At 42.2% G+C, this 72,089-nt stretch overlaps 2 protein-coding genes across 2 annotated transcripts; both read left to right on the forward strand.

The window, feature by feature from the left end:
- The first annotated feature begins 11,921 nt into the window (after positions 1 to 11,921).
- Positions 11,922 to 22,008, forward strand: LOC121436253 (C-type lectin domain family 4 member A-like). Its single transcript, XM_041636033.1, has 6 exons — positions 11,922 to 12,210; positions 13,274 to 13,390; positions 15,617 to 15,718; positions 18,410 to 18,561; positions 19,825 to 19,937; positions 21,867 to 22,008. Exons 1-6 carry the CDS (start codon positions 11,922 to 11,924, stop codon positions 22,006 to 22,008), a joined length of 915 nt encoding a protein of 304 aa, XP_041491967.1.
- A 19,216-nt stretch (positions 22,009 to 41,224) lies between these two features.
- LOC121440723 (C-type lectin domain family 4 member A-like) lies at positions 41,225 to 49,274 on the forward strand. Its single transcript, XM_041641548.1, has 6 exons — positions 41,225 to 41,306; positions 42,198 to 42,314; positions 45,224 to 45,325; positions 46,174 to 46,325; positions 47,562 to 47,674; positions 48,838 to 49,274. Exons 1-6 carry the CDS (start codon positions 41,225 to 41,227, stop codon positions 48,983 to 48,985), a joined length of 714 nt encoding a protein of 237 aa, XP_041497482.1. The 3' UTR covers positions 48,986 to 49,274.
- The last annotated feature ends 22,815 nt before the right edge of the window (positions 49,275 to 72,089 follow it).

Raw genomic sequence — 72,089 nt, forward strand, 5'->3', positions numbered from 1 at the left:
AAACACAGTAAAACACAGCTCAGGACCCGCCATCTGCAAAGCCTGCGGCTCTGGCCTCTCCACACTTAGCAGATGGGTCCAAAGGATCTCACAATGACTGCAGGTTGCATTACCCAGCCACTGAGTACTTAATTAGCAGACACTGCATTCCCTAACCATTAACTTTCATGATTTGCTTTAAAAAATTCCTCAATATTGATTTTATCCTATGGCATATTAAACATACTGATTTCAAATTGTAAATCTGAAAAGAAAACTCCACATATTTGCTCCATGCAATTTCTATTTCTTTGTATATATTACATATATACATATATATGTAAGAAATATATGTCTATATATTTACATAATATCTCTTCATGTTGTGTTAACTATAAACTATTGCCCAAAGGGTTTGATGGCCTGTTAATCTTTCATCTCCCAGTTACTTCTACTCCCCAGTGGAGGATTCCAGTATCCTTCAGTAACCTAAATCCATTTTACAAGCTTAGATGATTCAAGTTGAGTTGCTGGATCTGGGACTGCTCATCTACTTCTGCTTGGCTATTATGTCAACCTTAGGGCAAATGACAGCAATTATTGAAGTTACTTGTGATTAAAACGACTGCTCTTTTCTTTAAATACTTCTTTCAATTATTTACAGAATAATTAGAAATGAGATTCTTTTCGGGGGTGTCAAAACTTGCTCATACTCCTTATTTTAAACTAAAAATTTAAAAGACTATTTGCAATGTTTGTTTTAAAACATTCATGAAAGAACATCCATCAGAGAACTCAGAGCTTACATTAGAACTTGAAATTGTCCTGTGGCCCCTGTGACTTAGGCATATCATCTTCATAGATTTTTGCCTTTCACACCATAGCTACGGTTTTCCAGCCCTCTGATGAGGTCAAAGAAGGACAATGAAAGTTACACAGAAAAACTGTTCTTCTTCCTGTAATGTCATGTCTGTGTGTTGGACACCACTCCTCATATGAACCACCAGGACAAATCTGGCTGCAAAGTCCTGCAGAGGGATCATGCGTTGAGAACTTGGTTTTACATCTAGCTCCCTGGAAAGACTAAAAGATTTTCTGTTCACCCACACACCTGACGTGGATCTACCCATGGTTCGACCCATTTTCCGAGCTTTCCATTTCTCCTTACCACTTTGTTCTCTTTGATATTATATTTTATTCAGGGCTGTTCTTCTGTTGGACTTTGTTCTACCACCCCATCACTCTTTATCCAGATGCGTCAGCATAAATACAGAGACACAGGACAGAAGGATGGAAGGAAGCAGACAGTGGGGTACAGGGTTGCCAGTGGGTAGAGCAGACCGCACAGCAGAGCTCACAAAGTTGAGGAAAAGCAAAGGAATCTTAAGCTGCTTCACTGGTGCAGATGAGGGAATGTTTTCTCTCTCTGCAGGATCAGATGGTTCAGCCCTTCAGCGTCCATCTCTTCCTCCCTGAGGAAGGAACGGGAACACACAGTGATGTGATATAACCACTTCCTCTCTTCTGCTCGATGACTAAATCGCCCATGTACTCAAACCAGTCGTGGCTGAAATCTTCTGATCTTTGAAACGCTGCTACTTAAAGTCTAGTTCAAAACTTTAAGGGACTGGAGAGCTGGCTCAGAGGTTAAGAGCACTGGCTGGTCTTCCAGAGGTCCTAAGTTCAATTCCCAGCAACCACATGGTGGTTCACAACCATCGATAATGAGAAATGGTTCCCTCTTCTGGCCTGCAGGCACACATGCAGGCAGAACACAGTATTCATGATAAATAAATCTTTAGCTCCTTCATGTCATGTATGCAACCTGAGTTTATGCATCTGTCTCAAATCTAAGGATCACAAATGAGAAACCTATGCTACATTTCATGGTGAGATTGGTTTAATCCACTTAATATAATTATCTCCACTAGCATACATTTTCCTGCAAATGCCATAACTTTGTCTTCTTTATGGCTGAAAAATTCCATTGTACACAGATGCACATTTTCTTTATCCATCCTTCTGTTGTTGGTTCTATAGCTTAGCTATTGTGGACAATGCTCCAGAATTTTATGGTAAGACCCTATTGCTGCTGACCACACATTTGAGTCATAGGACATGAAAAAATCAAGTTGGTATTGACCTAGAAGCCTCGTCCTTACTGTTTAGCTTTCACAGTGCTGGAAGGTGCTGTGCACGCTACTGGACAAGGAAAGTCATCATCAGTCTTATCCCGCTGTGACCCCTGGGAGCTGCAATTGTGACTGTCCTCACCAGACATGCTCACTGGTGCAATAGTGACTGCAGCATCATGGCAGCAATTAATAACTTTCTGATTAGATTTAAGTTTTTTAAAAATATTTATTTATTTATTATGTATACAATATTCTTTCTATGTGTATGCCTGCAGGCCAGAAGAGGGACACCAGACCTCATTACAGATGGTTGTGAGCTACCATGTGGTTGCTGGGAATTGAACTCAGGACCTTTGGAAGAGCAGGCAATGCTCTTAACTGCTGAGCCATCTCTCCAGCCCCTAGATTTAAGTTTTGTTCCTAAGATGAAACACATACTTGACACCATTATTGGGCTAAGAACCTATAGTTAGACAGATCATAGGCCAAGGAGAGAATCTATTACTACTGCTTAGCTAAATGGACATTGTATACTGTGTCTTAAAGGTCTATTGTTGAATCCATAGATCAGTGTGTCTCACAACCCTCCTTTGAGAAGTTTCAACTTGCTGTAGATGATGATTAACATAGGACTCCTAACGGGTCAAGGTGTAGAGAATAAGCAGAATGCTCACTCCTAAGTGGAACATTTGTACAACAACTCTGTTTCCCATAAAGCTCACGGAACATTATGGAAGCAGAAGTAGAAAGTTTAAAAGCCAAATGTGATGGATGACTGGAAGGGAACTGTGTCTTTTGGATACAGCAGGGCACCTGAATATATGGACTCACAGTGGTTGTTAGAGAATGCACAAGCCTAAGTCATACCAAATCCTATCATGGGAAAAGCCCTGCTTGTAGATTGTTTCCAGGTTCTGGTTATTACAAATAATGCTGCTATGAACATAGTTGAACAAGTGTCCTTGTAGTATGATTGAGCATCCTTTGTGTATATGTCTAAGATTCTTCCAGGAATTGTTATGTTTACTTTATTTTGAGTGGTGTAAGTTGGAATTTCAAAAATGTTTAACTGTTTATTTCCCTTATGACTAAATATTTTGAGCACACTTTTAGGTATCTATTGTCCATCTTTATTTCTTCCTTTGAGAACTCTCCATTCAGTTCATGAATCCTGTTGGGAAAGATTCCCCTCCCCCATCCTGAGAGCCTTCTCTTCACGCTGCTAATTGTTTCTTTTGCTGCTTATGCCACATTTTTGAGGATGTTGTCAGAGATCCTTTAACAGGGTAATGTTAAGTGATGGGAAGTGGTCCATGCAATTGGTCAATAGTGTTTGCATAATTCTCTGTGGAAGGAGTAAACTTAATGCTCTTGACATATTTTTCTGTAGGATCTACAATGTAAGTAGTCTTTCTACCTAATTTATAGATTGTGCAAGTGACTGCCACTGACCATTATTATATGAATGGCTTCTTAATGACCACTATATTATTTATTCACGTGTGTGTGTGTGTGTGTGTGTGTGCATGCGTGTGATGGATAAGGAAGTGAGAGCAGCAGAAGAGCATCCAGGAGGTAGTTCTCTCTTACTTTGGGAGATCTAGGGATTGAACTCAAGTGGTCAGGCTTGATAGCAAACACCTATAACTGCCTAGCCATATCTCTAACTCTGACCTCCACATTAAATGAGGAGTGTATTGCATGCTCAACTACTCTGTGGTCTTGGCTCCAGAGTGAGGAATGCATGGAAGGATCCAAGCAGAATTAATCAGCCTTATGCCAACCCCAAGCACAAATAAAATGTGATTGGGAAATAAATGTTTGATATTGTAAGTCAGTTAGGTACTGGGATTGTTGATGACATGGGATAGTTCATGCACAATGTGATTTCTTTCCCCAGAGAGATAAAGGTATCTTTAGAATTCAATTTTTGTATAAGGATTTTGAATGATAGAGACACTATGGTAAGTGATTATAGTTGGGAGGGTCTGTGTGCATGACTTACTGGGTCCCTGAACCACAGATGGAGAACTACTAATTCTGTTGTTCTTCTTCTGTCCTTTAAAAATACTATTTTTTTTTTCAGCTCGGAGAGAGCATCCATGCCTCAGCAAGGCCAGGATGTGCTGGGTGACAGTGTTAGCACCTTGGCGGGCCTGGCCATGCTGGCAGATAGCATCAGCATCAAGGAGGGCCCAAGCTGCACTGGGAGACAGAGTCAGCACCATGGTAGACCTCAGCAACAGCAGTGGCCTCCAGAAACTATCCTACCACCAGAGCCTCAGCCTTAGCTCAGCAGGAACCTAGAGGAGCAACTATTGGAACTGCACTGAGAGGAGTGACCATCTAAGCTTTGGGCCTATATACACCTGGAGGAATGATAGCCAGAGGCTCAACCCTGCCAGTACCTGAAAGAATTTTCAGGGGAGTCACTGCCCCCAACTAAACCTATTGGAGAAAGAGGGACCCCCAAAGCACAGGCTCCACTTAAACCCATTGGACAAGAGATGGGTAGACATCAGGGTAAGAATATACTTAAAAACACAAAGAATAACACAGCACTACCAGAAACTAGTGGATCTACAGCAACAAGACCTGAACATCCCAACGCAGATGAAGCAGAAGAAAATGTCATTAAAAATAACCTTGTGAAGATGATTGAGGTCCTTAAAGAGGAAATGAAAAATTCCCTTAAAGAAATGGAAGAAGGCATCACAATCCCTGACTTCAAACTCTACTACAGAGCTACAGTACTGAAAACAGCCTGGTATTGGCATAAGAACAGACAGCAGGACCAATGGAACCGAATAGAAGACCCAGATATCAATCTACACATCTTCAAACGCCTGATCTTTGATAAAGAAGCAAAAATATCAAATGGAAAAAAGAAAGCATATTTAACAAGAGGTGCTGGCATAACTGGATGTAGAAGAATGAAAATACACCCATATCTATTACCATGCACAAAACTCAAGTCCAAATGCATCAAAGACCTCAACACTGAACCTTAGAGAAAAGAAAGTGGGAAGTACACTTGAATGCATTGGTACAGGGATCCACTTCCTAAACATAACCCCAGCAGCACAGACACTGAGAAAAACAATTAATAAATGGGACCTCCTGAAACTGAAAAATCAAAGGACGTGGTCAAAAAGACAAAATGACAGCCTACAGAATGGGAAAAGATCTTCACCAACCCCACATCAGACAGAGTTTTGATCTCCAAAATATACAAAGAACTCAAGAAATTGGTGACCAAAAGAACACATAATCCAATAAAAAATGGAGTAAAGACCTAAACAGAGAACTCTCAATAGAGGAATCTAAAATGGCTGAAAGACACTTAAGGAAATGTTCAACATCCTTAGCCATCAGAGATATGCAAATCAAAACAACTCTGAGATTCCATCTTACACCTGTAAGAATGGCCAAAATAAAAAACACTGATGACAACTCATGTTGGAGAGGTTGTGGGGAAAAGGGAACACTTCTGCATCATTGGTGGGAATGCAAGCTGGTACAACCCCTTTAGATGTCAGTGTGGCAATTTCTCAGAAAATTAGGAAATAACCTTCCTCAACACCCAGTAATACCACTTTTGGGTATATACTCAAAGGATGCTCAATCATGCCAAAAAGACATGTGCTCAACTATGTTCATAGCAGCTTTGTTTGTCATTGCCAGAACCTGGAAACAACCTAAATGCTACTCGACCAAAGAATGGATAAGGAAAATGTGGTACATTTACACAATGGAGTACTAAACAGCAGAAAAAATGCCATCTTTGAATTTTTCAGGCAAATGGATGGAGCTAGAAAACATCATTTTTAGTGAGGTAACCCAGATACAGAAAGACAATTATCACATGTACTCACTTATAGGTGGTTTTTAAACATAAAGCAAAGAAAGCCAGCCTACAAACCACAATTTCAGAGAACTTAGACAACAATGCAGCCACTAAGAGAGACTTACATAGATCTAATCTATATGGGAAGTAGAAAGTAGACAAAGACAAGATCTCCTGAGTAAATTGGGGGCATGGAGACCTTGAGGGAGGATTGAAGAGGGAGGGGAGTGTCAGGAAGGGGAGCAGAGAAAAATGTAGAGCTCAATAAATATCAATAAAAAATAAATGGAAGAAAAGATAAACAAAAAACTGGAAAAAATCAACAAATTTTGTAAATATAACCAAGAAAAAGCAATTAAACAGATGAAAGAGAAGGTTAAAGACTTAAAAAGTGAAATAGAGGATACAAAGAAAACACGATCCGAGGAAACTATGGAAATGGAAAATCTGAGTAAAGATCATGAACTACAGATACAAACATATACAACAGAACTTAAGAGATGGAAGAGTGAATCTTTTTTTTTTTTTTTTTTTTTTGTTTTTTGAGACAGGGTTTCTCTGTGGCTTTGGAGCTCGTCCTGGAACTAGCTCTGTAGACCAGGCTGGTCTCGAACTCACAGAGATCCGCCTGCCTCTGCCTCCCGAGTGCTGGGATTAAAGGCGTGCGCCACCATCGCCTGGCGGAAGAGTGAATCTTAGTCATTGAAGATACGATAGAGGAAATAGATTCATCGGTCAAAGAAAATTCTAAATCCAACAAATTCTTAATACAAAATATCCAGGAAATCTGGGAAACAATGAAAAGACCAAAATTAAGAATAATAGGGATAGAAGGAAAAGTCCAGTTTAAAGGTAAAGAAAATATATTCAACAAAATCATAGAAGAAACATTTCCCAACCTAAAGAAGGACATACATATAAGAGCACAAGAAGTTTACAGAACACCAAATGGACTGGACAGATTAGATACAAAAACAGAATACACCCTTCTGCTGGATACAAGAAACACACCTCAACTACAAAGACCATACTTCAGAGTATAGGGTTGGGAAAGCCTTACTTCAGAGTATAGGGTTGGGAAAAGATTTTCCAATCAAATGGACCCAAGAAACTAGCTGGTTATCCTAATATGTAACAAATGGACCCAAGAAACTAGCTGGTTATCCTAATATGTAACAAAGTAGACTTCAAAGTAAAATTAGTCAAAAGAGATGAATAAGATCATTTCATATTTGTCATAGGAAAAGTCCATCAAGATGAAGTCTCAATTCTGAACATCTATGCCCCGAAACAGGGGCTCTCCCAAAACAAGGGATTCCCCAATTGTAAAAGAAATCTTGCTAAAGCTTAAATCCCACATCACACCCAATACACTAATAGTTGTAGACGTCAATACCTCACTCTTACCACTGACAGAAACTTTACAGAGAAATAAAGAAACTAACAGATATTAAGCCACAAATACGCCTAATAGACATATATAGAACATTTCACCTAAGCACAAAAGAATATTCCTTTCTCAGCACCCCATGGAACCTTCTCAAAAATTAACCACATACTCAGTAACAAAGCAAACCTCAACAGATTAAAAAAAATGAAATAACCCCCTGCATCTTATTGGATCACCATGGTTTAAAATTTGAATTTAACAGTAACACTAATTGCAGAAAGCCTACATACTTATGGAAATTGCACAGTGCTCAATTGACCCACCCCTTTTTCAAGGAAGAAATAAAGAAATAAATTAAAGACTCAAAAAATATTGGCAAACAAAATCCTAGAATGCATTAGAAAAATCATCTACCATGACCTAGTAGACTTCATCCCAGAAATGCAGGGATAGTTCAATGTATGAAATTCCATTAATGTAATCCACAATATAAACAAACTGAAAGAAAAAAAAAACACACGATCATCTCATTAGATGCTGTAAAAGCCTTTGATAAAATCCAACACCCCTTCATGATAAAGGTCTTGGAGAGATCAGCAATACAAGGAATACACCTAAACATAATAAAGGCAATATACAGCAAGCCAACAGTCAACATCAAACTAAATGGAGAGAAACTCACAGCGATCCCACTGAAATCAGCAACAAGACAAGGCTGCCCACTAACTCCATATCTATTCAATATAGTACTTGAGATTCTACAGCAAAAAGATAACAAAAGGAGATCAAGGGGATAAAAATTGGAAAAGAAGAAGTCAAACTTTTGCTACTTACTGATGATATGCTATTATATATAAATAACCCCCAAATTATACCAAGGAACTCCTACAGTTGATAAACACCTTCAGTAATGTAGCTAGATACAAGATTAATTAAAAAAAAATCAGTAGCCCACCTATATACAAATAATAAGTAGGCTGCAATGAAGTCAGAGAAACATCATAATTTACAGCACTCTCAACCACTGAGTCATCTCTCCAGCCCCTTTATTAAAAGAGCATTCCGCCGGGCGGTGGTGGCGCACGCCTTTAATCCCAGCACTCGGGAGGCAGAGGCAGGCGGATCTCTGTGAGTTCGAGACCAGCCTGGTCTACAAGAGCTAGTTCCAGGACAGGCTCCAAAACCACAGAGAAACCCTGTCTCGAAAAACAAAAAAAAAAAACCAAAAAAAAAAAAAAAAAATAAAAGAGCATTCCTTTTTATTTTTTGAGAAAGAGTTTTCTGTGAAACAATTCTGGCTGTCCTGGAACTCTCTTTGTAGACCAGGCTGGCCTTGAATTCACCAAGATCCGCCTGTCTCTGCCTTCCAATTGCTGGGATTAAAGGCATGTGCCACCACCTGGCATTTTTTTTTATCCACAAGTAACATAAAATATGTTGGCATAACTCTAATTGAACAAATGAAAAACATGATGACAAAAAAGTCTTTGAAGAAAGAAATTGAAGAAGACATCACAAGACGGAAAGATCTCCAATGCTTTTGGGTAGGTTGAATTAACATAGTAAAAATGGAAATCTTACCAAAAGCAATCTGAAAATTCAATGCAATCCTCATCAAAATCCCAACACAATTCTTCTCAGACCTTGAAAAAGAACAATACTCAACTTCATATGGAAATACAAAAAGCCCAGGATAGTCAAAACAACCCTGTATAATAAAGGAACTTCTGGAGGCATCACCATACATGAATTCAAACTACAATAGAACTACAGTAATGAAAACAGCTTGGTATTGGCATAAAACAGACAGGTGGACTAATGGAAAAGAATTGAAGATCATGATGTTAATCCACACACTTATGGACACCTGATTTTTGACAAAGAAGCTAAAAGTATACAATGGAAAAAAGAAAGTATCTTCATCAAATGATGCTGGGATAACTGGATGTTGACATGTAAAAGAATGCAAATAGATCTGTATCTATTCTCATGTATAAAACTCAAGTCCAAATGGCTCCAAGACCTCAACATAAAACCAACCACACTGAACCTCAAAGAAGAGAACGTGGGAAGTACCCTTTAACACATGGTCACAGGAGACCACTTCCTAAATAGAACCCCAGTAGCACAGACACTGAGAGCAACAGTTAATAAATGGGACCTCCTGAAACTGAGAGGCTTCCGTAAAGCAAAGGACACAGCCAACAAGATAAAACGATAGCCTACAGAATGGGAAAAAAATCTTTAACAACCCCACATCTGACAGAGGACTGATCTCCAAAATATACAAAGAACTCATAAAACTAGACTTCAAAAGATCAAATTATCCAATAAAAAATTGGGGTGCAGATCTAATCAGAGAACTTTCAACAGAGGAATCTCAAAAGGCTGAAAGACACGTAAGGAAATGCCATCCGAGAAATGGAGATCAAAACAACTCTGAGATTCCATCTTACCCCTGACAGAATGGCCAAGATCAAAACGCTGATGACTACTTCTGCGTAAAGGGAACACTTCTCCATTTGCCAAGGGGAGTGCAGACTTGTGCAGTCACTTGGAAATCAGTAAAGTGATGTCTGAAAATTGGGAATCAATCTACCTCAAGACCCAGAAATACCACTTCTGGCATACACCCTAAGGATAAACACTAACACTACAAGGACATTTGGTCAACTATTTTCATAGTAGCATTAGTCGTAATAACCGGAACCTGGAAATACCCTAGATGCCCCTCATCTGAAGAATGGAAAAAGAAAAGGTGCTACATTTACACAATAGAGTACTACTCAGTGGTAAAAAACAAGGACATCTTCAAATTTTCAGACAAATGAACAGAACAAGAAAAAGCCATCCTGAGTGAGGTAACCCAGGCCCAGAAAGATAAATACAATATACACTCATTCATAAGCAGATATTAGACACGAAGCAAAAGATAAACAGCCTACATGCTACCACCCCAGAGAACTTCGGTAACAAAGAGGACTCTAAGAGAAACATACATGGATCCACCTAGGAAGGGAAGAAAAGACAAGATCTACTAAGTAAATTAGGAGCATGCAAGGCTGGGGAAAGGTGGAAGGGGAGAGGAAAGGAGGGAAGGGGAGTGGGGAAAAAGTATACCACAATCCTATTTATACAATTAAAATGAAAAGGATTTTAAATATACTATTTTCCCTTTCCTTACTAAACAATTCAATTTTGAGCAAAGTGTTACACAGGGCAAAGCAGGGTAGGTGTCTATAGTAGGGTCATGTGTGGGGAACCAATGATCTCCCCATGCAGAGGGCTGGCTGGCTTCATGGCAGAATTGAAACAGTGAGGGGGACATGTGTCTTGACCAGAGAGTGAGTCCACAAGCAGCAGCCTGATGTGAGACCTCAAGTCTGAGAGCTGACGAGGGCAGCCATGTCCGAGAGTGGGCAGCCATGTCCGAGAGTGGGCAGCCATGTCCGAGAGTGGGCAGGTTCAGAGAGTCTGAGCTCAAGCAGGATGAGAAGTCGTCCATGCTTGAGGCCACTTCTCACCAGATATCAGAACCCTAAATGAATGAGCAGAGGGTCCTCCAGGACAGCCTGGTGTGACCCATCAGTATAGCACAAATAAGAAAAAACCTAGAGACAGATACTGGGGTTAAAGCTGAAGATCAGAAAAGCAAAGTGACCAAGTACCGGCTCTTACCTCGTCTCAGACCGAAATGGACGATCCTACCTACAGGAATCCTCAGATGAGCCTGAGCCTGCATTGAGCTCCTGCCTTATTGTTCTCTCTAGTGCTGGGATTAAAGGCACGTCCTCCCCAATGCAGGGATCAAAGGTGTGCTGGAATCTTTTAGAGTGATTCCCTTTCAATGGCCTTGAGTCCTGAGTATAAAGGTGTGCACTACCACTGCTTGGCCTCTAGGGCTAACTAGTGTGGCTGCTTTGCACTTTGATCTTCAGGCAAGCGTTAGTTATTAAAACACGAATAATATACCACTATACATCAGCACTTGGAAGAGGTGAAAATGGACCCCACTGCACTGTGTTGGCTCTAGGTCAGGCTGGGATCTGGGTACTCAGCAGGCCAAGGGAATGAGGGTAAAATCAGGAACCAGGCAAGGTACAGAGTGTGGGAGTGGAAAACACAAGGTGGAACTCAGTGACTTTCAGGAAAAAGAGGAAATCCTTGCTGGGTGTGGAGGAACTGGGCTGTCACAGCCCAGGCAGGGGAAAGGAAGTATTCTTGCATTATACAGAGCTATTGTGGGTTCCAGAGACTGAGCAGGGTGAAGACACTGTCCCCATAAGGTGGGACAGTCTAGGGTGCATTCAAGGTCCCTTTGGGTTGAAGAATGTTTCTGTCCATGGGGCCGACTTGAATGTGATGTTAAAGCCCCAGGGAAGCCAAGGGGCAGCTCTTCAGGAATCAGGAGTAGGAATCTCAGTGCAAGATGAGACATGGAGACTTTATTGTAGAGGTTAGCTCAGACTGAGAGTCAGAACCTCAACACCATGAGGAGCTTGACTTCTCCAATGGCCTGGTTCCTCTTTTCCATTCCTTCCTGTTCCCCCCACCCCAACTTGGTATCGTTATGATTGCACGATGGTCCTCGGTGCATTCTCCACCTGCGATTCTCCCTTTGCAGGTCAGGGGACTGGACATCTTGCTGCATGCTCAGGGCAGCTTCTGTTACTGCCTCTCATCCCTACTTGGAATCGGGATAATTTGCTGCCGCCTTTGTTTCTTGTTCAAGGCCTATTTTACAGAAGGGGGACACTCATCTTCTGAGGGCAGGGGAAGATTTTCAGAAAACAATTATATTAACATGAACCTCAAAAATAACTTTGACTCCTCAGACATCAATGTAGACTCTCCTCCAGGTAAGACGTCCTTTCTGTTGTTCCTAGTTAGTGATGAAGGACGAAGACAGATGATCTTAGTTTCTCACCGTGCCTGTGGGTCACTGGAGTCACAACCAAGTGTGCTGCCTATAGGGAGATGTGAAAGGTTGTGGGATTATACAATGGGAAAGAGAAGGTGTTGGTTTTTACGATCTAGAGAAAATCACACCACCCATTTTATTGTGTATTTTCTACATATAAATACACATAAATATGTGTAACCAGTTGCTTCAACAGTTGATGCATGGTCTACTGATTTCCCCTCTGTTAGTAACATGTCAGTCTGTTGGCATCTAAGTCCTGAGCAGCTTCTTTCACTCATCTCCCTCTAGTGATGGGGACAGAGCTCAGGACCTCACGCACGCTTGGAATGTATTGCTACTCTTTTAGAAGTGGTGACCAAAAAGATGCTGAGTTTGTCATAAAATGTGAGGGACACCAAGACTTTTTGACTTTCGCACACTTTGAAGTATGAAGCAAGCTGGAAGACTTTAAACGTATATAATGTAAAATCATGCAATCTCTATGAAACTGATAAAGAAGACATGATGGTATTGAAAATGTTCATTCAGATGCGCTGTAGCAAGTCTGTGATCACAAACTCAGGAGGCTGAGACAGGGGTTGCCATGAGATTGTGACCAGCTTGGGCTACATAATGAGTTCAAGGTCAGCCTGGGGTACATACTAAGACCCAGTCTCAAAAGAAAACAAAGAAATCATAACAGAAAAAACTGATGTCAAAGAAAATGCTAGTCACAAATCAGTATTTAAGATGCTCCAATTGTATACACCATAGATTTATATGTAAAATCTTTAAACTTTTTGGACAGATACATGCCAAAATACTGACCACAATCATTCTCAATGTCAGGAATGAGTGATTTTGTAGGCATTGTAATATTTTTATAATTAACATGACTATTTTCTATTTTCATCTTCCTATTATTTCAAACATCGTGTTATTTGTGTTTATCCTGCATAAAAACAGAAGAAGATAAAATAGATACAGAATTCAGGACATGAATTTGGTTTGTGTTTCAGCTCCTCAAAACAAGATCACGTCTCTTAAAGGTAGTCATAGATTCGCCAAGATCATCTTCACCTCGTTCATAATATTTTTTCTGCTGTTGAAAATCTTACTCTCCATTGTTCTGCTCAGTAAGTACACCTGTAGTACAAGTAGCAATGAGAAGGAAGGGGACCCATTAGCCAGAAGGTTACCCAGAAACCTGAGACAGGAACCCCTGGGGAGATGGACGACATTGGGAATTTCTCTGTTTCAGAATAACTCTTCTGCAAAAGTCATTTCTTCTTAGTAGAAAAGCAAGCGTGTGTTTTTGGTGTCATAGAGTGAAATCCCAGGGCATCAGTGTTAGACTCCAGTACTGAGTATAAACCTGTTTTCTCAGCAGCATTTATAAGACAGCCCCTTCAGATGCATAGATACTTACATTTTGGATTGATCAGGGTGATGAGAAGAGATGACAGAGCTACTCCAGGGATAGAGCTCCAGGGGATTTCCTTCTAATCATTCATTTTTTCCAAGACTGTGTGAGACCTGAAATCTAATTAAGAAAAATAGTGAATTTCTCAGCAGATTGCCTTTCAAATTTATAAAAATTAAAAATCATAAACTATATTTTAATGTAGGTATTATATACATCCATTCAATAATTAGTACCGTCCATTTCCTATATACTGGGCAGCATGTCAGAGTCCAGAAAGAGCAGCCCCAGTCTCAGGAAACGTAGAGAATAGTCATGTGAAGCAGCGCTTAAAAGCTCGCATGGGAAATGCTGTGCAGGTGAGAAGTGAACCCAGGAGGCTAAGGAAAGCTTGCAGCAGATGATGCCTGGACCTGTGTGCCAGCAATGCCAGAGACATGGAGGAGCGTGGGAAATACGGGCAAGTATAGGGTGCATTACTGTACCGTGTAGTGCTGCATGGAGAACTGAGCACGGAACTGTAGGGCAGACAAAACTGGACTCAGATCATAAAGTCGTACAGACCATATTTCACGGATATCCCTTCCAAATGTTATTTTATTTAGTATCTGTGGCTGAACCCTTAGCCAACTTAAAATTTACTAGGTTAGTTGAGCTATTTATTTAATTCTTCCTTGGTGGCATCACCAAGCCTGCTCTCTCTTGGGAGATTCCCGTGGTCCGAGGTGAACTTACTCATCCTCATGGAGTCATGCATCAGTTCAACTCAGCTTCCCGTGACAACCTCAGACTTGCAGGACAGATGGTGGCAGTAAGCCAAGATTAACATAGAGTGCATACACATTTGTTCTTGTGTATCTTAGTGGCCAAAGAAAATCTTAAAGGCAGCTCGGACAACGTGATGTAGAAATAGACCCAGTTCATTGATGAGGGAACTGAAAAGACATAGTCCAAGTGGATATTCATATCAGGAAGATTTGCAGTGTGCCAAGTCATGGAGACTGACTGAAGAATCTGCAGCAGAACATGATAAAATTAAAACTGTCTTAGAGACACGTGCTCTTACTGAGGTGTGAAAATGAAGGGAGGGAGAAATTAGGAAGCTAATTCAGAATCCATTTGGGCAAACACAGTTTTGTAAATTTGCAGAAATGAAAGCCAGAATCTAGGGACTCAAGGAACAAGTGGAAGATGAGGAAGGGAAAAAAGAAAATTGAATTTCTAGCACTTAGGTGACTTAGTTTTAAGTTAGGAACACCATGGAAGTGTGGGGACAGTGAGAAGTGTCGAGGGAGCATAAAGAAAAGAAGAGGATGAAGACAAAGTCCTTCTGATCAGTGTCGGGTTCTATAACTTCCGTGCTAGGGAAACCTGGAACTGCTTGGAATTAGATCATTTCTCCCTCCCCTTTCCTGGGCTATGCACATATTACATAGGATTTATCACCTGAGATGTAGTCTGTAGTGTGCCCTCCATTAAATGTTGGAGAGACCCCAGGGTCATGGATCTGTCCCTTCCCGCTCTTCCTGGAGATATTTGAGGTCATAAATCAGTAGGAGCAGGGTTACCCTGACTGGGGAGTGAGGGAAAATTGTCTTTTATTGTGGTAAGGTCTCATGTGGGCCAGGCTAACCATTAGCTAACTAAACCAACCAACCAACCAACCAACTAACTAAACTAAGTAGTTAGGCAGTCAACTAAACCAACTTGTATAGTTAAGTATGACCTGAAACTTCTCTTCCTCATTCTAATTCCCAAGTTCTAGGGCCACAGCCACCACACTCCATGGTGATGGGGAATCTTTCCCAGGCAGCCTCTAACTACTCAGGTAATTGGACATTTATAGGTTTTGTTTCTACAAAGAAGGGAAGAAGGTAAAATCAGAGAGTCTAGTCTTAGCACTACCAGAAAAGTGAATGGTTTTTATTCTGTTTTACAGTTTTGTTTAAAAAATATTCTCAGCTTCTTGAAGAAAAAGCAATCATAAAAGAACTGAACTTTACAGGATTGGAGTGTACGAAAAGGCATTCACTCTTGAAAGGTAAAAGCTAACGTGCCTAGAATCAGCATTTCCAACAAGATTCTCGGGTAGATCCATCAGCAATGGGCACTGTGGGGACACATCATACAGCACACTCAGTACCAGCTGCCTGGGGAGTCCTTTTTAGAGGTCTCCAGTCAGGCATGATTGGGCCATGTGGACCCCCTAGTGTCAATGAAGAAGGATTTCAGGGAGGAAGAGCCAATGCCAGGCTGAGTTGAATTTCATCAGGCACAGAAAGGATGAAGCAGATCTGATAGTGTGAATGTGAGCATCTCCAGGGAGTCATCTCAAGTGTGTGTTTAAGATTTTATTTTTAATGTGAAATATGTTTACGTGCATTTGTCTGTGTGTGGGCTTATGTATGTGAGGCAGTGCCTGCAGAGGGCAGATGAGGGTGTTGGATCCCGGGAGCTGGAGTTATTTGTGTTTGTGAGTCACAGGTCGTAGTTCCTGGGAACTGAACTCCAGTTCTCTGTGAGAGTAGTACACTTTTTATCTTTTATTTAATTGATTTTACTTTTGTCTGCTCCCCCCTTCCTTCTACCTCCTCTTCTACCCTTGCTCTCCCCGCACTCCCAAGTTACTCAGGAGATCTTTTCTTTTTCTACTTCCCATTTAGATTAGATCCATGTATGTCTTCTCTTAGAGTCCTCATTGTTGTCTAGGTTCTCTGGGAAGAGCAGTACACTTTTAACCACTGAGTCATTTCTGTAGTTCCTCAAGTGTTTTCTTAAGTGTGTGTGCACAGGCGTGTGCCTGTGTGCCTATGGGTAAATGTGTGTGTGTGTGTGTGTGTGTGAGATGATCTTGTTGCTTTCTCAGTTATAGTGTTTACAAAGAAGTTTATTCAAGATTTTAATAGGGATTAAGCTGGAAGGTGGACTCATGAAGGTGGATTGCTTAGGTTTAAGGAAGGGAGGGGAATGTTTAGGCTATTCTTCACTTTGGCTCTGAGTAAGCAAAGTGTCTCCACTGTCTTTGACATCTGTAAGTGAGATATCTTTGCAATATACCACCTGGTCCTAAGTAGGCACTGTTTCTTTTTGGTCTTTGACAAGATATGTTTTGGAAAAGATAATTTGACCTTGTCTGGGTTCCTGCCTTTCCTTCCGTCTGTCTCTTCACCCTGCTGTATCCTTTGTTGTACAGAAGCAGGGCAACTGCTGTCCTATGCAGGGAGCCTTTGCCCAAGCCTACATCTTGAGATGTCTTAATAATTTTTATCTGTAACCATTGCAGGGTTCCAGGCCTCACAGTGAGGTGTTTAGTCCATTTAGACTCTACTTTAGAGTCGTTTTTATTCAGAATGGCTATAGATCTAGCTGCATTCCTCTGCACATTGATGCCTAGTTTTCCCAGCACAGTTTGTTGAAGAGCCCAGTGATGTAGGAGTGTCATATATCAATATGTTGATTTCATTGGTTAATTAATAAAGAAACTGCTTGGCCGGATAGGTTAGAACATAGGTGGGTGGAGTAAACAGAACAGAATGCTGGGAAGAAGGGAAGTTAGGCAGATGCCATGCCTCTCCTCTCCAGGCACATGCCTTAGCTCTCCTCTCCGAGATGGATACAGGTTAAGAATATTCCCGGTAAGACACACACCACCTCGTGGTGCTATACTCATTAGAAATGGGTTAATCAAGATATGAGAGTTAGCCAGAAGAGACTAGATATAATGGGCCAGGCAGTGTTTAAATGAATACGGTTTATGTGTTGTTATTTCGGTTCATAAGCTAGCCAGGCAGCCGAGAGCCTAGTGGCAGGATGCAGCCCACAACTCTCACTACAGAATGGCGCCCAGACGTGGATAACTGAATCCACAGAAAGCCTGAGAAAGCTTGGGAAAGAATAGAGTAAAGCATATTTTCTTGGTAGCAGCAATTTCTCGGGTCTGCTCTGCTTGCTAGAGGCAAGCAAGCGCTCTCATCTAAGACAGGCTTCCCGACTCAGCTTTAGCTGCAAAACCCTGCAGCTCTTAAGAGGTCCTGCCACGAAACACTTAAATGGTGTTGATAAAAGCCGACTGAATGCTTGTTTGTTTTCAGCAGTAGCAGGAAAAAAACTTGAGTTGTTTTAAAATGCCGGCATTTATAAGAGGGCACGCCCAAGTAGGTGGATAACTTAAAAGCTACTAGATGTAGGAATTCTTACAGCAAAAGCTGCATGAACTTTGCAAATCCCTATGCTGTCCCATGGACTACTGGTCTTGCCAGTAGTGAGAATCCATTTCCACAGGTGCCTTGCCCTGCAGAAACCTGTTAGACAGGTAGCCATATGCTGATCTGAGTCTATACTGCTCTCAACAGTCTGCTAACTCTGAAATTTTGCTGCCTTGGTTAATGATATATATTGTTTTTCTATATAAATATGTATATATTTATGTAATATGAGAACTTTCTGACTCTTGATATGATAAGTTCTAATGTTTGGAGACCCGGACTGTTTGGAAATACGTCTTCACTGTTAGAGTGTGTTTTACACTGTTACCCTAACAGAACCTAAGTAGGACAAAGGGGCCCTGACTTTAGTGTCTATGGATAGAGACTGGAGTTACTTGGCACCGAAGGGTGAGGGGTTCCTGATGTATCTGGAGATGTAGGAAGTCCCAGTTTCCATGTGGTCTCCACATACAGCAGATGTTAAATGACTTTATGATATTGTACTTTCATCTCCTTCCTCCCCATAGACAAGGTCTGGAGCTGTTGCCCAAAGGACTGGGAGCCATTTAATTCCCACTGCTACTTCATTCCCACTGACTCGGCATCTTGGAGCAAGAGTGAGGAGAAGTGCTCCAGCATGGGTGCTCATCTGATGGTGGTCCGCAGCCGGGAAGAACAGGTGCATGCTGGGAGTGAGTGGGGCCTGGGCCCAGCCTGCTGTCTGCCCTTTTTACTAAGAGGAAGTTTTGTTGACATGGGTGTTGGTGCTGTGGCAGAAGGCTTTCCATCAGGTAGCTGGAAAAGGTTGCTTCGGCCTTAGCATTCTATACCTTGCTCCTGATTCAGTGAACTAAACCACCCACAGGTGTAGTAAAGAGAGAGGGTCTGCTTTTGGTCTCGGCAGCCCTGTTAGGTTACACACAAAATATTCACACAGAAATTGTATTAATTAAATTACTGCCTGGCCCATTAGCTCTAGCCTCTTATTGGCTAACTCTCACATCTTGATTAACCCATTTCTAATAATCTGTGTATCACCATGTGACTGTTGGCTTACCAGCAAGATTCTAACCTACATCGGTCTCAGGCCGGAGATTCATGGCGTCTCCCACACTGCCCTTCTTCCCAGCATTCTGTTCTGTCTACTCTGCCTACCTAAAAGCTGCTCTATTCAAAAGGCCAAGGCAGTTTCTTTATTCAACCAATGAAAGCAACACATAAACAGAAGAACCTCCTACACCACACAGGAACCTTGGCAACAGAAATGCAGTGCCTGAGGGTGGAGGGAAGGATGGAATGTTTCTGTTTGAAAGACCAGTCTGTGATTTCAGCACTCTAAGGCTTCCTGTAGTACCAGCTGCCTAACAGAGGAGGGCGCAGAGCTGACTAGGGAAAGGGGATCCAATCAGGAGAGTCAGAGTCAACCTTCAGAAATGAAATATCTGCAGTTATGAATGGAGAATGATTAAATCTGTAAAATCCTCTCATGCACAACCTTCAAGAATGGTGTTGGGGAAGAAAAGAGCAGCGTAATTCTGAGATGAGAATTCATGATCACGTAGAAGGATTATTTCCAATGTCTATAAAATCAGGCCTGTGAGTGATGACTTTGTGTCCTGGTCAGCGGGGGAAGTGGCACTCCCAGGAGTGGGAGCTTTTCCAGTCCTTGACCCACTTTGTCTTCTCATCTCTGTGTGACCAGAAAAAGTTCACAGCGTACCTCTAAAATGTGTAATTACTGTGTATTAATCCAAAAATTGAAAAGTATTTGAGGGCCTAGAGAGATCAACTAGGATTTGATGATTGTGTATTTGCATATATGCATCATATTGAATCTATAATTTTGTGTAGTTGGAATAATTTTTAAAAGATCTTATAAAAATTCTGTAACAGAAAAAGAAGCCCTCAATTTGGGCTCAATGCTCTCTTTCTTTCCTCTTAGGATTTCATCACTAAGATCCTGAACCGTAACACTGCTTATTTTATCGGGCTTTCAGATCCAGGTCATCGTCAGTGGCAATGGGTTGATCAGACGCCGTACAATGAAAGTGCCACGTGAGTCCAGAGTTACCCAGAGGAGTCCTGGGTCCTGTGCCATGAGAAGGCTTTAGGGTGTTCCAGCTGTTGGTTATGAACCAAAACAGCTCAGCCCTGGTGTGAGTGCTGGGGATGGAGTTACTTTTATCCCTGTTTAATCATCGCAGGAGTCCTGTGAGACACCTGTTGTTGACACTCCCAGGAGAGATGAGGAATTGAGTGAGAAGAGTGTAGGATGATAGGTACCCAGGGTGCCCAACCAGGTGCTTACAGATAGGGGGGTTTGTTGTGCTTTCAGCCACTCATCTATTTTCTTTTTTTTTAAAAAAATATTTATTTACTTATTATGTGTACAACATTCCTTCCATGTGTGCCTGCAAGCCAGAAGGGGGCACCAGGTCTCATTATAGATGCCTGTGAGCGACCATGTGGTTGCTGGGAATTGACCTCAGGACCTCTGGAAGCGCAGTCAGTGCTCTTAACCACTGAGCCATCTCTCCAGCCACGACTCATCTATTTTCTTAAAAATGGGTTTTGTTAGCCGGGCGGTGGTGGCGCACGCCTTTAATCCCAGCACTCGGGAGGCAGAGGCAGGCGGATCTCTGTGAGTTCGAGGCCAGCCTGGTCTACAAGAGCTAGTTCCAGGACAGGAACCAAAAGCTACGGAGAAACCCTGTCTCGAAAAAAATCCCCCCAAAAAAGTGGGTTTTGTTTTTATTTTTATTTGTGTGTATAAATGTGTCTCTCTGTGAATATGCACCATGTGTATGTGGTTGTCTATGGAACTCATAAGAGGGTGTTGAATCCCCTCCAGTTAGGGCCACAGGAGGTATTACCATGCCAATATGAGTGTTGGGAACAGAACTCTCATGTGTTCTAGAAAAGTAGCAAGCATTCTTAATGTCTGTGCTCTCTTTCCAGTTTTCATTAATATAGGAGGAGACTGTTTGTTGGTTCCTGGCTGCTCAACCCTGAAATAATCACACAGAAATTGTATTAATTAAAACACTGCTTGGCCCATTAGCTCTAGCTTCTTATTGGTTAACACTTATATCTTAATTTAACCAGTTTCTAGTAATCTCTGTATTGCCATATGGCTGTGGCTTACTGGGTAAAGTTTCCATCATCTGTCTCCAGCGGGGCTACATGGCATCTCTCTGACTCTGCCTCCTTTCTCCCAGCATTCAGATTAGTTTTCCTCCACCTACCTAAGTTCTGCCCTATCAACAGGCCACGGCAGTTTTCTTTATTCATTAATGGTAATCATAGCACACAGACAGGAATCCCACATCACATTTATATCTTTATAATAAAAATTAATGTCAATATCATAACTGATTATTCCTCATGTATCAAAAGCCCTCAATTTGATATTGTTATGTATCATATTTACAATTTATGTAAAACTCTAATATATTAGTATATTCCCATATTCTATCATATTTCTCTGTGAGAAATAGGTAGTGATGTTATTGTCATTGTCAGATTTCAGAGAAGAAAAGTAGGAATCCAGGATTTTAAATTATTTCTTTTGGTTGACAGAAATAAATAGATTATCTAGATATTTTAATTAGCTCTTCAGTTTCTCATTAAAACTGATGTAAAATGACAAAATAATTTTATTAAAACAGGAGAATAAGGAGAGACCCTTTCAGCACATAAATAGGCACATGGAATGATAGTCTCTGGCTGGATACCAAGACCTAGGGATGAAGAGCCTTGGGATGTGTGCTGGGAGAACAGTTAAGTAACAAGCTGAGAGAATATTAAATGTGGCGGCCCTGTTTTCCAGGAAAAGGTCAGATATGGGTGGTGGAGAATGGTTGATTTGTCCATACTAGAATCTGATTTCCACAGATTCCAACCTCATCCCCAGGCTTGCTTACTCTTGCTTTCTCTTTTCCAGCATTACTGTGGAAACACCTGATGCTCTTTCCTCCCTTGCAGGTTCTGGCACCCAGGTGAGCCCAACAATAACCACGAACAATGTGCTGTGATAAATATTTGGCATAATAATTGGGGCTGGAATGACATCCCTTGCAGTACTAAACAGAAATCAGTTTGTCAGATGATGAAAATATACTTATAAATCAAGAATTCTTCATGGACATGGGGCTGCATTTTTATCCACCATTACAAAGACACTTGGAAAGTTCTTATGTGGAAGAGATGTCCACAGAATTTTAGGTAGGCAGCCAACAGTTATACATATGATAATACTGGTCCACATATATACTTATTTATTGATTTATTCACTCATTACTCTTATATAATGAGAATATCTTATATGCCAGAGACTATACAGGATCCCCTTTGTGCATATGTGGAATCACATCAGCTTCTCTGTCTATTCTTAGATTCCTAGAGTCTTATTTGATAACAGAATTGCATGATGTGGTCCCTCTACCCATCCCTCTCTCTATTGGACTCCTCTGACTTTGGATTTATTGATGTATAATTGACAAATAAATCATGTATATTTACATTACACTCTCTTGAGTTTACATGAAAATGCATTAGGCAATGACTACCACAATCAGGTTAACAACACCCTCTGTTACCTAACACAGGTGCCTGGTGTGTGTGTGTGTGTGTGTGTGTGTGTGTGTGTGTATGTGTGTGTGTGTGTGTGTGGTGTTAGGACATTTAAGATCTTCTTAAGCAAGTTCAGACAGACAGGGTGACATTGTTACCTATTGTCACTTTGATCCCCAGTGCTTACTCATATTTCCTCTGGTAGTTTGTGCCCTTCCAACAGCATTTTTATGTCTTCCAATACCTGCACTACCAAGATTTTGGACCCAATGGCTACTGTGTGGGATACTATGACTGGTCTGAGGCTGATGAGGGCCTCTAACGGGTGGCTGATTGCTGTTGTCCGTAGGACCGAACAGCGACAAGTACAGCTCACAGGTTTCTAGGCTAACCCATGGGAGTATCCCAGTGAGAAAAGCCGATTTGCAATATTGGGGATGCTTCTCTTCTGAATAGTCGCTGTCATTTCTGTAAAACCCTTGTGAAACCATCGCATTTCCCCCTTCATTCTGAAAGAGTCAGCAGTGCACTAATTGAGCATAAGTGTTTTCTGTCCTGCTAACTGGATGACTTTTCCCCACACTGTGGGACCCTGGTGTGAAAGTATTCACTCAAAGAAACCTTTGTTCTCGTATTCAAATCAACATAAAGCAAGCCTCCCTACAGTTAATCTTTATGGCAGAATGTTCAGCAAGAAGAGGAGCCTTGCAAATAGACCACAAAAGAACCTCAAAAGATAGGCACTTAGTAGGAGAGACAGCATGTCTTCCCTTACTGATAAGCAGGACCAGGTGGCCCTGAATTCTCTAACAGCTGACTCAGGAGAGCGCAAGCCTACTGGTCTTTGCTCTACCCTAACAAGCTATTAATATTTTGTACTTACCTTCACCTAGGTTTCATTCAACACAAAATCTTAGTCTAGGAAATCAACTGTTTGTGCCTTTGCCCTGAGAGATACAGGAAAAAAGCTTGAACCACTAAACCAGCCCCAGAGAAGGGAATTTTTTCACACCAGGGCATCAGGGCCACTGAGTGCACCACTTAGCCTGGGGCTGGAAGTGGCAGTTTCTGATATTTACATAGGAGTAGCTTTTCACTTTGACCTAGTACAAAGAACTTCCTTTCCATTCAGCTAGCAAAAATTCCCATGCAAATCAAGCACCAGACCTTTCCTCAGTGGCGCCCCTTGGTTGTCATGGTTACCACAGCCTTGTGTTCCCAGGGAACCAAGGGAAATCGTGCAGGGGTGCAGCAGCAGTGCTGTCTTCCTTCCCTCTTTTTCTGCACTTACCAATTACAAACATCTTGCTTCATTAACCACACAAATGTAGTTAACATGCAAACTCCCTTTTCCCCTCTTAGAGATGGCTCAGTGGTGAAGAGCACTGGCTGCTCTTCCAGAGGACCCAGGTTCAATTTCCAACACCCACATGGCAGCTCACAATTGTCTGTAACTCCAGTTCCAGGGGCTCTGACAATCTCACACCAATGCACATAAAATAAAAGTTAAATAAATCACAAAAATTATTTAAATTATTAAAAAAAGAAAAAAAAAACCATAGCCCTTACCTTTCTTCACCCCCTTTGAATAAGTCCAGGCACTTCACAGTCTTGCCTCATCTGAGACCTGAACAAGCCAAGGGGTGCCTGCTTTGTCACCAGATTCTGATTTTTGGCCCTGTGAAATGCGTGCCTGTATCCTTGTTACTGCCTAAAGAATGATTAACTGTGTCTGTGTGGGTATATAAACTGGAAACTTTGTGGGATAGAATGGACATTGAACAGCATCGAGGAAACGTAGCGAGAACTTTGGAAGAATAAATGGGATATGACGGAAACACTTATGTGAGCTCATGTATTCCTTTTACCCTTGGGTCCCTTTTATTCAGTTTTCATTTGCTATAGTGTTCCTTCTGGATCCTGAGAGGTTTAGGGGTCTAGCACCCCACATACATCTCCATTGCTAATCCTGAACTGTGTGGTATGAATCAACAGCAAATTTAAGAAGATGATAGCCAATCTTCTACTGGTACCTCCAGTGATTCTTGGTGTCACACCTTGGTGCCTGCTGCATTAGGGACAGCCTCTGCCCTGTGGATGGACACTGAGGAGACTCACATGTCCCATGGAAGCCCGTACGCTGCTTACCTCTTTGGAAGCCCTTTCAACTTCTTATCGTGAATATTTTGAAATAGAAGTTAACTGGATGGGATCCACAATACTCATACAACTACCATTAATATTAATGGTTGTTGACAATTTGATAATTTGATACCTATATATGTATATGTATACACATAGATGCAAATGTTACTTGAGAGAACAACATTTGAAAGTTAGCTTGATATGTAACACTTCAGGCAATATCTCAGTATTATAGATGGAAATTCCTGTTCTGACTAGTTCCACAGCTGTTCAGAATCACAGAAACACACAGAGGCTTATGTTAATTATAAACATTTTGGTGTATTTTAGTGAAGCTTATTATTAACTAGTTCTTACAACTTAAATTCTTTTTTGACGGACAAAATGCAAATTTTATTAAATAGATTTAGTATATAGAATTCTTTGCTGTTATTCACATAACAAGTTCCTTTAAAGCATCCACTATTTTTTCTCTTTTTAAAATTGATTTTATTGAGCTATACATTTTCTCTGCTCCCCCTTCCTCTTCCCTTTCCTTCTACCCTCTCCTATGATCCGCATGCTCCCAATTTACTCAGGAGATCTGGTCTTTTTCTACTTCCCATGTATATTAGATCCATGTATATCTCTCTTAGGGTCCTCATTATTGTCTAGTTTCTCTGTGATTGTGATTTGTAGGCTGGCTTTCTTTGCTTTATGTCTAAATGCCTCTTATGAGTGAATACATATAATATTTGTTTTCTGGGTCTGGGTTACCTCATTCAATATGATGTTTTCTACATCCATCCATTTTCCTGCAAATCTCAAGAAGTCATTATTTTTTTCTGTTGTGTAGTACTCCATTATGAAACATACCGTATTTTCCTTATCCATTCATCAGTCAAGGGGAATTTAGGTTGTTTCTAAATTCTGGCTATGACAAACAATGCTGTGAAGAACATAATTGAGCACATGTCCTTGTGACATGATTGAGCATCCTTTGGGTATGTACCCAAAGTGGTATTGCTTGGTCTTGAGAAAGGTTGTTTCCTGATTTTCTAAGAAATCGCCACACTGACATCCAAAAGGGCTGTATCAGCTTGCATTCCCACCAGCAATACAGAAGTGATCCCTTTACCCCACAACCTCTCCAGCATAAGTTGTCATTAGTGTTTTTGATCTTGACCATTCTTATAGGTGTAAGATGGAATCGCAGAGTTGTTTTGATTCACATTTTTCTGATGGCTAAGTGTGTTGAACATTTCCTTAAGTACCTTTCAGCCATTTTAGATTCCTCTGTTGAGAGTTCTCTGTTTAGGTCTGTACCCCATATTTTATTGGATTATTTGTTCTTTTGATGACCAATTTCTTGAGTTCTTTGTATATTCTGGAGATCAGCCCTCTGTCTGATGTGGGGTTAGTGAAGTTCTTTTCCCATTCTGTAGGCTGTCATTTTGTCTTGTTGACCATGACATTTGCTTTACAGAAGCTTCTCAGTTTCATAGAGTCCCATTTATTAATTTTTTTCTCTCAGTGTCTATGCTGCTGGGATTATATTTAGGAAGTGGTTCCCTGTGCCAATGCATTCAAGTGTACTTCCCACTTTCTCTTCTATGAGGTTCAGTCTGGTTGACTTTATGTTGAGGTCTTTGATGCATTTGGACTTGAGTTTTGTGCACGGTTATAGATTTGGGTCTATTTTTATTCTTCTACATGTTGATATCCAGTTATGCCAGCACCATTTGTTAAATATGCTTTATTTTTGCTATTTTATATTTTTTGCTTCTTTGTCAAAAATCAGGTGCTCATAGGTGTTTGGATTAATATCTGGGTCTTCAATTTGGTTCCATTGGTCCTCCTGTTTGTTTTTATGCCAATACCAAGCTGCTTTCTTTACTGTAGCTCTGTAGTAGAGTTTGAAGTCAGAAATTGTGCTGCTTCCTGAGGTTCTTTTGTTGTACAGGATTGTTTTGGCAATCTTGAGTTTTTTGCCCTTCCATATGAAGTTGAGTACTGTTTTCTTGAGGTCTTTGAAGAATTTTTACAGAATTTTGATGGACATTGCATGGAATCTGTAGATTTTTTTTTATTTAGTAAGATTGCCATTTTTACTATGTTAATTCTACCCACCTAAGAACATGGGAGGTATTTCCATTTTCTGGTGTCTTCTTCAATTTCTTTCTTCAAATATTTAAAGTTCTTGTGATACAGGTGTTCCACTTGTTTGGTTAGAGTTACTCTGAGATATTTTGTGCTATTTGTAGCTACTGTGAAGGGTAATGTGTCTCTGATTTCTTTCTCAGCCCATTTATCATCTTTGTAAAGGAGGGGTACTGATTTTTTTGAGTAATTTTGTATCCTGCTACATTACTGAAAGTGTTTATGAGTTGTAGAAGTTCCTTGGTAGAATTTTTGGGGTCACTTATGTAAACTATCATATCATCAGCAAATAATGAGAGTTTGATATCTTCTTTTCCAATATGTATTTCTTTGATCTCCTTTTGTTGTCTTATTGCTCTAGCTAGAAGTTCAAGAGCTATATTGAATAGATATATAGAGAGTGGACAGCCTTGTCTTGTTCCTGATTTCAGTGGGATTGCTGTGAGTTTCTGTCCATAAAGTTTGATATTGGCTGCTGTCTTGCTGTATATTGCCTTTATTATGTTTAGGTGTATTCCTTGTATCTATGCTTTCTCCAGGACCTTTATCATGAAGCAGTTTTGAATTCTGTCAAAGGCTTTTTCAGCACCTAATTAGATGATCATGTAGTTTTTATTTTTCAGTTTGTTTATATGGTGGTTTACATTGACAGATTCTCATATGTTGAACCATTCATGCATCTGTGGGATGAAGTTGACTTGATCATGGTGGATGATTTTTCTGATGTATTCTTGGATTCTGTTTTCAAGTATTTTATTGAGTATTTTTGCATTAATGTTTATAAGTAAGATCGGTCTGTAATCATCTTTCTTAGTGGTTTCTTCTTTATGTGGTTTGGATATGAAAGTAATTGTAATCTCATAAAAAAAAGTTTGGCAATGTTCCTTCTGTTGCTATTGTGTGGAATAATTTGAGGAGTTGGTATTAGTTCTTCTTTGAAAATCTTGTAGAATTCTGACCTGAAACCACCTGGTCCTGTCCTTTTTTTTGTTTGTTTGTTTTTTGTTTGTTTTTTTTTTTTGTTTGGGAGACTTTTGATGACTGTTTCCATTTCTTTAGCAGATAATGGTCTACTTAAATTGCTTATCTGGTCTTGATTTAATTTTGATATCCATAAAGTTGTCAGTTTCCTTTAAGTTGTCCAGTTTTGTAGAGTACAGGTTTTCGAAATATGACCTGATTATTCTCTGGATTTCCTCTGAATCTGTTGTTATGTCCCCTCTTTCATTTCTGATTTTGTTGATCTTTGAAGAAAAAAGTTGAAGAAGACACCAGAAAGTGGAAAGATCTCCCATGCTCTTGGGTAGGCAGAATTAACATAGTAAAAATGGCAATCTTACCAAAAACAATCTACAGATTCAATACAATGCCCAACAAAATCCCAGCAAAACTCTTCACAGACCTCAAAAGAATGATACTCAACTTTATATGGAAAAGCAAAAACCCAGGATAGCAAAAACAAACCTGTTCAATAAAAGAACTTCTGCAGGCATCATAATCCCTGACTTCAAACTCTACTACAGAGCTACAGTACTGAAAACAGCCTGGTATTGGCATAAGAACAGACAGCAGGACCAATGGAACCAAATCGAAGACCTGGATATTAATCCATACACCTTCAAACACCTGATTTTTGACAAAGAAGCAAAAATATTATAAATGGAAAAAATAAAGCATATTTAACAAATGGTGCTGGCATAACTGGATATCAACATGTAGAAGATTAAAAATAGACCCAAATCTATCCCAGTGCATGAAACTCAAGTCCAAATGGATCAAAGACCTCAACATAAAGACAGCCACACTGAACCTTACAGAAGAAAATGTGGGTAGTATGCTTGAACGCATTGGCACAGGAGACCACTTCCTAAATATAACTCCAGCAGCACAGACACTGAGAGAAAAAATTAATAAATGAGATCTCCTGAAACTGAAAAGCTTCTGTACAGCAAAGGACACGGTCAACAAGACAAAATGACAGCTTACAGAATGGGAAAAGATCTTCACTAACTCCACATCAGACAGAAGGCTGATCTCCAAAATATACAAAGAACTCAAGAAATTGGTCATCAAAAGAACAAATAATCCAATAAAATATGGGGTACAGACCTAAACAGAGAACTCTCAACAGAGGAATCTAAAATGGCTGAAAGACACTTAAGGAAATGTCCAACATCCTTAGTCATCAGAGAAATGCAAATCAAAATAACTCTGAGATTCCATCTTTCATCCGTAAGAATGGCCAAGATAAAAAGCACTGATGACAACTTATTCTGGAGAGGTTGTGGGGTAAAGGGAACACTTCTGTATTTCTGGTGGGAGTGCAAGCTGGTGCAGTTCCTTTGGATGTCAGTGTGGCGATTTCTCAGAAAATTAGGAAACAACCTTTTTCAAGACCCAGTAATACCATTTTGGGTATATATGCAAAGGATGCTCAATCATATCTCAAGCACATGTGCTCAACTATGTTCATAGCAGCATTGTTTGTCATAGCCAGAACCTGATTTTATTAATTTGGATATGCTCTCTCTGTCTTTTGGTTAGTTTAGATAGAGGTTTGTCTATTTCTATCAGCTCCGCTTCCCCTTTCAGCTGAGAGAGAGAGAGAGAGAGAGAGAGAGAGAGAGAGAGAGAGAGAGGAGGCATCATCCGTCCTGCTCTTAGGACATAGTTATTGGGGCACTATTAGACTCTGGAACTTTAACCCAGGCATTTCTATTGAACTTGTCTGTATTGGGTTTCATGGTCTGAGTTGATGGGGATGACTGACCAGGTCTCTCCTTCTTCTTCATGTGGTAACTTTAGTCAACCAGTTGGACCTCTTTCCACACCCGTGTACCAATTTCCCCAGGTTTCCAGAGGAACTAGCTGGTCGTTTTCAGTCTCACCATCAAGGAGGCAGCTACCGAGAGACCTGTGTTTCCTCAGCCATCCCCAAAATGTGTCTTACGGCTGTTCTAGAAAGCCATAGCCAAAAAATTTTCATTTACTAATTAAAATTGTTCTGCAAGGTCAGTCCATGCCTCTAAAACACTGGTCTCATTTCAGACTCAAGCTTCAGGTTCAGGAGTTCCCAAGGATGCCATTACTTATCATCATCTGTCTGCAGACTCCCAGGATCCAGTCACTCCTGAGTGAAGGAGGAGGGTCATCTGTCTATCTGTTGTTTCATTGCTTAATTAATAAAGAAAATTGCTTGGCCTGATAGGTCAGAACATATGTAGGCGGGGAAGACAGAACAGAATTCTGGGAGAAAGAAAGCTGAGTCAAATGGATGCTATAGCTCTCCTCTCTAAATGGATGCAGGTTAAGATCCTTCCCAGTATGCCACCACCTCGTGGTGCTACACAGATCATTAGATGGGTTAATCAAGATGTGAGAATTAGCCAGTAAGAGGCTAGAGCTAATGGGCCAAGCAATGTTTAAGAGAATACAGTTTCCATGTAATTATTTTGGGTAAAGCTAGGCGCTGGCCAGGAGCCAAGGCTGGAGGAACGCAGCCCACCGCTCCATCTACACCTGAGGAGTTAGAAGTTGCTAGGATGACCCACTGAACTCATGATTTTGCTGTATTAGAATTATAGTTTTGCTATGTAAAATGATAGAAAGCCGAACTAAAGGGACATATCAGGCAAGAGCAGGGAGGGCCCCATATAGGGAACTTCCATTGAGCCCACATATGCATCTCCTTCCCACAATTTTTATGAGTGGCAATATACAGAGGAGGCCAATCAGGGACACTGAGCTTAGCTCTGATGTTCAGAAAGTTATCAGGTTTTAGTCATTGATTAGAAGATGTGGTTCTGCCCCATCTCTGCTGTTTGTCTTTCCTCTTTGGCTTCATTGATGTATAATTGACAAATACACTTTTGTAGACTTAAGATGCCAGATGTGGTGATCTGATGTACGTATATACTAGGAACTGATTTCAGGTTAGTTAGCACATTCATTGCTGAAGACAGTGGCATTTATTTGTGTCTGTGTAATAAGAACACCTAAAGTCTTCTTAAACAAATTTACATCACACTAGAATATTATTGACTGTTATCACGATGCTCATTGGATCACCAGAACTTCTCTTTGATCTGAAATTTTCAGGTTACCATCATCACCTATTTCTCCCAACACCATCTCCTTGAAATTGCTACTGTATTTTCTTCCTGTGAGATTTACTTGTGAAGATTCCACACATCAGTGGGCTTTTATCTACACATGGCCATCACAATGTGACCTCCAGAGTTCCCCCAACTGAGCCTATCATTTTCTGACCATATCTAAAGTCAAGTTATTTTTATACAGTTTCCAGTTTCATGTGTTGTCAGATTTACAAGTTCACTTCCCAGAGATAAATTTACACAATAGTTTCGGGGGGACTTTTTTTTCCCAGACAGAGTTTCTTTGTGTCCTAGAACTCACTCTGTAGAACAGGCTGGCCTCAAACTCAGATATCTTGCTCCTGAGTGCTGGGATTAGCGGTGAGGGCCATTATTGTCTGACAACTGGGGGGAGGGGCTTTTACTTTATTTAAAGTGAAATTTCCCCATTGTTTTTACAATGTATTTTGGTAGAGGAAGTTAGAAAGTCCCCTTCTTGAGCACGTCTGACGGCACAGTAGAGCGCACTTGAACTGTAGCATTGCCCTAGGACTCAGTGCTGGACGGCTTCCCGCTACTTTGTATTTTATGTGCCTCTTTAATTTTCCTCAGAGCACCTTTAGATAAGCAGATAAGTCACAAATTAAATGAGGTCTGTGTTTACAGAGTGATACTAATTTGAGATCTACCCAGGTGAGCCCAGATCAATGAATGGACGTAATAAACACCAAGACAGCTCTTTAAGTGCAAAGGGTTTGGGTAATTCACCATCTGCCTACAACTGAAACAAGTTTTTAATTGTATTACACGCTTTGAACTAGGATTTTGCAAACAACATTCAATCACCTTCTATTTCTACAAATTTGAACAATTTCTAATGTATTAAACACCCCTTAATTTCATGATCTTCCTGTTCTGGGTCTTGAGTGCTGGGACAAGGTGCTACCTAAGTAATTTGAAACAAATGACATTTTTGTTTTGGGAATGGGAGCAGAGGTAGCAGAAGTAAAGCAATCTATGGTTTGTAATTTAAGGCACCCTTGAGCAACAGCGAATTTATTTTAATCCAGCCTTTCCCAGACAATTCCCACAATGCCAGGGGCAGGGAAGTTTCCCTATGGACAGAGAGGAGCTGTTTGTGTTCTTAGAGCCAAAGACCCAGGAGGCAGGAGGATTCTGATCACCTGAGCCCATCCTAGTAGCCAGGTCTCCTGTCACATGGAGCCCATGCTTCAGGGCAGTAGCTGTTTTTAGTGCGGGTAGCAATTGTTACATCTTGCTGAAATATTCCGAGCTTGTGTTTAGTTGCAGATGATGTCCTGTTTATCCCTGATACTTGCTAGAACAAACCCAGGGGAAAGGACAGTGGCGCTAGTGGGTGTCTTAGCTCCTAAACTGACTTCTCTGGAAAAACCTGTGGGAGGGGCTGGCTCAGGCTTTCTTTTCTGTTACCTGAGTTCTAAGAAATGCTTGTCCAGACTTACTGTCATTACTTGTGCACTGTTGTTCAAGTCGTTGAGCTGCTGTGCTTTGGGGAGGCCTCTGCAATCTAAGCGACTTTCCTTGGTAGCTAATTTACATGTTTTACAGAATAGCCAATATATCTAAGCATCCCTGTGATTATTGGGGTTCAGATATTGAAAGTTAGCTTTCTGTCTCTCCCGTGGCCTCAGCTTCAGTTGCTGCCTGAAAAGGCATCCTGCAAGCAAAAGCTTCTCAGACCAGAGACCAGCTGGGCAGCATGCACAGGGAGACGGGAAAATACTGGGCACCGCGCTGGCTCCTTTATATCTAAGGTCCCCACAGTGGTGTGGCTGCAGCAAGCTAAGCGCTCTGTACTGGCATCCCAATAGTTTTCCTGTGCAGGAATCACAGCCTCTTCCTCCAAGGACCTCTGACTGGCTTGGATCTAAGCATGGAGTCTGGATCTAGTGCCTTTCACCTGCTGCTGCTGTGCTCACAGGAAAACACAGTTCAGGACCTGGCATCTGCAAAGCCTGCGGCTCTGGCCTCTCCACACTTAGCAGATGGGTCCAAAGGATCTCACAATGACTGCAGGTTTCATTACCCAACCACTGAGTACTTAATTAACAGATACTGCCTTCTCTAACTGTCATGGTTTGCTTTAAAAATATCTCAATATTGATTTTATATTATGGCACATTAAACACACCTTATTTCAAATTGCAATTCTGAAAAAAAAATCAACTCCATATACTTTGAGCTCAATACACTTACTATTTATTTGGAAAATATATTTAATCTCTTTGCTTTGTGATTGTATTCTGTTAACCATGAACTATTGCATGAAGGGTTTGATGGCCTCTTAATCTTTTATCAGAGCCCAGTTACTTCTGCTCCCCAAGGCAGCGGAGGGTTGTAGTATCCTTCAGTCACCTAAATCCATTTTCACAAGCTTAGATGGCTCAAGTTGAGCTGTTGGATCTGGGACTGCCCATCTGCTTCTGCTTGGCCTTTATGCCTAGCCTCTAAGGATCCATTTTAACCTTGGGGCAATTAATATCAATTAATGAGGTTATTTGAGATAAAAATGATAGTTCATTTTTAACAAAGGGTTTTAAAATTTACAGAAAAATTAGACGAGAATTTTTGGAGGGGATCAAAACTAGCTCATACTGTTTATATTAAGAAACTAAAATTTTAAAAAGTACCATTTGTAACGTTTGTTTTAAAACATTTATGAAAGAATATCCATCAGAGAGCTCAGAGCTTACATTAGAACCTGAAATGGTCCTGTGCCCTGGGAGCTTAGGCATATCATCTTGATAGGTTTCAGCCTCTCACACCATAGCTACAGTTTTCCAGCCCTCTGATGAGGTCAAAGAAGGATAATAAAAGTCACATCAAACTGTATTTCCTCCTGAAATGTCATGTCAGTGTATTCTATACCACTCCTCATATGAACCAGCAGAACAAATCTGGCTGCAAAGTCCTGCAGAGGGACCATGCACAAGGACTTGGTTTTACATCTAGCTCCTAAAAGATTGTCTGTTCACCCACACACCTGACGTGGATCTACCCACGGTTCCACCCATTTCCCTAGCTTTCCATTTCTCCTTACCACTTTGTTCTCTTTGATATTATATTTTATCCAGGGCCGTCTTCTGTTGGACTTTGTTCTACCACCCCATCACTCTTTATCCAGAGGTGTCAACATAAATACAGAGACACAGGACAGAAGGATGGAAGGAAGCAGACAGTGGGTTACAGGGTTGCCAGTGGGCAGAGCAGAAGCAGACAGTGGGTTACAGGGTTGCCAGTGGGCAGAGCAGAAGCAGACAGTGGGTTACAGGGTTGCCAGTGGGCAGAGCAGACAGCACAGCAGAACTCACACAGATGAGAAAAAGTATAGGAATCTTAAGCTGCTTCACTGGTTCAGCTGAGGGAATATTTACTCTCTCTGCAGGATCAGATGGTCCAGTCCTTCAGCGTCCATCTCTTCCTCCTGAGGAAGGAACGGGAACACACAGTGATGTGATATAACCACTTCCTTTTTTCTGCTTGATGACTAAATCGCCCATGTACTCAAGCCAGCTGTGACTGAAATCTTCTGGTCTTTGAAACACTGCTACTTAAAGTCTAGTTCAAAACTTTAAGACATCTAAGACAGAAATCGAGGAAGATACCAGAAGAAGGAAAGATCTCCCCTGCTTGTGGATTAGCAGGGTTAATGTTGTACAAATGGCCAGCCTACCAAGAGCAATCTGCTGAGTCAATGGATAACTTTAAAATTTTAACAGAGTTTTCACAGGAATCTAATAAATAATCTTAACTTTCATCTAGAAACACAAAATCCTAGGATAGCCCAAACAATCTTGAACAACAATGACAAAGACAAAACAAAGAAACCTGCAGGGGACATCACAATCCAAGATTTCAAGTTATACTGCAGAGCTATAGTAATAAAACAATATAGTATCAGCATAAAAACAGAATAAAAAAGCTACCTTGGTTTTGACAAAGAGGCCAACGATACGGTTTGGAGAAAAGACAGCATCTTTAACACATGGTTCTGGTCAAACTGGATAGGTACATGTAGAAGAACAAAGCTAGGTCCTGATTGCTGATTCTGCACAAAACTCAAATCCACATGAGTCAAGAACCTTAACCTAAAACTTCATATCCTGAATCTGATAGGGCAGAAAGGATGGATCAGGCTTGACTTCAATGGCCAAGACTTTTAAAAGGAAAAGGCTATCTGAACAGAACGGCAATGTATAGACATCAATTGTAACAACAATTAATAAATGGGACCTCATGGAACTAAAGGCTTCTGTACATCAAAGGCAGCCCATGGAATGGAAAAAAAATTCTCTACCAGCTAGCTATACATCTGACAGAGTTAATATCTAGAATACACAGAAAGCTGTACAAAAAAGAAAATACCTCCTCCAAAAGGAAAGGAAATGGATAACTGAACAAAAAAGAAAGAGAAAATCTTTTAAGAGATCCTTAGCCATGCAAGTTAAAATTCTTTGAGATTTCTGTCTCACTCCAGTCAGAATGACTAATGCAGAAGAAAACAGAAGCAACAATGAAACCAAGCAGCAGCAAACGCTGGGCTGGATGTGGGAAAGGGAAGCGTTTATGCATTGCCAGTAGGAGTGCACACTGGAGCAGTGACTGTAAACATCAGTGTGGGTTCCCAGAAAGCTAAAATAATGTCTACCACGTGACCAGACTGGACCACTCCTGGGCATTTACCCAAAGGAGTCCACACCCTAATCGAGAGACACTGCTCCTCCACGCTCATTGCTGCTCTGCTCACAGGCGCCAGGAGGGGGAAGAAGCCCGGATGTCCATCAACTGATGAATGATTAGTGAAAATGCATAACTACACAAGAGATGATTATTATACTGTTAAGAAGGATGGAATTATAAAGTTTTCAGGTAAATGAGGCGAACTGGAAACAGTCATTAGAATGTTTAGAAATGAGGTAATCCAGACCCAGGAAGACAAAGGTTGCACATTTTTCTCAGTTGTGGATGTTAGCATTGAATCTTCAGATTTGTATTTTATTTGTAACAACTATAGAGGTCAGGAATGTCTAAGGGGCCAGGAGAAGGGGCTTTCAAAGGAGGAGCAACACAATGCAGTGGTATAAAGGATTAAATGGGAATAATTATACAGAAAGTGTTATATTGGGGTCAGGGAGAGGAGGCTAGGGTTAGAGAATATTATAGGATGGATAAATAATACTAAAGGTATTTTGAAAAATCATAGAAACATATTATGATATAGGATTTCTAAAATATATCTATATATACACACAAAAGAGATAAAATGAATATACCCTAAAATAGGGCAATGGTGTCCCTACTATGCAGGGTCTAACAAATAAAAGCCCAGTGCCAGGAATGCAGAATACCTCTTTTTTGGAGTTGTAGGTCCCATAGACTCTCAAACATTATAGGCTATTTTCACCATTCTTGATTACTCTTCAGAACGCTTTTGGAAGTTCTATTTTACTTTATTATTTTTCAGAACTCTCATTGTGTTATTCATTGCTCATGGTACAATTACACAGGGTATTTTCATATCCTAAATAATCCATGCTGAGCCCATTTTCCACATACTCCTTGACTTTGCCCTTTCTCCTGCCTAGGCCTCGCATCCATCCCTCTTTCCTCTGAGCCCATTTTCCACATACTCCTTGACTTTGCCCTTTCTCCTGCCTAGGCCTCGCATCCATCCCTCTTTCCTCTAAAAGATTTTACTTCTATTTTCATGCCATGTATGCAACCTGAGCTTATGCATCTGTCTCAAATCTAAGGATCACAAATGAGAAACCTACGCTATATTTCATGGTGAGATTGGTTTAATCCACTTAATATAATTATCTCCACTAGCATACATTTTCCTGCAAATGCCAAAACTTTGTCTTCTTTATGGCTGAAAAATTCCATTGTACACAGATGCACATTTTCTTTATCCATTCCTCTGTTGTTGGAAAACTAGGTTGGTTCTATAGCTTAGCTATTGTGGACAATGCTCCAGAATTTTATGGTAAGACCCTATTGCTGCTGACCACACATTTGAGTCATAGGACATGAAAAAAATCAAGTTGGTATTGACCTAGAAGCTTCGTCCCTACTGTTTAGCTTTCACAGTGCTGGAAGGTGCTGTGCACACTACTGGACAAGGAAAGTCATCATTAGTCTTATCCTGCTGCGACCCCTGGGAGCTGCAATTGTGACTGTCCTCACCAGACATGCTCACTGGTGCAATAGTGACTGCAGCATCATGGCAGCAACCAATGACTTTCTGATTAGATTTAAGTTTTGTTCCTAAGATGAAGCACATACTTGATACCATTATTGGGCTAAGAACCTATAGTTAGACAGATCATAGGCCAAGGAGAGAATCTATTACTATTGCTTAGCTAAATGGACATTGTATACTGTGTCTTAAAGACCTATTGTTGAATCCATAGATCAGTGTGTCTCACAACCCTCCTTTGAGAAGTTTCAACTTGCTGTAGATGATGATTAACATAGGACTCCTAACTGGTCAAGGTGCAGAGAATAAGCAGAATGCTCACTCCTAAGTGGAACATTTGTACAACAACTCTGTTTCCCATAAAGCTCACGGAACATTATGGAAGCGGAAGTAGAAAGTTTAAAAGCCAAATGTGATGGATGACTGGAAGGGAACTGTGTCTTTTGGATACAGCAGGGCACCTGAATATATGGACTCACAGTGGTTGTTAGAGAATGCACAAGCCCAAGTCATACCAAATCCTATCATGGGAAAAGCCCTGCTTGTAGATTGTTTCCAGATTCTGGTTATTACAAATAATGCTGCTATGAACATAGTTGAACAAGTGTTCTTGTAGTATGATTGAGCATCCTTTGTGTATATGTCTAAGATTCTTCCAGGAATTGTTATGTTTACTTTATTTTGAGTGGTGTAAGTTGGAATTTCAAAAATGTTTAACTATTTATTTCCCTATGACTAAATATTTTGAGCACACTTTTAGGTATCTATTGACCATCTGTATTTCTTCCTTTGAGAACTCTCCATTCAGTTAATGAATCCTGTTGGGAAAGATTCCCCTCCCCCATCCTGAGAGCCTTCTCTTCACCCTGCTAATTGTTTCTTTTGCTGTTTATGCCACATTTTTGAGGATGTCGTTAGCAATCCTTTATCAGGATAATGTAAAGTGGTTGGAACTGGTTCACGCAATTGGTCAAAAGTGTTTGCATAATTCTCAGTGTAAGGATTAAACTTTTATGCTCTTGACACATTTTCCTGTAGTGATGGAGGTGGGTCTTGTATTTATCTATTACTTTCATTGGTTAATTAATAAAGAAAACTGCTTGGCCCTGATAGGACAGATAATTAGGTATGTGGAGTAGACATAACAGAATGCTGGGAGAAAGAAGCCAAGTCAGGCAGTCGCCATGATTCTCCCACTCCAGACAGATGCAGTTTAAGATCTTTCCTGGTAAGCCACCTTGTGATGTTACACAGATTATTAGAAATGGGTTAGATCAATATGTAAGAGCTAGCCAATAAGAGGCTGGAACTAATGGGCCAGTCAGTGTTTAAAAAAATACAGTTTCCGTGTAATTATTTCAGGTATAAAGCTAGCCGGGCGGGCGGCCGGGTGTTAGGAAAGTAGCCCTCCACTCCTATTTCAACACTGTAGGAACTACAGTGAGCATAGTCTGTCTTTCTACCTAATTTATAGGTTTCTGCAAGTGCCTGCCTTGACTGATATTTTAACGGTAACTTTTTAATGACCACTACTTAATTCATTCATTCTTTCTTTCTTTCTCTCTCTCTCTCTCTCTCTCTCTCCTCCTTCCTTCATTTTCTTTCTTTTCCTTCCTTCCTTCCTTCCTTCCTTCCTTCCTTTTGTGTGTGTGTGTGTGTGTGTGTGTGTGTATGTGTATAGATGGTTAAGGAAGTGAGGACAACATGCAGGATGTGGATCTCTCTTACCATGTGAGGTCCAGGGATTCAACTCGGGTGATCAGGTTTCATAGCAAACACCTATACCTGCCTAGGCGTATCACTACCCCTAATGTCCAAATTAAATAGAGGAGTATATTGCAGGCTCAACTATTCTGTGGTCTTGGTTCCAGAATGAAGAATATATGGCCGGATCCAAGGAGAATTAGTCAGCCTTAGGCAGACCCTAAGCCCAAATAAAATGTAATTGATAAATAAGTGTTTGATATTGTAAGTCAGTTAGGTACTGGAATTGTTCATGACACAGCATAGTTCATGCACAATGTGATTTTTCCCCCTAGATAAATAGAGGTAACTTTAGAAATCAATTTTGTAGTTCCGTGCTCCCCTATCCACCCTTCCTTTATCCCAATTCTCCTGTTTCCCCATGTCCCCCCTCCTTCCCTTCTACCTTTTCTCTACCCATCTCCCCTTACCCCCATCCCACTCCACCCCCAAGATCCCAATTTTCTCCCCGGCAATTTGGTCTACTTCCCTTAGCCAAGAGGATAACTATCTGTTTTTCCTTGGGTTCACCTTCTTACTTAGCTTCTTTAGGTTCACCTATTGTAGACTCCGTGGCCCTTATTTATGGCTAGAAACCAATTATGAGCGAGTACATCCCATGTTCAGCAGAAGGAGGGAGAACATGAGCAAAGAAGTCGGGACCACGAGGCGTGCACCCACCCACTGAGACAGTGGAGCTGACCTACTGGGAACTCACCAAGGCCAGCTGGACTGTGACCGAAAAAGCATGGGATAAAACCGGACTCTCTGAACATGGCGAACAATGAGGGCTGATGAGACGCCAAGGATAATGGCACGGGGTTTTGATCCTACTTAATGTGCTGGCTTTGTGGGAGCCTAGCCAGTTTGGATGTTCACCTTCCTAGATATGGACGGAGGGGAGAGGACCTAGGACTTACCACAGGGCAGGGAACCCGGACTGCTCTGTGGACTGGAGAGGGAGGGGGAGAGGAGTGGGGGGAGGGGAGAGAGGAGTGGGGGGAGGGGGGAGAAGGGTGGGAGGAGGGGGAGAAGGGTGGGAGGAGGGGGAGGGAAATGGGAGGCTGGGAGGAGGTGGAAACTTGTTTTTTGTTTGTTTTTTTTTCTTTTCTCAATAAAAAAAGGAAAAAAAAGAATATGGAAAAAAAAAGAAATCAATTTTGTATAAAGAGTTTAATGAATGATAAAGTGTTTTATCTCTTAAAAATCGTATTTTAAAAATACTATTGTCTCTTAATAAATAATTCAATTTTGAGTAAAGTATTATGCAGGGCAAGGCAATGTAGATATCTATAGTAGGGTGGGGTGTGGGAAAGCAATGACCTGTTTGTGCAGAGGGCTGACTTGAGCAGAAATGGAATCTGAGCAGTGGGAGGAAATGTGTCTTGATTGGGAAGCAGCAGCCTGAGGCAAGACCTCAGTGTATGAGAGGTGAGGAGGGCAGCCATGTCCGAGAGTGGGCAGGTGCAGAGAGTCTGAGCTCAAGCAGGATGAGAAGTCATTCAGGCTTGAGGCCACTTCTTGCAGGAAGTCAGAATCCTAAATGAGTGAGCAGAGGGTCCTCAGGGACAGCCTGGTGTGACACCTCAGCACTTGGAAGAGGCAAGGGTGAACCCAGTGCACTGTGTTAGCTCCAGGTCAGGTTGGGATCTGGGTACTCAGCAGATCGAGGGGACTTTCCTCTCAGAGGGTAAACCAGGAACCAGGCAAGGTACAGATGGTGGGAGTGGAAAACACAAGTTGGGAACTCAGTGACATTTAAGAAAAAGAGAAAATCTTTGCTGGGTGTGGAGAAACTGGGTTGCCAGAGCCCAGGCATGTTAAAGGGAGTATCCATGCATAAAATAGAAGCAAGGGTTCCAGAAACTGATCAGGGTGAAGACACTGTCCCCATGCAGTGGCACAGTCTGGGTGCCTTTATGTTGAAGATTGTTTCTGTTCTTAGGGCCGACTTAAGTGTGGTGTTGAAGCCTCAGGGAGGCCAAGTGGCAGCTCTCCAGGAATCAGGAGTAGGAATCTCAGCACAAGATGAGAAATGGATGCTTTATTGTGGAGGTTAGCTCAGCCTGAGTGTCATAACTTCAACTCTGTGACAAATTTGACTTCTCCAATGGCCTGATTCCTCTTTTCCATTCCTTCCTGTTTTCTCTCCCCTCCCTGCCCAGCGTTGAGTTCTTGGTATCATGACGATTGTACAATGGTCCTGGGTGCATTCCCCGCCTGTGATTCTCCCTTTGCCAGTCAGGGGACTGGACCTCATTCTGCACGCTCAGGGCAGCTTCTGTTACTGCCTCTCATCCCTAGCTGGAATCGGGATAATTTGCTGCTACCTTTGATTCTTGTTCAGAACCTATTTTACAGAAGGGGGACACTCATCTTCTGAGGGCAGGGGAAGATTTCTTCTCAACATGTTTTCAGAAAATATTTATATTAACTCGAACTTCAAAAATAAAACTGATTCCTCAGACATCAATCCAGACTCTCCTCCAGGTAAGAAGTCCTTTTCTGCTGCTCTTAGTTAGTGATGAAGTCAAGGAGAAAGACAGATGTTTATGTGCCTCTTGGCCACTGGAGTCACAACCAACTGTGCTGCCTGTAGACAGATGTGAAAGGTTGTGGGATTGTACAGTGGAAAAGAGAAAGTGTTGTCCTTTACCATCTGGAGAAAATCACATCACCCATGTTACTGTATCTTTTCTCACATAAGTAACCTTAAATGCGTGTAACATATTTTTTCAACAGTTAAACCATGGTCTTCTGATTTTCTCTCTCTATTTGGTAACATATCACAGTCTGTTGGCATCTAAGTGTTGAACAGCTTCTTTTATTCATCTCCCTCCAAACTATATAATGAAATACTATGCAATCATTATAAAACTTATAAAGAAGACACGATTATATTAAAAATGTTTATTCAGATGTGCTAGCTGAAGCCTGTAATCTCAAACTCAGGAGCCTGAGATGGGGGTTTCTGTGAGATTGAGATCACCTTGGACTACATACTGACACCCTGTTTCAAAAATAAAACAAAATATAGGGGAAATAATGACATAATGTCAAAGAAAATATAGTCACAAATCAGATTTTCAATTGTGGAAAACATATTTATAACTAAAAGTTTTTAACTTCTTAGAAAGGTACATACCAAAATAGCGACAACAATTATTTTCAATGTCAGGAATTAGTATACACACACACACACACACACACACAACATATATAGCAATGTTTCTATGTTTCACATGATTTTTTCCTATTTGCATTTTCTGATTATTTTAAACATCATGTTATTAGTATTTATCATGGACAAAAAGAGAAGAAAAGGAGAAAGAAGAGGAAATGGGAACAGAACTCAAGACATGGATTTTGTTTGTCTTTCAGCTCCTCCAAAGAAGACCACGACTCGTGAAAGTTGCCATAGATTCTCCAGGGTGCTCTTCATCTTATTCACAATATATTTCCTGCTATTGACAATCTTATTCTCCATTTCTCTGATCAGTAAGTACGACCGTGGGACAAGTAGCAATGAGAAGGAAGGGGACCCATTAGATAGAAGGCTATGCAGAAACCTGAGACAGGAACTCTCTAAGAAGATTGATGACATTGGAAAATTTTCTCTGTTTCATAATGACTCTTCTGAAGAAGTCATTTGTTCTCACTAGAGAATCCAGTGTGTGTTAGATGGTGTCACAGAGTGGAATCCTGGGGCATCTGTGGTAGATCCCAATTCTGAGGATAAATCTGTATTTCCTCAGCAGCATTTAGAAGCCAGCCCCATCAGATGCATAGATACTTAAATTTTGGAATGGGCAGGGTGATGAGAAGAGATGACAGAGCTACTCCAGGGACAGAGCTCCAGGGGATTTCTTTCTAATAATTTGTTTTTTGTTCCAAACTATGTGAGTCCTGGAACTATTTTAGAAAATAGTGGATTTCTCTATAAATTGGCTTTCCAATTCATCAAAAATTAAAAATCATAAACTATATTTTTATGCAGGTGTTATATTAATTCATTCAATAATTAGTATCGTCCATTTCCTATATACTGGGCAGCATGTCAGAGTACAGAAAGAGCTGCAGCCCCAGTCTCAGGAAACTTAGAGAATAGTCACGTGAAGCAGCGCTTAAAAGCTTGCATGGGAAATGCTGTGCAGGTGAGAAGTGAGCCCAGGAGGCTAAGAAAAGCTTGGAGCAGATGATGCCTAGACCTGTGTGCCAGCAGTGCCAGAGACACGGGGGAGCATGGGAAATACGGGCAAATATAGGTTGCATTACTGTACCGTGTAGTGCTGCATGGAGAACTGAGCACGAGACTGTAGGGGGCAGACAAAATTGGACTCTGATGACAAAATAGTGCAGGCCATATTACACGGGTATTTCCTGTAAATGTTATTCAGTTTAGTGGCTGTGGCTGAACCCTTAGCCAGCTTAAAAATTAGTAGGTTAGTTTAGCTATTTATTTAATTTATTTAATTCTTTCTTGGTGGCATCAAGATTCCCATGGTCCGAGGTGAACTTACTCATCCTCAGGGAGTCACACATCAGTAACAGACACCCCAGCTTCCCGTGGCAACTTCAGAGTTCCAGGATGGATGGCAGCCATAAGCCAAGTTCAACATGGAGTGAACATCAATTTGCCTTTGTGTGTTTTAGTGGACAAAGAAAGTCTTAAAGGTAGCTCATATCAGGTGGTGTAGAAACAGACCCAGTTTCTTTTTCAAAAAAATTATTTATTTTTATTTTATGTGCATTTGTGTTCTTGCCATGGCTGTCAGGCCTCTGGAACTGGGATTACAGACAGCTGTGAGCTGCCATGTAGGTGCTGGAAATTGAACCTAGGTCCTCCGGAAGAACAGTCAATGCTCTTAACCGCTAAACCATCTCTCCAGCCCCAGACCCAGTTTTGCGAGTAGGGAACTGAAGAGACATAGTCCAAGTGGATATTTACAACAGGAAGATGGAAAAGTGTGTGCAGATTTGCAATGTGCCACAGTCATGAAGACCCACTGAAGAATCTGAAGCAGGACATGATAAAGTTAAAACTGACTTAGAGAAGCATGTTCTTACCGAGGTGTGAAAATGAAGGGAAGGAGAAATTAGGAAGCTAATTCAGAATCCATTCGGGCAGCACTGGGGGCTTGGTCCAAGGGTCCTGCTGATGATGCACAGGAGAGGAGATAACGTCGAGCACAGGAGGTGAAGTTCTGGTCAATATTGATAGCTGAGAATTAGGGAACGCAGAGGAGTGAGGTGTGACTCTAGTGTTCTCATTTCATAAAATCAGCAGTCAACCACTCCAACAACCCATGAAATTGCAATATCACTAAGGAAGAGAGAGAGAATTACAGATGGAACTGGGTGAATTTTCTATTGGAGGAGAGGCGGTTGCAGAAGAAAGCAGGTAGGGAAGAGCACAGGACACAGCAGCTTGCAGGGCCAGGCAAACTGGAGGGAGTCATCATCTCCCAACAGTTAAGAAGGAAGAGAAGCAGGCTAGGTCATGTGAGAAGTCCCACAGGAAGATGACTGATAAGTGTACATGAGGAACCATTAATATCTATTTCAAACACAGTTTTATAAATTAGCAGAAGTGAAAGCCAGAATCTAGAACCTCAAGGAACAAGTGGGAGATGAGGAAGAGAAAAAAGAAAATTCAACTTGTAGAAAAAAGGTGAATTAGTTTTAAGTTAGGTACACCATGAAAGGGTGGGGACACTGAGAAGTCAGAACTCACTGGGGTCGAGGGAAAGGAAAGGAAAGAACAAAAGCAATGTCCTTCTGATCAGTGTTGGGCTCTTTATAACTTCCATGCTTGGGAAACCTGGAACTGCTCGGAATTAGCTCACTTCTCCCTCCCCTTTCCTGGGCTATGCATATACTTAATAGGATTTATCACCTGAGATGTAGTCTGTAGTGTGCCCTCCATTAAATGTTGGAGAGACCCCAGGGTCATGGATCTGTCCCTTCCAGCTCTTCCTGGAGATATTTGAGGTCATAAATCAGTAGGAGCAGGGTTACACTGACTGGAGTGGGGGAAAATTGTTCTTATTTGTGGTAAGGTCTCATGTAGGCCAGGCCAGCCATGAACTAACTAACTAACCATGTAACCCAACCAATTAACTAAACAAACTAGCTAGTTAGCTAGGTAAACCAACCAATCAACTAAACCAACTTGTACAGTTAAGGATGACCTCAAACTTCTGATCTTCCTCATCCTAATTCCCAAGTGCAAGGGCCACAGCCACCACACTCCATGGTGATGGGAATCTTTCCCAGGCAGCCTCTAACTACTCAGGTAGTTGGACATTTATAGGTTTCGTTTCTACAAAGAATGAATGAAGGTAAAGGCAGAGAGTCGAGTCATAGCACTAGCAGAAAAATGAATGGTTTTTTATTCTGTTTTACAGCTTTGTTTAAAAAATATTCTCAGCTTCTTGAAGAAAAAGCAATCATAAAAGAACTGAATTATACCAGATTGGAGTGTACAAAATGGCATTCACTCTTGAAAGGTAAAAGTTTACGTGCCTAGCATCAGCATTTTCAACAAGAGTCTTGGCTAGATCCGACAGCAACGGGCACCATGGGGACACGATTTCATACTGCACACTCAGTGCCAGTTGCCAGGGGAGTCCTTTATAGAGGTCTCCAATCGGGCATATTTGAAGAAGAGTTTCAGGGAGGGAGAGCCAATGCCAGGCTGAGTTGAATTTCATCAGGCACAGAAAGGATGAAGCAGATCTGATGGTGTGAATGTGAGCATCTCCAGGGAGTCATCTCAAGTGTGTGTTTAAAATTTCATTTTTAATGTGAAATATGTTTATGTGTAAGTGTCTGGATGTGGGTTTGTGTATGTGAGTGCAGTGCCTGCAGAGGGCAGAAGAGGGTGTTGGATCCCTGAAGCTGGAGTTATATGTGATGATGAGCCGCAGGTCCTGCGTGCAGGGAAGTGAACTCCAGTCCTCTGCAAGAACAGCACACTATCTTAACTGCTGAGTCATTTCTGTAGTCCCTCAATTGTTTTTATCTCTCTCTCTCTCTCTCTCCCTTCCTCCCTCCCCCTCTCTCTCTCCCCCTCTCTCTCTCTGTGATAATCTTGTTGCTACCTCAGTTACAGTGTCTCCAAAGTGTAGTTTACCTACGGTTTGAATACAGAATTTGTTTTTCTAGTATACTAAGCTGAACAGTGGACTTATAAAGGGCACTGTCAGAGTAGACTGGGGTTCCTTGGCATCAGAGCGAGAGGGGCTCCTTGCTGCATCTGGAGAGGTAGGGAGTCCCATTTTCCATGTGGTCTCCACATACAGCAGATGTTAAATGACTTTATGACATTGTACTTACATCTCCTTCCTCCCCATAGACAAAGTCTGGAGCTGTTGCCCAAAGGACTGGGAGCCATTTAGTTCCCACTGCTACTTCATTTCCACTGACTCAGCATCTTGGAGCAAGAGTGAGGAGAAGTGCTCCAGCATGGGTGCTCATCTGATGGTGGTCCGCAGCTGGGAAGAACAGGTGCATCCTGGGAGCGAGTGGGGTCTGGGCCCAGCCTGCTGTCTGCCCTTTTTACTAAGAGGGAGTTTTTTCGACATGGGTGTTGGTGCTGTGGCAGAAGGCTTGCCATCAGGTAGCCGGAAAGGTTGCTTCAGCCTTGGCATTCTACACTTTGCTCCCGCTGCAGTGAACTAAACAATCCACAGGAACCATGGCAACAGAAATGCAGTGCCTGAGGGTGGAGGGAAGGATGGAATGTTTCTGTTTGAAAGACCAGTTTGTGATTTCAGCACTCTAAGGCCTCCTGTAGTACCAGCTGCCTAACAGAGGAGGGCGCAGAGCTGACTAGGGAAAGGGGATCCAATCAGGAGAGTCAGAGCCAACCATCAGAAATGAAATACCTGCAGTTATGAATGGGGAATGATTTAATCTGTAAAATTCTTTCATGCACAATTTTCAAGAACAGTGTTGGGGAAGAAAAGAGCAGGGTGATTCTGAGATGAGAATTCATGATCATGGAGAGGGATTATTTCCAATGTCTATAAAATCAGGCCTATGGGTGATGACTTTGTATTCTGGTCGGGGAAGATGGCACTCATGGAGGTGGGGGACTCTTTTAGTGTTCGATCCTCTTCGTCTCTTCATCTCTGTATGACCAGTGTACTTCCAAAATGTACAATTATTATGTATTAATCTGAAATTTGAAAACTACTTAAGGGCCTAGAAAGATGAACTAGGATTTGATTATTATGTATTTGCACAAGTGTATCATATTGAATCTATAATTTTGCTGATGTAGGTGTTGCTTTCTATGTGTTGCTTTCATTGGTTAATTAATAAAGAAACTGCCTTGGCCTTTGATAGGCCAGCCCTTAGGTGGGTGGAGTAGACAGAGCAGAATGCTGGGAAGAAGGGAAGTGAGGCGGTCGCCATATTTCTCCGACCTGAGACAGATGTAGGCTAGAATCCTTCCCGATAATCTGCTGCTACACAGATTATTAGAAATGGGTTAAGCAAGATGTGAGAGTTAGCCAATAAGAGGCTACAGATAACGGGCCAGGAAGTGTTTAAAAGAATACAGCTTCCGTGTAATTATTTCGGGTGAAAGCTAGCAGGGAACTGAGTGGTGGGAAGCAGCCCTCAGCTCTATCTACATTTTGCATATTTAAAATAATTTTTCAAAGATATTATAAAAATTCTATAACAGAAAAAAAGCCCTCAATCCAGGCTGAATGCTATGTCTTTCTTTCCTCTTAGGATTTCATCACTAAGATCCTGAACCGTAAAACTGCTTATTTTATCGGGCTTTCAGATCCAGGTCATCGTCAGTGGCAGTGGGTTGATCAGACGCCATACAATAAAAGTGCCACGTGAGTCTAGAGTTACCCAGAGGAGTCCTGGGTCCTGAGCTATGAGAAGACTTTAGGGTGTTCCAGCTGTTGATTATAAAACCAAAACAGCTCAGTCCTGGTGTGGGTGCTGGGGATGGAGTTACTTTTATCCCTGTTTACTCATCTCAGGAGTCCTGTGAGTCGTGTGTTGCTGACACTCCCAGGAGAGATGAGGAATTGAGTGAGAAGAGTGTAGGATGATAGGTACCCAGGGTGCCCAACCAGGTGCTTACAGATAGGGGGGGTTTATTGTGCTTTCAGTCACTCATCTATACTTGAAAAAGTCGGATCTATTTTTATTTTCATTTGTGTGTATATGTGTCTCTCTGTGAGTGTGTACCATTTGTATGTGAGTGCCCATGGAGCCCATAAGAGCGTGTTGGATCCGCTGCAGTTGAGGCACAAGTGATGACCACACCAATATAGGTTAAGGAAACATAACTCTCATGTTTCCTGGAAAAGCAGCCAGCATTGTTAATGTCTGAGCATCTCTCCAGCTTTCATTTATATCCCTATAATAAAAATTAATGTCAAGACAATAATGATTATTTCTCATAAATCTAAAGCCCCCCAATCTCATATTGTTGTGTTTCATATTTATGTAATTATGTAAAAACTCCAGTATCTTACTATGTTCCCATATTCTGTCAGATTTCTGTAGTGAGAATTAGGTAGTACGTCATTGTCATTCTCAGTTCTCAGAGAAGAAAAGTAGGAATCCAGGAAATTAAGTTACTTGCCCTAAATGACAGAAATAAGTAGATTATCTAGATATTTTAACTAGCTCTCCAGTCTCTAAAATAAAACTGATGTAAAATGAAAGAAAGCTTTATTAAAATATGAGAAAATGGAGAGACCTTCTCAATATATAAATAAGCACATGGAGTGACAGTCCCCAGGTACCAAGACCTAGGGATGAAGTAGCCTCTGGGATGTGTGCTGGGAGAACAGTTAAGTAACAAGCTGAGAGAATATTAAATGCGGTGGGCCCTGTTTTCCAGGGAAAGGTCAGATATGTGGGATTTGCCCACACCAGAATCTGATTTCCACAGATTCCAACATCATCCCCAGGCTTGCTTACTCTTGCTTTCTCTTTCCCAGCATTACTGTGGAAACACCTGATGCTCTTTCCTCCCTTGCAGGTTCTGGCAACCAGGTGAGCCCAACAATGAACAGGAACAATGTGTTGTCTTAAGTCATCCTTATACACGTTCTAGCTGGGGCTGGAATGACATCTCTTGCAGTGATAAGCAGAAGTCAGTTTGTCAGATGAAGAAAATATACTTGTGAGAAAGCAGTCTTCATGGACATGGGGCCGCATTTTTATCCAGCATTACACAGGCACCTGGAAAGATCTTCTTGTGGAATATATGTCCATAGAATTTTAGGTAGGCAGCCAACAGTTATACATATGATAATTCTGGTCCACATATATACTTATTCATTCATCCTTTACTCTATTATATAAGGAGAATTTTACATATACCAGAGACCATACAGGAATATGTGTGGAATCGCATCACTTTCTCTGTCTATTTTTAGATTCCTAATGTCTTATTTGATGATAGAATTGTATGGAGTGGTCTCTCTCTCTCTCTCTCTCTCTCTCTCTCTCTCTCTTCACCTGTCTTTGGATTTATTGATGTATAATTGATAAATAAATCATGTATATTTACATTACACTGTCTTGAGTTGATATGGAAATGCATTGGGCAATGACTACCACAATCAGGTCAACAACACCCTCTGTTACCTAACACAGTTGCCTGTTTTGTTTTTGTGTGTGTGTGTGTTTGTGTATGGTGTTAGAATACTTAAGATCTTCTTAAGCAAGTTCAGACAGACAGGGTGACATTGTACCTATTGTCACTTTGATCCCCAGTGCTTACTCATATTTTCTCTGGCAGTTTGTGTCCTTCCAACAGCATTTTCACGTTTCCCAGTACTAGGACCTTGGACCCAATGGCTAGTGTGTTGGATACTATGGGCGCTGTGAGGCTGATGAGGGCCTCTAATGGATGGTTGATCCTGGATTGGGTAAGATACATTAACATCAAGTTTAAGGAGATGATAGCCAACCTTCTACTGGTACCCTCACTGATTCTTGGTATCTCACCTTGGTGCCTGCCGTACTAGGGACAGCCTCTGCCCTGTGGATTTACATTGAGGAGACCCTCATTTCCCACGGAAGCCTGTATGTTGATTAATACTTTAGAAGCCCTTTCAACTTCTTATTATGAATATTTTGAAACAGAATTTGACTGGATGATATCATCAATACTCATATAACTACCATCTATTTTTTTAAATTTTTATTGCTTTATAAATAATACCATTCAAAATTTCCACTTCTTCCCCTCCTCTCATTTCCTTCCCACTCCCCCACTCACCCTCCTTCCTCCCCCTCTAGTTGTAAGAGAGGGCAGGGTACCATGCCCTATGGGAAGTCCGAGGCCCTCTCCCCTCCATCCAGGTCTAGGAAGGTGAGCATCCAAACAGACTAGGATCCCAAAAAGCCAGTACATGGAGTAGAGACAAATCCCAGTGCAATTACCATTGGTTTCTCAGTCTGCCCCCATTGTCAGCCACATTCAGAGAGTCCAGTTTGATCACATGCTCATTCAGTTCCAGTCCAGCTGGCTTTGGTGAGCTCCCATTAGATCAGGCACACTGTCTCAGACTACCATCTATATTAATGGTTGTTGGTATTTGGATAATTCGATATATATGTGTGTATATATGCATATATATGCACATGTTATTTGATAAAGCATTTGAGGGTTAGTTTGATATATATACTCCAGAAAATATTTCAGTATATGTCATCTGAAATTCTCATTGTACAACAAAACAATACCATTATCACTCTTGGAAAATTTAACAACTCTTTTCTCATATGATGTGTGGTATTTCCTGTGTTTCCTCAGCCATCCCCAAAATGTTTCTTATGGCTGTTCTAGTAAGCCATATCCAAAATCATCTCATTTGCTAAATAAAATTATTCTACAAGTTCAGGCCAGGCCTCTAAAACACTGTCCTCATTTCAGACTCAAGCTTCAGGGTCAGGAGTTCCCAAGGATGGCATTACTTATTGTAATCTGTCTGCAGGGCTCCAAGGTCCTGCAACTCCTGAGGAGTTATAAGTTGCTAGGATGATCCACTGAACTAAAGATTCTGCTCTATTAAGATTATGGTTTTTTTTATACAAAAAGATAGAAAGGAGAACTAATGGGAGGGACATGCAAGGCAAGATCAGGGAGGGTCCCAAATAGGGAATTTCCATTGACCCCGTGTGTGTGTGTCTCCTTCTCAGAATGTTAGTGACAATATACAAAACAGATCAACCAGAGGACACTCATCTGAGCTCTGAAATCAGCGATTTATCAGGGTTCATTATATAGGTGTAAGTGTTTGGTTGATAAATGAAGGAACTCAGCTTTCAGCACCACTTCACTGCTGGGGTGAGCATCTCGTGCCTCAAAGGCTCAACATTTTAATGACATGGTCAGGGTTTCCGAAATGGTGAGCTCCCAACATGAATCATCTTGTTACCATGAACTATGAGAGAACTGAACAGCATAAGGCTTTGTGGCCTACCGTGATAAAACAGATGCCTCAATAGCTCCAGAAATTCCCGAAAATTAGAGCAGTAACCTCCCATGACCTGGGTAAAATCCAGAGAAAGTCTTTCTTCGACAGGTCAGGAGTAAATGATATGAATGAAGATGAAAATGAACAGGAGAATGTGCCCCATCAACTTCCCAGGCTGCTTCACAACAGACTTCATGGTGTGCATGACACACACCCAATGCTAAACCCGCATGACACTAGTTCACTTCAATATCAGAGATAACTGAAGCAGAAGTTTGAAAATTTTGTCTATATGAGTGTTCCGTCCGCATGTATGCCTTTATGCCAGAATTGGGCATCAGATCCCACTATAAATGACTGTGAGCCATGAATTGAACTCAGGACCTTTGGAAGAGCTGTCAATGCTCTTATTCACTGAGCCATCTCTCCAGCAAGTTTTAGTTTTTTGTACTTGTGCTGCAAAAGCACCTCTTTCCTGCCTACGGGGCTAATGTTCCATTTTGAAGCACAATAAAAAGACATCTGAGAAAAGAGTAAAGGAATTAGGTGTAGATGCTATACCAGTCCCCAAGTGCTTACATACTCCTCTGATAATGGACTCATTCAATGCCTTTGACCCACCCCCCTCTATATACAGTATGTTTTCAACCCCAAACGGCTGGTTTGTCCAGGTGACTTTCACTGGCCCATAGGATGAGAATGAACCCGATTCTCTGAATACAGGAGACAGCCACATATTCAACTCACAGCAAGCTATGGTTCTCTATGATCTGGCTAAAAATGATGAATGTGGAAAGAAGTCAAACAGAATTACAGAGACCATGGCCAGACCCTTAGGAGAGAAAAATTTAAATACACAACTTGAATTTGGAATTGTCTGTGACTTATTCTCGGGTATATCAGATACGATAACTATGGAAATATATATATATTTTTTTTCAGAATCTATTTTTTTTAATAATTTTTTTTATTAAGAAAAGAAGAAAAAAACATAAACAAAAAACAAGTTTCCACCTCCTCCCAGCCTCCCATTTCCCTCCCCCTCCTCCCACCCTTCTCCCCCTCCTCCCACCCTTCTACCCCTCCCCCCACTCCTCTCCCCCTCCCTCTCCAGTCCACAGAGCAGTCCAGGTTCCCTGCCCTGTGGTAAGTCCTAGGTCCTCCCCCCTCCGTCCATATCTAGGAAGGTGAACATCCAAACTGGCTAGGCTTCCACAAAGCCAGCACATTAAGTAGGATCAAAACCCCGTGCGATTGTCCTTGGCGTCTCATTAGCCCTCATTGTTCGCCATGTTCAGAGAGTCCGGTTTTATCCCATGCTTTGTCGGTCACAGTCCAGCTGGCCTTGGTGAGCTCCCAGTAGATCAGCTCCACTGTCTCAGTGGGTGGGTGCACGCCTCGTGGTCCCGACTTCTTTGCTCATGTTCTCCCTCCTTCTGCTCCTCATTGGGACCTTGGGAGCTCAGTCCAGTGCTCCAGTGTGGGTCTCTGTCTCTGTCTCCATCCATCACCAGATGAATTGCTCTCGGATAGGGTCATTTCAGGTTCCCAATCCTCAGCTACCCAAGGAACTAACTGGGAACCTCATGTTGGGCACTTGGGAGCCCCTCTAGGGTCAAATCTCTTGCTCACCCTAAAGTGGTTCCCTTAACTAAGAATTGTGGTTCCGTGCTCCCCTATCCACCTTTCCTTTATCCCAATTCTCCTGATTCCCCAAATCCCCCCTCCTTCCCTTCTACCTTTTCTCTCCCCATCTCCCCTTACCCCCATCCCACCCCACCCCCAAGATCCTAATTTTCTCCCCGGCAATTGGGTCTACTTCCCTTAGCCAAGAGGATAACTATATGTTTTTCCTTGGGTTCACCTTCTTACTTAGCTTCTTTAGGTTCACCTATTGTAGACTCCGTGGCCCTAATTTATGGCTAGAAACCAATTATGAGCGAGTACATCCCAAGTTCATCTTTTTGGGTCTGGGACACCTCACTCAGGATAGTGTTTTCTATTTCCATCCATTTGCCTGCAAAATTCGAGAAGTCATTGTTTTTTACCGCAGCGTAGTACTCTAGCGTGTATATATTCCATACTTTCTTCATCCATTCTTCCATTGAAGGGCATCGAGGTTGTTTCCAGGTTCTGGCTATTACAAATAATACTGCTATGAACATAGTTGAACAAATGCTTTTGTCATATGATAGAGCATCTCTTGGGTATATTCCCAGGAGTGGTATTGCTGGGTCCAGGGGTAAGTTGATCCCGAATTTCCTGAGAAACCGAAACACTGACTTCCACAGTGGTTGCACAAGATGGCATTCCCACCAGCAATGGATGAGGGTACCCGTTCCTCCACAGCCTCTCCAGCAAAGGTTATCCTTGGTGTTTTTGACTTTAGCCATTCTGACAGGTGTAAGATGATATCTCAAAGTTGTTTTGATTTGCATTTCCCTGATTGCTAAGGAAGTTGAGCACGACTTTAAGTGTCTTTTGGCCATTTGAACTTCCTCTGCTGAGAATTCTCTGTTCAGTTCAGTGCCCCATTTTTTAATTGGGTTAATTAGCATTTTAAAGTCTAGTTTCTTGAGTTCTTTATATATTTTGGAGATCAGACCTTTGTCTGTTGTGGGGTTGGTGAAGATCTTCTCCCAATCAGTAGGTTGCCTTTGTGTCTTATTGACTATGTCCTTTGCTTTACAGAAGCTTCTCAGTTTAAGTAGGTCCCATTTATTCAATGTTGCCCTTAATGTCTGTGCTTCTGGGGTTATACATAGGAAGCGATCTCCTGTGCCCAGCTCCTGTAGGGTACTTCCCACTTTCTCTTCTATCAGGTTCAGTGTGTTCGGGCTGATATTGAGGTCTTTAATCCATTTGGACTTGAGTTTTGTGCACGGTGATAGATAAGGGTCTATTTTCATTCTTCTACAAGATGACATCCAGTTGTGCCAGCACCATTTGTTGAAGATGCTTTCTTTCTTCCATTTTATACTTTTTGCTCCTTTATCGAAAATCAGGTGTTCATAGGTTTGTGGGATAAAATCCGGGTCTTCTATACGATTCCATTGGTCGACTTCTCTGTTTTTATGCCAGTACCACACTGTTTTCATTACTGTAGCTCTGTAATAGAGTTTGAAGTCAGGGATGGTAATGCCTCCAGAAGATCCTTTATTGTATAGGATTGTTTTGGCTATCCTGGGTTTTTTGTTTTTCCATATAAAGTTGATTATTGTCCTCTCCAGATCTGTGAAGAATTTTGATGGGATCTTGATGGGGATTGCATTGAATCTATAAATAGCCTTTGGTAGAATTGCCATTTTTACTATGTTGATCCTCCCAATCCAAGAGCAAGGGAGGTCCATCCATTTTTTGGTATCCTCTTCAATTTCTTTCTTCAATGCCTTAAAGTTCTTGTCAAATAGATCTTTCACTTCCTTGGTTAGATGTACCCCAAGATATTTTATGCTGTTTTTGGCTATTGTGAATGGTGAAGCTTCTCTGATTTCCCTCTCTGCTTCCATATCCTTTGTGTATAAGAGGGCGACTGATTTTTTGGAGTTGATCTTGTATCCTGCCACATTACTAAAGCTGTTTATCAGCTGTAGGAGTTCTTTGGTGGAGTTTTTGGGGTCGCTTATGTACACTATCATATCATCTGCAAATAACGAAAGTTTAACTTCTTCCTTTCCAATTCGAATCCCCTTGATTCCATTATGTTGTCTTATTGCTATTGCTAGAACTTCAAGCACTATATTGAAGAGGTATGGGGAGAGTGGACAGCCTTGTCTTGTTCCTGAGTTAAGTGGGATGGCTTTGAGTTTCTCTCCGTTTAATTTGATGTTAGCTGTCGGCTTGCTGTATATAGCTTTTATTATATTTAGGTATGACCCTTGTATCCCTAATCTCTCCAAGACTTTTAACATAAATGGATGTTGAATTTTGTCAAATGCTTTTTCAGCATCTAATGAAATGATCATATGGTTTTTTTCTTTCAGTTTATTTATATGCTGGATTACATTGATAGATTTTCGTATGTTGAACCAGCCCTGCATCTCAGGAATGAAGCCTACTTGATCATAATGGATAATTTTTCGGATGTGTTCTTGGATTCGATTTGCCAGTATTTTGTTGAGGATTTTTGCGTCGATATTCATGAGTGAGATTGGCCTGTAGTTCTCTTTCCTGGTTGAGTCTTTGAGTGGTTTTGGTATCAGAGTAATTGTGGCTTCATAAAAGGAGTTTGGTAATGACCCTTCTGTTTCTATCTTGTGGAATACATTAAGGAGTATAGGTATTAGATCTTCTTGGAAGATCTGGTAGAATTCCGCATTGAAACCATCTGGTCCTGGGCTTTTTTTGGTAGGGAGGTTTTTGATAACCTCTTCTAATTCTTCGCGACTAACAGGTCTATTTAGATTGTTCACCAGGTCCTGATTTAACTTTGGTATATGATATTTATCTAAAAAAGTATCCATTTCCTTTACATTTTCCAATTTTGTGGCATATAGGCTTTTGTAGTAAGATCTAATGATTCTCTGAATTTCCTCTGTGTCTGTGGTTATGTCCCCCTTTTCATTTCTGATCTTATTAATTTGCAAATTCTCTCTCTGCCGTTTGATTAGCTTGGATAGTGGTTTGTCAATCTTGTTGATTTTCTCCAGGAACCAGCTTTTTGTTTCATTGATTTTTTGTATTGTTTTCTGTGTTTCTATTTTGTTGATTTCAGCCCTCATTTTGATTATTTCCAGTCTTCTACTCCTCCTAGGTGAGTCTGCTTCTTTTTTTTCTAGAGCTTTCAGGTGGGCTGTTAAGTCTCCAATGTGAGCTTTCTCTGTTTTCTTTAAGTGGGCACTTAGTGCTATGAACTTTCCTCTTAGGACTGCTTTCATAGTGTCCCATAAGTTTGAGTATGTTGTTTCTTTATTTTCATTGAATTCCAGGAAGACTTTAATTTCTTTCTTTATTTCTTCCTTAATCCAGCTATGGTTCAATAGTTGACTGTTCAGTTTCCATGACTTTGTATGCTTTCGGGGGGTAGCATTATTGTTGAATTCTAACTTTAATCCATGGTGATCTGATAAGACACAGGTGGTTACTAATATTTTTTTGTAACTGTGGATGTTTGCTTTGTTACCGACTATGTGGTCGATTTTCGAGAAGGTTCCATGAGCTGCAGAGAAGAAGGTATATTCTTTCCTATTTGGATGGAATGTTCTATAGATGTCTGTTAAGTCCATTTGATTCATTACCTCCACTAATTCTCTTATTTCTCTGTTAGGTTCCTGTCTGATTGACCTGTCCATTGGTGAGAGAGGAGTGTTGAAGTCTCCTACTATTAGTGTGTGCGGTTTGATGGCTGCCTTGAATTTTAGCAATGTTTCTTTTATGTACGTGGGTGCTTTTATATTAGGGGCATAGATGTTCAGGATTGAGACTTCATCCTGATGAACTGTTCCTGTTATGAGTATAAAATGCCCCTCTCCATCTCTTCTGATTGATTTAAGTTTAAAGTCAACTTTGTTAGAGATTAGTATGGCCACACCTGCCTGTTTCTTAGGTCCATTTGCTTGATAGGCCTTTTCCCAGCCCTTTACTCTGAGTAGGTGCCTGTCTTTGTGGTTGAGGTGTGTTTCTTGTAAACAGCAGAATGTTGGATCCTGTTTTCTTATCCAATCTCTTAGCCTGTGCCTTTTTATAGGTGAGTTGAGTCCATTGACATTAAGTGATATTAATGACCAGTGGTTGTTAACTCCGGTCATTTTTTTTTAGTCGTAGAGTTTGTGTGTTTCCCTTCTTTGTTTTGTGTTGGTGAAGGGTCTCTAGATGTCTGAGTTATTGTGGTCATTGTTGGACTCCTTGGTTAGTGATTTTCCTTCAATTACTTTCTGTAAGGCTGGATTTGTGGCTGCGTATTGTTTAAATTTGTTTTTATCCTGGAAGATTTTATTTTCTCCATTTATAGTGAATGAAAGCTTGGCTGGGTATAGTAATCTGGGCTTGCACCCATGGTCTCTCAGTTTCTGCAGTACATCTATCCAGGACCTTCTGGCTTTCATGGTTTCCATGGAGAAGTCAGGTGTAAGTCTGATAGGTTTACCTTTATAAGTAATTTGGCCTTTTTCCTTTGCAGCTCTTAATATTCTTTCCTTATTCTGTATGCTTTGTGTTTTGATAATTATATGGCGAGGGGATGTTTTTTTTTGATCCAGCCTATTCGGTGTTCTGTATGCTTCTTGCACCTTCATAGGAAAATCTTTCCGTAGGTTGGGAAAGTTTTCTTCTATAATTTTATTAAATAGATTTTCTGGACCATTGAGCTGCCCTTCTTCTCCTTCTTCTACTCCTATTATTCTTAGGTTTGGTCTTTTTATTGTGTCCCATATTTCCTGAATGTTTTGTGATGAGAGTTTGTTGGACTTGCTGTTTTCTTTGATCAGTGTGTTTATTTTCTCTATGGTATCTTCAGAATCCGAGAGTCTTTCTTCTATCTCTTGTATTCTGCTGGTTATGCTTGTTTCTGTAGTCTCTATTCGTTTACCTAGATTTTCCATGTCCAGACGGCCCTCTGTTTGTGTTTTCTTCTTTGCCTCCATTTCAGTTTTCAGGTCTTGAACTGTTTCCATTATCTGTTTGATTGTTTTTCCTTGGTTTTCTATGGTATCATTCACTGATTTATTCAATTCTTCAAACTTTCTGTTATATTTCTCATCCATTTCTATAAGGGCGTTTTTTACATGCTGTTTAAGGGTGTCAATCACTTTCATGAAGTCAATCTTTTCTCCTTCCTCTTGATTAAGGGGTTCTTGTCCTCCTGTTGTGAGGTCGCTTGTTTCTGGTAGCTTCATGTTGCTTTTCAGCTTGTTGGGCGAATTCTTGCCTTGACGTCGGCCCATCTCTTCTTCCAAATGCTCCCTATGGATCTTCTTTTACCGGATTAGGTCTCCTTGCCTACCAAACGCTGTCTCTCCCCAATGTTGGCTCTCCCAATGCTGGGTCTCCTGGCGCCGAAAGATCAGGCCTCCGTGCTGGTTGGGCAGCTCGCAGACAAAGCGCCTACCCCGCTTGGTGCAGGCAGGCCACAGAAACAAAGGAACTGCTGCCCGCCCGGGAGCCCCGGGTACTCGGACCCAGCGCCCAGATAGGCTGCGCTGGGCGATGCCACGCGCCAAAAGAGGGCAGTGGGGGCGAAGTGGGGAGGGCTCTGGACGGAAGTTGGGTGGGCCAGGAAGAAAGAGGCAGCAGAGAGCCCAAGCAGGACAGGGGACCAAGAAACCCCCGAGCTCCCCGTCCCAGGCTGGCGCCATGGGCCAGAAACTCACCCCAATGCTGGGTCTCCTGGCGCCGAAAGATCAGGCCTCCGTGCTGGTTGGGCAGCTCGCAGACAAAGCGCCTACCCCGCTTGGTGCAGGCAGGCCACAGAAACAAAGGAACTGCTGCCCCCCGGGAGCCCCGGGTACTCGGACTCAGCGCCCAGATAGGCTGGGCTGGGCGATGCCACGCGCCAAAAGAGGGCAGTGGGGGCGAAGTGGGGAGGGCTCTGGACGGAAGCTGGGTGGGCCAGGAAGAAAGAGGCAGCACCCGGGGAGTAGAGGCCCTGCAGAGAGCCCAAGCAGGACAGGGGGCCAAGAAACCCCCGAGCTCCCCGTCCCAGGCTGGCGCTGTGGGCCAGAAACTCACCCCAATGCTGGGTCTCCTGGCGCCGAAAGATCAGGCCTCCATGCTGGTTGGGCAGCTCGCAGACAAAGCGCCTACCCCGCTTGGTGCAGGCAGGCCACAGAAACAAAGGAACTGCTGCCCCCCGGGAGCCCCGGGTACTCGGACTCAGCGCCCAGATAGGCTGCGCTGGGCGATGCCACGCGCCAAAAGAGGGCAGTGGGGGCGAAGTGGGGAGGGCTCTGGACGGAAGTTGGGTGGGCCAGGAAGAAAGAGGCAGCAGAGAGCCCAAGCAGGACAGGGGACCAAGAAACCCCCGAGCTCCCCGTCCCAGGCTGGCGCTGTGGGCCAGAAACTCACCCCAATGCTGGGTCTCCTGGCGCCGAAAAATCAGGCCTCCGTGCTGGTTGGGCAGCTCGCAGACAAAGCGCCTACCCCGCTTGGTGCAGGCAGGCCACAGAAACAAAGGAACTGCTGCCCCCCGGGAGCCCCGGGTACTCGGACCCAGCGCCCAGATAGGCTGCGCTGGGCGATGCCACGCGCCAAAAGAGGGCAGTGGGGGCGAAGTGGGGAGGGCTCTGGACGGAAGCTGGGTGGGCCAGGAAGAAAGAGGCAGCAGAGAGCCCAAGCAGGACAGGGGGCCAAGAAACCCCCGAGCTCCCCGTCCCAGGCTGGCGCCGTGGGCCAGAAACTCACCCCAATGCTGGGTCTCCTAGCGCCGAAAGATCAGGCCTCCGTGCTGGTTGGGCAGCTCGCAGACAATGCGCCTACCCCGCTTGGTGCAGGCAGGCCACAGAAACAAAGGAACTGCTGCCCGCCCGGGAGCCCCGGGTACTCGGACCCAGTGCCCAGATAGGCTGCGCTGGGCGATGCCACGCGCCAAAAGAGGGCAGTGGGGGCGAAGTGGGGAGGGCTCTGGACGGAAGCTGGGTGGGCCAGGAAGAAAGAGGCAGCACCCGGGGAGTAGAGGCCCTGCAGAGAGCCCAAGCAGGACAGGGGGCCAAGAAACCCCCGAGCTCCCCGTCCCAGGCTGGCGCCGTGGGCCAGAAACTCACCCCAATGCTGGGTCTCCTGGCGCCGAAAGATCAGGCCTCCGTGCTGGTTGGGCAGCTCGCAGACAAGGCGCCTACCCCGCTTGGTGCAGGCAGGCCACAGAAACAAAGGAACTGCTGCCCGCCCGGGAGCCCCGGGTACTCGGACCCAGCGCCCAGATAGGCTGCGCTGGGCGATGCCACGCGCCAAAAGAGGGCAGTGGGGGCGAAGTGGGGAGGGCTCTGGACGGAAGCTGGGTGGGCCAGGAAGAAAGAGGCAGCACCCGGGAATTAGAGGCCCTGCAGAGAGCCCAAGCAGGACAGGGGGCCAAGAAACCCCCGAGCTCCCCGTCCCAGGCTGGCGCCGTGGGCCAGAAACTCACCCCAATGGAAATATATTTTTTTCTGAGAGGGTAAAACCCGTGTGCATCTGTGACTGAGTGAAGTGTTGTGCAGGAATATTTGTCACTGTGGAAATACTCCAGAGGTTTAATAATCACACAGGACTGTATATACTCTGTCATATCTGGTTTCCTTTCTTGCAGTACCTCAGTTGCTTAGGAAGTTACTGAATAAAGAATGGTGGGGGAAGGGCAAGGCAGGTGTCTGTGGAAGGGTCAGGTGTGGGGCAGCAATGGTGTGGCCAAGGGCGTAAAAATCCAAGCTGGGTGACCTTGCAGAAGGCTGGCTTGACAGAGGAAGTGGAGCCCAAGTAGAGAGTGGAGTGTCAGCATGCTGGTGAGAAAGTGTGTGGATTCAGGAGGGAATCTACAAGCAGAAGCCTGGTGTGAGACGTCAGAGCCTGAGAGGTGAGGAGGGCACCCATGCAGAGTGATTAGGGCACCTATGCAAAATGAGGAGGGCACCCCTGCATATTGAGAGAGGTCACATGTGCAGGATGAGGCAGGCATCTGTGCATGGTGAGGAGAGGACCTGTGCATGGTGAGGAGGGCACCCATGCCTGATGTTGGCTCCATCATGGGTTGGGATTCAGAGACATAGAAAGTTGAAAGGAGTTTCCTTGGATAGTGTAGACCAGACAAGGGTAAAGTGTGTGTGTGTGTGTTTATGCATGTACTGTTTGCATATTAGGTGCATGGAAACAGCTAGAGGATCTTCCAAGAAGGGGAGTGTTTGGAAGAGCTGACGGTTGAGCATGTGGGTATGAGCTGGAAGTCTTCTGTGAGAGGGATTCAATGATCCCATGTATAGTAACTGGTTTATTTCCCCTCTCCTATATTGTGATCCATTAATCCTCCCAACGGTTGACAACAGTGTGCTGTAAACCTGCAAAAATCATGCTGAACAGGGCAGAGATCCAGGAAGAGAGGCACAAGGAGAGAGAGAGAGAGAGAGAGAGAGAGAGAGAGAGAGAGAGAGAGCCTCCTCCCATAGCTGTTAACCAGAGTCCTTTCAGGATGTGGCCAGGGGCACAGTGAGTGAAGCGGCCCATGCAGTGAGCTATGAACTTCATGAGGAAGCAGAAGGCTCAAAGGAGCAGCTTCAGAAGCAACAGGACTGCACCCACAAAAACACAGGCAACAGATAACCTCACACCTCACACCAGCAAACCCCAAAGAAAGGAAACACACAAACACTACCACCAAAAAAATAACACGAATTAACAATCATTGGTCATTGATATCGCTCAATATTAATGGACTCAATTCCCCAATAAAAAGACACAGGTAAACAAAATGGACACTAAAACAGGATCCATCTTTCTGCTGCACACAAGAAACACACCTCAACCTCAAAGTCAGACTTCACCTTAGAGTAAAGAGTTGGGAAAAGATTTTTCAACCAAATGGACCTAAGAAACAGCGGCTGTAGCTATACTAATATTTAACAAAGTAGACTTCAAACTAAAATCAGTCAAAAGAGATGGAGAAGGACCCTTCATACTCATCACAGAAAAAATCCATCAAGATGAAGTCTCAATCCTGAACATATATGCCCCAAATACAAGAGCACCCACATATAAAAAAGAAATATTATTAAAGCTTAAATCTTACACCAAACCCACTCATTAATAGTAGGAGAATTCAACACCCCACTCTCACCAATGGACAGGTCTGCTACACAGAAACTTAACAGAGAAATAGGAGAGCTAACATACGTCATGATTCAAATGGGCTTAACAGACATCTATAGAACATTTAATCCTAACACAAAGGAATATACTTTCTTCTCAGAACCTCAATGAACCTTCTCTAAAATTGACCACATACTGGGAAACAAAGCTAACCTCAACAAATAAAAAAAATTGGAGTAACCCCCTATATCTTATCAGATCACTATGGTTTAAAGTTAGACTTCAACAAAAACACTAATTGGCTACAAACTCATGGAAATTATTAATTCACATCTGAGTCACCAATGAATCAAGGAAGAAATAAAGAAATTAAAGACTTCCTAGAATTAAAAAAATGCACACCATACTCAAACCTTTGGGACACTATAAAAGCAGTCCTAAGAGGAAAATTCATAGCACTAAACGGCTACATAATGAAAATGGAGAAATCTCACCTAGTAATTTAACTGCACATCTGAAAACTCTGGAACAAAAAGAAGCAGACTTACCCAGGAGGAGTAGATGACAGGAAATTATCAAATTGAGAGCTGAAATCAATAAAATAGAAACAAAAAAAAACCATACAAAGTATCAATGAAACAGAGCTGGTTCACTGAGAAAATCAGTAAAATAGACAATCTCTTATCCAAAATAACCAAAGACAGAGAAAGAATATCCAAATTAACAAAATCAAAAATGAAAAGGGGGACAAAACAATAGACTCTGAGAAAATCCAAAGACTCATTAGGTCATACTTTGAAAACCTGTACTCCACAAAAATAGAAAATATAAAAGAAATGTATACTTTCTTGGATAGGTACAATATACCAAAATTAAATCAAGACCAGATGAAAATTTTAAACGGACCTATAGCCACTAGGAAAATATAAGAAGTCATTAAAAGTCTCCCAACCAAAAAAGATCAAAGCTGGATGGTTTCAGTGTAGAATTCTACCAGAACTTCAAAGAAGAGCTAATATTTATACTCCTCAAATTGTTCCATACAATAGAAACAGAAGAAACATTGCCAAACTCTTTTTTTTAAGAGAATGCAGTCATTCTGATAACAAAATCACACAGACAACTTAAATGTGATTTAAAAGCAAAGGAGGGGGCTATAGGCAGTATGGCTCCTCCTCAAAATATTTTCTCTTCTACTTTATATATTTTAATTTTTAAAAAATTTGAGCAAGTATGGCTTTACTGCTGTAGAATGTTTTGGGGCCCCTTGAAACGATTCAGGGTCATGGTTCTGTGAAGAGCTATGTCTGATCAACAGGACAGCCTGGACCCAGCCTTTCACTGGAGCCAAGGCTGCGTTTCTGTCTTTCCTCAGGGTGCTGAAAAGTTCGTATGGATCCCTGAAAGATGGACTCGACCTGGGGAAGATGAAGGAAGGAGTTTTAAAGCATCTGCAGGGGCTTCTCCTGGAGAAAAGAAAGTGACAAGAGCACCAAAGTTATCAAGCAAAGAACAGAGTCTCTCTACTAACAGTGGATCGGATGAAGAAACTAGTGACTGTGGGAGAAGATTGGGTGAAACCTAAGGGGGGAAGCTGTAATGTCAGGAGCTGTTTCCCACCCAAAAGCGGTTTACATTGTAACTGCAGAGTTGCAGTTTCTTGTGTGTGCCTCTGTTGAATGCATCTGTTCCTGCAGAGATATATTTGGCTTATGTACCTGATCCTCCTGTGTTTTACTTCGTTAACTGGGAAGAGAATAACATCCCTGTTTATGTCAATGATTCTCAGGTCTTGGGTAGCTCCACTGCAGATCATATTGTTCCCCAGGCAAGGAAGGCCACGTGACAACCTGGGTATTGATGTTCAGGAGTTACACGAAGAAATATTATCTATTCAGTATTCAAAGTTAGATATATTACCCTGAACAAACAAGCAAAGATTTTTGATCTTTTTTTTGGGTGGGGGGGTTGTCTCTAATTGGACTTCTAAACTGTGGTCCATAGGAATGTTTCTGGAAATTTTGTTATTGGTTATAGTGGGAAGTATTATAGCCTTAAGATGAATTCCCTACTATCAGGTTCAATGTGTTCTGACTGATAGTGAGGTCTTTAATCCATTTGGACTTGAGTTTTGTGCATGGTGATAGATATGGGTCTATTTTCATTCTTCTACAGGTTGACATCCAGTTATGCCAGCACCATTTGTTGAAGATGCTTTCTTTCTTCCACTGTATACTTTTGGCTCCTTTATCAAAAATGAGGTGTTCATAGGTTTGTGGGTTAAAATTCGGGTCTTCTATACGATTCCATTGGTCGACTTCTCTGTTTTTATGCCAGTACCACACTGTTTTCATCACTGTAGCTCTGTAATAGAGTTTGAAGTCAGGGATGGTAATGCCTCCAGACAATCCTTTATTGTATAGGATTGTTTTGGCTATCCTGGGTTTTTTGTTTTTCCATATAAAGTTGATTATTGTCCTCTCAAAATCTGTGAAGAATTTTGATGGGACCTTGATGGGGATTGCATTGAATCTATAAATTGCCTTTGGTAGAATTGCCATTTTTACTATGCTGATCCTCCCAATCCAAGAGCAAGGGAGGTCCTTCCATTTTCTGGTATACTCCTCAGTTTCTTTCTTCAATGCCTTAAAGTTCTTGTCAAATAGATCTTTCACTGCCTTGGTTAGAGTTACCCCAAGATATTTTATGCTGTTTGTGGCTATCGTGAAAGGTGATGCTTCTCTGATTTCCCTCTCTGCTTCCATATCCTTTGTGTATAAGAGGGCGAAGTACCCTACAGCAGATGGGCACAGGAGATCGCTTACTATGTGTAACCCCAACAGCACAGACATTAAGGGCAACATTGAATAAATGGGACCTACTAAAACTGAGAAGCTTCTGTAAAGCAAAGGACACTGTCACCAAGACAAAAAGGCAACCTACTGACTGGGAGAAGATCTTCACCAACCCCGCAACAGACAAAGGTCTGATCTCCAAAATATATAGAGAACTCAGGAAACTAGACTTTAAAATGCTAATTAACCCAATTAAAAAATGGGGCACTGAACTGAACAGAGAATTCTCAGCAGAGGAAGTTCAAATGGCCAAAAGACACTTAAGGTCATGCTCAACCTCCTTAGCAATCAGGGAAATGCAAATCAAAACAACTTTGAGATATCATCTTACACCTGTCAGAATGGCCAAAATAAAAAACACCAATGATAGCCTTTGCTGGAGAGGCTGTGGAGGAAGGGGTACCCTCATCCATTGCTGGTGGGAATGCAATCTTGTGCAACCACTTTGGAAATCGGTGTTTCGGTTTCTCAGGAAATTCGGGATCAACCTACCCCTGGACCCAGCAATATCACTCCTGGGAATATACCCAAGAGATGCCCTATCATATGACAAGAGCATTTGTTCAACTATGTTCATAGCAGTATTATTTGTAATAGCCAGAACCTGGAAACAACCTCGATGCCCTTCAATGGAAGAATGGATGAAGAAAGTGTGGAATATCTACACATTAGAGTACTATGCTGCGGTAAAAAACAATGACTTCTCGAATTTTGCATGCAAATGGATGGAAATAGAAAACACTATCCTTAGTGAGGTAACCCAGACCCAAAAAGATGAATATGGGATGTACTCACTCATAATTGGTTTCTAGTCATAAATAAGGGTCACGGAGTCTACAATTGGTGATCCCAAAGAAGCTAAGTAAGAAGGTGAACCCAAGGAAAAACATATAGTTATCCTCTTGGCTAAGGGAAGTAGACAAAATTGCCGGGGAGAAAATTGAGATCTTGGGGGTGGGGTGGGATGGGGGTAAGGGGATATGGGGAGAGAAAAGTGAGAAGGGGAGGATGGGGGGAACTTGGGGAAAAAGGAGGATTGGGATAAAGGAAGGTTGGATAGGTGAGCACGGAAGCACAATTCTTAGTTAGGGAGCCACCTTAGGGTTGGCAAGAGTCTTGAACCTATAGTGGCTCCCAGATGCCCAAGCCGAGGTCCCCAGTTAGTTCCTTGGGCAGCTGAGGATAGGGAACCTGAAATGACCCTATCCTATAGCAATACCGACGAATATCTTGCATATCATCATAGAACCTTCATCTGGTGATGGATGAAGATAGAGACAGAAACCCACACTGGAGCACTGGACTGAGCTCCCAAGGTCCCAATGAGGAGCAGAAGGAGGGAGAACATGAGCAAAGAAGTCGGGACCACGAGGGGTGCACCCACCCACTGAGACAGTGGAGCTGATCTATTGGGAGCTCACCAAGGCCAGCTGGACTGTGACTGAAAAAGCATGGGATAAAACTGGACTCTCTGAGCATGGAGAACAATGAGGGCTGATGAGAAGCCAAGGACAATGGCACAGGGTTTTGAACCTACGTAATGTGCTGGCTTTGTGGGAGCCTAGCCAGTTTGGATGTTCACCTTCCTAGAAATGGACGGAGGGGGGAGGACCTAGGACTTACCACAGGGCAGGGAACCCTGACTGCTCTTTAGACTAGAGAGGGAGGGGGAGAAGGGTGGGAGGAGGGGGAGAAGGGTGGGAGGAGGGGAAGGGAAATGGGAGGCTGGGAGGAGGGGGAAACTTGTTTTTTTTTCCCTCCTTTTCTCAATAAAAAAAATCTAAAAAATAAGATAAATTCCCTATTCCATATCTACTTTAAATATTGACTCACATTATTATAATGAGTTGTAACATTGACTTGCATAGCCTGAAATTAAAAAATAAAAAGAGGAACCATGAAGAATCGTTGAGTTGGCCTTGCCTAGTTACCTTGGAAGACAAGTGTCATAGGTTTTTCAGGTTAGAGTCCATGGCTCCAGGGGCACTGTGTGCCTTTCTGTTCCTGAGAAACCAAGGCACTCCCTCAGACAGCAACACATTCAGGCCACGTTGTGTTTCTCCATGTTCCCTAGAAGTCAGTGAGGCATATAGTAGTGTGACAGACAATTAGTCTTAGACATTAATCTTGAATACTTTGTATCTTGTAAATGTCATTGTATTCCTACAGGGAAAGTTACATTTTTCTTGGACCCTGGCATTATGTTCTGTTTTGAATAAGGGTATAAAAAGTCTGACTGCTTGTAACAAACCTGTCACAGCCTCAGTCTTGCTGTGACCCCTCTGACCTGTGCCTGTTAGATGACATTTTCTCCAACTATAATCAGGTAACCCTGGCTCCGTAAGTAAGGGCTGGAGCTTACAATTATGGTTCTGTGTACATTTTGGTCTGCAATGCTCCCTTTGCAGTTCATGGGACTGGACTTCATGCTGCACACTCAGGGCAGCTCTCTATGAAGAGCTTCTTATCCTGCAGCTTCTGTATAACTTTTGGTGGGAGCACAGACCCCAGCTGTGGTGGGACCATGGACCCAGACATGGTCCTTGGCGGCAACTGGGTCTGGATGTCACCATTGCCCCAGGTGGCAGTACAAGTCACTCAGATCTGCAAGGCCCCAGCAGCAGCATGCATGGCCCTAGATCTCAGGTATCATATGGCCTTCAGTGGTAACAGGAACTTCAAACATCAAAGCAGACCCAGACATGGCCCCCAACTGCAACCCCGGCCGTGTCAACACTATGGCTGTGGATGGCAACACCAACCTTGATTATCATCATGGCTCTGGGTGGTGGCACAGCTTTGAACCCTTACATGGCCACTAGTGACAGTCCCAGACACTAGGCATCCTTATGGCATTTGGTGGCAACATGGGCCATAGATGACCAAATAGACACTGGCCGTGGAAGATCTACAATCCAGACATGACCCTTGGAAGCATCCCAGGCTTGAACATCACCATAGCCCATGCAGTATAAATGTCTCCCACCTCAGCCTACTCCCCCCTCCACGTTCACATTTTTCCATTCTGTCTCTTTCCACAGCATATGAACCATTCAACTTCTCTTTCTCTCTCATTCCTCCATCACGGACTTGCTCCTCATGATAGGACCCACTCAACTGGCTCCATGAGGGTCTGGGTGGGCCAGTGGGCATCTTCCCTCCACCCAGGATGGCCTCTGGGTGGCTTGCATCTGCCTGGGCCAGATGGCCAACAATAACTATTCTTATTTATTTATTTTATCATAAAGATTTTTGACATTTTCTTTTTTCTTTTATTGAAAAGAGATTCTGTTCTTATACAGCATATCCTGATTGCTGTTCCCCTTGCTTTCTTCCTGCCAGTTCCTCCCCACTTCACCTCCTGTCTTGATCCACTCCTTTCCTGTCTCATTAGAAAGGAACAGGCTTCTAAGAGCTAGAAACCAAATAAGACAAAGTAAAGTATAATAAGATAAAACAAAAATCAACATATCAAAGCTGGGCAATACACTCAACAGGAGGAAAAGAACTCAAGAGCAGGAAGAAGAGTCAAAGCCCCACTCATTCTCACATTCAGGAATGCCGTATTAATACTAAGATGAAAGCTACCATGCACATGCAGAGGGCCTGGGGCAGACTGTGCTGGTCCTGCATGTGCTGCTTAGGTCTCTGTGACTTCATATGAACCTTGATCATTTGATTAAGAGGGCCTTGATTTCCTGGTGTCTCCATCCCCTCAGGTGCTTAAACTCTTCTTCTGTGGGGTTTTGAGGGCAATGGGTATTCTTAACATCAGAAACGAATGATTTTATATATTGTAATATTTCTATAATAAATGTGAGTTTTTTCTATTTGCATTTTCTGATTATTTCAAGCATCATGTTACTAGTGTTTATTGTGTACAAAAAAAAGGGAGAAAGAAGAGGAAATGGGAATAGAACTCAAGACATGAATTTAGTTTGTCTTTCAGCTCCCCAAAAGAAGACCATGTCTGTAACACCTGATTCTGTGTTACCCCCTCAGTATGGTTGGCACACCACTGTACCGTACGCGAGTCCGGGCAAGGGCCTGGAGATTGAAAGAACACACAAAGAGACCTGGGTCATTCGAAAGGAGATCAGCCGAATGCTGTTTATTCAAACTTGGGGAAATCCTTATATACCTAGCTGCTGTACAAGGATTTCCACCCAGGCAGGTGGAAAATTACCATACCAACGATGGAGTCAATGCCCTACAGCTAATCACCAGGCGAGGCAGAGGGAGCACAGGAACAAACAATGTTTTAGCTGGCTGACCACAAACTGTCCTCAAGATGCACTCCAGGAACAAGGGTAGACCCGGGCCCTACACATGTCCAATGAAAGGTGTCCTAGATTCTCCAGGGTGCGCCTCACCTCATTCACAATATGTTTCCTGCTGCTGACAATCTTACTCTCCATTGCTCTGATAGTAAGTACGACCGTGGGACAAGTAGCAACGAGAAGGAAAGGACCCATTAGTGAGACGACTACCCAGAAACCTGAGACAGGAACTTTCAGGGGACATGGGTGATATTGGGAATTTTGTTCTATTTCAGAATGACTCTTCTGTAAAAGTCTTTCATTCTCACTAGAGAAGCAAGTGCTATTTTTTTGTGACACAGAGTGAAATCCTGGGCATCTGGGTTAGACTCCAGTACTGAGGGCGAAACTATATTTCCTCAGTAGCATTTAGAAGCCATCCCCATTGAACACATAAACATTTATATATTGGAAAGAGCAGGGTGATGAGAAGAGATGACAGAGCTACTCCAGACACAGAGCTCAGGGGATTTCCTTCTAATCATTTATTTTTGTTCTAGACTGTGTGAGACCTGAAAGCTAATTTAGAAAAATAGTGGATTTCCCTATAGATAGACTTTCAAATTAATCACAATAAAAAGCATAAACTATGTTTTATATAGGTGTTATATTAATTCATTTAATAATTAATAATATCCATTTACTATATACTGGGCAGCATGTCAGAGTCCAGAAAGAGCAGCCCCAGTCTCAGGAAACGTAGAGAATAGTCACGTGAAGCAGCGCTTAAAAGCTCGCATGGGAAATGCTGTGCAGGTGAGAAGTGAGCCCAGGAGGCTTAGGAAAGCTTGCAGCAGATGATGCCTGGACCTGTGTGCCAGCAATGCCAGAGACACGGGGGAGCATTGGAAATACGGGCAAGTATAGGGTGCATTAATGCACCATGTAGTGCTGCATGGAGAATTGAGCACGGAACTGTAGGGCAGACAAAACTGAACTCAGATCATAAAGTCGTACAGACCATATTTCACGGATATCCCTTCCAAATGTTATTTTATTTAGTATCTGTGGCTGAACCCTTAGCCAACTTAAAACTTACTAGGTTAGTTGAGCTATTTATTTAATTCTTCCTTGGTGGCGTCACCAAGCCTGGTCTCTCTTGGGAGATTCCCGTGGTCCGAGGTGAACTTACTCATCCTCATGGAGTCATGCATCAGTTCAACTCAGCTTCCCGTGACAACCTCAGACTTGCAGGACAGATGGTGGCAGTAAGCCAAGATTAACATAGAGTGCATACACATTTGTTCTTGTGTATCTTAGTGGCCAAAGAAATTCTTAAAGGCAGCTCATATCAGATGGTGTAGAAATAGACCCAGTTTCTTGAGTATGGAACTGAAAAGGCATAGTCCAAGTGGATATTCATATCAGGAAGGTTGAAAAGTATGTTCAGTTTTACAATGTGCCACAGTCACAGAGACCCACTGAAGAAACTGCAGCAGGACTTGATAAAATTAAAACTGTCTTAGAGAAGCATGCTCCTACTAAGGTGTGAAAATGAAGGGAAGGAGAAATTAGGAAGCTAATTCAGAATCCATTTGAGTAGCACTGGAGGCTTGATCCAAGAATCCTGCTAGTGATGCACAGGAAAGAATGGAGCTTTGGCTGATAGGGGGGTGATGTTTTGATGAACACTAACATCTGGGAAACAGAGGACACAGAGAAGTGAGGTGTTGGGGTCATATGAGAGAAATAGCAAGCAGCTTTGGAACCCATGGAAAATGGCCCACAGGCCGTAAACATGATAGGTGAGCCTTTGAGAGGCAAAGCCCCAAGGACTACATTTCCTGAAGACCTCATGCTGTTATTGAGCTTCGCTCTGATTGTTGCCCTTGCAGTTCCCTCATAATCTACGAGTTGTATAAAAACTCTAAGGGGGCTTCTAGCTCCTCACTGAACAGTATCACTGGTACTTACAATAATAGTGATTGACCATTTTCAAGCGTTGCTGCTGGAACAGATTAATGAATCAGCCACCACCCTCAGAAAGAATTTAGAGAAGTAGATTATTGATAAAGTTAGGTTAAGATGTTGATAATGGCTTTGATGTAGAAAATCTTGGAGGAAAATTTAAACTTTAGAAAAACCCACTTTTGATAGTTGAGCAAGGGACTTATTGAGGTCAAGGAACAAGAACAATGGCAGCCTGGATGTTGCTGGCTGATGTACCTTTCTTGCTAAGGATGGGTTGGTTATCAAAGGCGATGATTCATTTCTTGTACCCATTTTGTCCTCCCCTTCCTGTTATGACTTAATAAAAATTGTTGATGACTGGGTGTGCAGTCTGAGGATTTAAAGTAGAAATGACTGATTTTTTATATATAAAAGTTTAGTTTTGTCATTTTTTAAGAAAAATCTTGAATTAATAAAAATTAATTACCTTTTGAGATAAATAATAAAATAATAAAATGATTTCTTTGTAACTTGAAATGCAACCTGCCAGTAAAAGAACTGGCTGAGGGGAGCAGACCTGAGACAACAAATTCCATAGGAGAGGAACTGAACCAGTTACCTAAGCCGGAGTGAGCCTAAGGAAGCAAGCTCCATGGAAGCACGAACAGATCCACTTCAGGGACATTGGTGGACCAGGACTGAGCCAGAAACCTGGGCCAGAGAAGACCTTAGACAGGGAACTCCACAGGAATAGGTACAGGAGAGCAAACACTGAGTGAATTAGCCAGAGACAGAGACCGCTGAGGATCCATGAATCTGGGACCTTCAAGGGAGTAGACCTAAGCCAGGATCCCTGTGGGCCTGGGCGTGAGCCTAGAACTTCTGAGGAACTAGGCCTGAGCCAGGTTCCCTGCAGGTCTGGGCGTGAATCTGGGAGTAGGCAGGAACCAGAGATCTCTGCAGGGCAGGCATGAGTCTGGGATCTCTGAGGAAGTAAGCCTGAGCCAGATCCTCTGTGGGTCTGGGCACATC

Source organism: Microtus oregoni, unplaced genomic scaffold (genome assembly GCF_018167655.1).
Source record: "Microtus oregoni isolate MIOR12 unplaced genomic scaffold, Mior012 000002F_ref0000024, whole genome shotgun sequence".
NCBI classification, from domain to species: Eukaryota; Metazoa; Chordata; class Mammalia; order Rodentia; family Cricetidae; genus Microtus; species Microtus oregoni.

Coding starts and splice junctions, on each gene's coding strand:
- LOC121440723 (XM_041641548.1), top strand. CDS start 41,225: ATGTTTTCAGAAAATATTTATATTAACTCGAACTTCAAAAATAAAACT. Junction 42,315..45,223: donor ATTCTCCATTTCTCTGATCA/GTAAGTACGACC, acceptor TCTGTTTTACAG/CTTTGTTTAAAAAATATTCT. Junction 46,326..47,561: donor TCCGCAGCTGGGAAGAACAG/GTGCATCCTGGG, acceptor CTTTCCTCTTAG/GATTTCATCACTAAGATCCT.
- LOC121436253 (XM_041636033.1), top strand. CDS start 11,922: ATGATTGCACGATGGTCCTCGGTGCATTCTCCACCTGCGATTCTCCCT. Junction 12,211..13,273: donor CAATGTAGACTCTCCTCCAG/GTAAGACGTCCT, acceptor TTTGTGTTTCAG/CTCCTCAAAACAAGATCACG. Junction 19,938..21,866: donor CCGTACAATGAAAGTGCCAC/GTGAGTCCAGAG, acceptor CCTCCCTTGCAG/GTTCTGGCACCCAGGTGAGC.